Source organism: Somniosus microcephalus, chromosome 10, assembly GCF_052327205.1.
Source record: "Somniosus microcephalus isolate GS21.2 chromosome 10, FLI_Smic_1.0, whole genome shotgun sequence".
Classification (NCBI taxonomy): domain Eukaryota; kingdom Metazoa; phylum Chordata; class Chondrichthyes; order Squaliformes; family Somniosidae; genus Somniosus; species Somniosus microcephalus.
Genome location: NC_140996.1, coordinates 157,682,048 through 157,754,136, shown reverse-complemented (window position 1 = coordinate 157,754,136; position 72,089 = coordinate 157,682,048). Strand labels below are relative to the sequence as shown.

The following is a 72,089-nucleotide window of genomic DNA, read 5'->3' as shown; positions in this document are numbered from 1 at the left end:
AGGCCAGGGAGAGAGCGCAGCGCTTCAGCGACGGTGACCTGAGGGTGCTGGTTGGCGGAGTGGAGCGCAGGCGCCATGTTCTGTTCCCAGAAGGTGGCAAGAGGCCGCTGCCCAGCGCCTACCGGAAAGCCTGGAGGGAGGTCTCAAACAGGGTGTCTTCCAACAGCGTGGTTGCCAGGACTCCTGTGCAATGCCGGAAGAAGTTCAACGACCTCACTCGGGTTGTCAGGGTGAGTACCCTTTCCAGTGTCCTCCTCATCCCTGCATGTGCACCTCACTTTATGGGCAAAGGGACCTCAAAGCCCTAATGGCCAGCCCTCATCCAGCAGCTATGGGACTGGCATGAAAATCACTTGCACATTCAGCACTTTACACACTGTACAAGCTATTCGACCATGGGAGGCATTGCAGACAAGATCAGGGCTTCACACTGTCAGGGCCAGTCCACCATGGGAGGCATTGCAGACAAGATCAGGGCTTCACACTGTTCAAGCTATTCGACCATGGGAGGCATTGCAGACAAGATCAGGGCTTCACACTGTACTTAGAGGCCGTCCTTTCTCTTGCAGGCCAAGGTGGCGCACAACCGGCGCAAACGAATTGACACCGGGGGAGGCCCTCCTGACGTCAAAGAGCTCTCCGACCTCGACCAGCGTGTGGAGCGCATTATGGCAGGCCGCCTGATTGGACCCGTCGCCAGTGGAGATGCCGACCCTGTTCTGGGCACCAATGGTAAGGGCATCACCTTTTTGACTTCGGTCGTTCCACTGGCGCCTCAGATCAGCATCCTTTGCCACTGTCCGACCAATGCAGTGAATGGCACCACTCATGCCTCCCTCGCTGCCACCCTGTCCTCACTCTAAAGCTACTCTTGTGCCTTCCTGCTTTCAGATGGTGAATCGCCAGGTGAGGAGGTGGGCACTCAAGCGGCCACTGTCAGCGCTTCGGAAGACGAGGAGGAGGAAGAGGAAGCCGGCCCATCAGTGCCACCCTCAGCCGCGCCAGCCCATGGCGATGTAGGGGACACGTCTTCCCTGGAGGGGAGCCAGGGGGAAGGGTCGGAGGAGAGTGAAGCTCCGGGGCCCAGCGGCCTGCAGCAACGCGGGAGGGGTGGGGAAGCTCAGCGCACTTCTCCCCAGAGGGTGAGTGTGGCCTCCAGTCCTGCAACGGTCAGCGCAGGGGAGGTGCGCCTCCTAGAGGAAATGGCCGTCCAGGCTGAGCGCAGGCACACTGAGCTCATGGCTGCAGTGGCAAGGATGCCTGACTCCATAGAGTCTCTGTCAAGGAGTGTGCAGCAATTCGGAGCAGCACAGACCAGGAGTCTGCAACAATTCAGTGCAGCACAGGCCAGGAGTCTGGAACAATTCAGTGCAGCACAGGCCAGGAGTCTGCAGGACTTCGCGGCTGCACAGTCGGCTTCTAGCCAAGTGCTCAGTCGTGCCGTCCATTCACTGGCTGGTGTCATGCGGACACAGACCAGGGCCACACGGGCACTAACTGCTGCCACCCTCGCTGGATCAGCCAGGCATCGCCAGGGCACTCGCCGCACAGCAGCAGCCCAGCAGTCTGTTCTTCAGCTGTTTGCTGCGCATGCTGCAGTGCTGGCCCGTGCGAGTGCCAATGTCTCAGGCGACCAGCGAGCACCTGCAATCTGCCAGGTTGCCACCATTCCTGCAGCCGACACTGCCACTCCGCCATTGCAGCTGCCACGAGCCGCTGGACAGACTGCTGCCGCCCAGCCAGAGTTGGAGCAGTCAGCAGCCGGCCACTCCAAGGCCAGAGCTGGTGCAAGCCGACCCCCAAGGGCATTTGCCGTCTCGCCATCTGCCCCTCAGCAGCCTTCCCCCAGCCTTGCTGCAGCCACTGGGCTCCCATTGAGGAGGAGCTGCAGGGCGGGCAGGGGCCAGGCAAGGATGCGCAAGGCATCGCCCTCGCAGGGCAAAAAGTAGGGGTATGCACAAATGCCTGGTGCTTGTTGTAAGGCCGAGACTGGTGCAGTTGTGTTTGTGTAAGGCCGAGACTGGTGTCTTTCTTTTTGTAAGGCCGAGACTGGTGTCTTTCTTTCTTTTTGTAAGGCCGAGACTGGTGTCTTTCTTTCTTTTTGTAAGGCCGAGACTGGTAGTTTTGTGTTTTTGGAGGGGGCTTCTCCACATGAGGATGTAATGTGGGAAGGGCAGAGGTTTGCAATAAATTATTGTTGTTAAATTGCAGTGTGTGTGATAAAAATGCTAACTTCCGGGAAGTTATGTCATCACTTCCTGTGAACTATGAACTGTGAACTATGAACTGTGTACATACCTCACTTCCTGTCATATGTCACTTCCTGTTGGACTGGTATAAATACTGGTCTGTTCAGTATTGTAAGAGGCTTCTACCAGAGGCATGGTAAAGACCTCTCTTGTATATAGTGTGTTTATAAGTTACTTAAAGCTTACTTTAAAGTTACTTGATGGTAAGTCTCCTTTTTCTTACATCAATTTAAGTAACTTAGTATTTACACTGACAAATACTAGACCTTCAGACAAACTCGGAAGTTAAGGATCCAGGGAACCACCCATCATGGAGAAAATCCTTAGACCTATTCGTCTGGACTTGGACCCGAATACACCAGCAGCTGGCAGGGTATGGAAGCATTGGTATCGTACTTTTGAGAATTTTCTGGATGAATGTAAAGTGGATGCTCCTGCTAAATTGAAGATACTTGTCAATTATGTGACCCCAAAAGTGTTCGAATATGTTGATGACTGGGATAATTACGAAGAGGTGATTCGGGCACTTAAGAAACTGTATGCGAAGACCCCAAATGAGGTCTATGCTAGACATCTACTGGCCACAGCCCGACAAGGGCCAGGGGAATCAATTGACGAATTCCTGCAAGAACTTCGCAGGCTCAGCGTAGATTGTAACTTTCAGGCAGCCTCAGCTGAGCTGTACCGCCAAGAAATGATTCGTGATGCTTTCATCTGCGGGATTGCCTCTCCATTTATACGCCAGCGTCTACTAGAAAGTAAAACACTTGAGCTACAAAAAGCTTTTGACCTAGCTTGTTCACTGGATTTGGCAAAGAGAAATGCAGACCTCTATCAGCTGCCCAGATCTCGATCTGCTGCTGTAGCTGCAACCAGACAATTCAAGCGGTCTCAGGTGAACCCTATCATGGGGGAATCTAATTCTGATAATTCTGATGAAGAAGAGGAGGATGACCCCACTTTAGCAGCCTCTTGGCAATCTAGGAAGGAATGCTTCTTTTGTGGAGATGCTTTTCACCCTAGGAAAACCTGCCCTGCTCGCAATGCAATCTGCAGTTATTGCGGGAAAAAAGGACACTTTGCTAAAGTTTGCCTATCAAGGGCCTCTACGAGGGCCAATCCAGCTAAGACCTACCGAACTGCCCCAATTAGGGCCTATCAAGATGCTCCAGCTAGGACCTATCAAGCTTCCTCTCGAGCTCTCTCCCGAAGAAGCACACCGAGAGTTTTAGCCACTCTCTGTGCAACGACACCAATTACAGCTGCTTGCCCACAGAACCTGTCTCAGGCAGCCACAAAAATTTCAATTAAAGGGCATACCTTAGATGCCTTAATTGACTCAGGAAGTACTGATAGTTTCATTAAGGAACAGATTGTTGCGAAATTGAAACTACATGTCTTCCCATCGGACCAGGCAATTGCGATGGCCCAGTCATCACTTAATACCAGAATCTCCGGCTTTTGTGTTGTTGATATGACACTTCATGGTCGTATGTATCCCTCCACCCGACTTTCGGTGCTCAAAGACTTATGTAGTGATCTCCTCTTAGGGCTGGACTTCCAAAAACAGCATAAGAAACTCACCATTGAGTTTGGTGGATCCAAACCCGGACTTACTATTTCTAATATACCATCTAAATTACCTTTTTGTGCATTATCAGCAGCTTCACTTGATGAACCCTCATTATTTGCCAGTATTCCGCCTCAATGCCAACCGATAATAACGAAATCGCGGCGCTTTAATCAGGAAGACCAATCTTTTATTGCGGCTGAAATCTCTCGACTTCTAGCAGAGGATATCATTGAACCATGTTCGTCGCCCTGGCGGGCTCAAGTCGTCATTGTCAAGAACCCTCTAAAACCTCACAAACAGCGACTATGCATCGATTATTCGCAAACCATCAATCAATATACCGACTTGGACGCCTACCCATTGCCACGCATTGATGATATGGTTAATAAACTGGCCGAATACAAAGTGTTCTCAACTTACGATTTAAAAAGTGCCTATCATCAGTTACCCTTGAAGGTCTCAGATAAGCAGTACACAGCCTTTGAGGCTAATGGACGGCTGTACCAATTTCGTCGCCTCCCATTCGGGGTTACTAATGGAGTGGCTGCCTTTCAACGGGCAATGGATGGCCTGGTTAAGCAGGAAAACCTAAGGGACACTTTTCCCTATCTTGATAACATTACCATTGCAGGTCACGATCAACAGGAACACGACTCCAACCTCCAAAAATTTCGGGATGCCCTCCATCGCCGTAATTTGACCCTGAATGAATCCAAATCTGTTGAGTCGCAACCGACCATCAACATCCTTGGCTACTGCGTAGGCAATGGTATCATTAAGCCAGACCCAGAAAGACTTCGCCCGCTCCAAGAGCTCCCGTCACCTAAGAATCCGGCTTCTTTACGTCGGGCTCTCGGTCTGTTTGCATACTACGCTAAATGGATTCCTCATTTTTCGGACAAAATCCAACCCTTGCTGCATGCTAGATCATTTCCACTGGGAACAGTGGCTGTTGCAGCCTTTAACCTTCTCAAAAAACAGTTGGAGAAAGCGGCTCTTCACTCCATCGATGAGAATCTCCCTTTCGTGGTTGAATGTGATGCCTCGGAGGTGGCGATCTCGGCTACTCTGAATCAGGAAGGTCGTCCTGTAGCATTTATGTCCAGGACCTTACAAGGTGCCGAGCTACATTATCCTCCGGTTGAGAAAGAAGCCACAGCCATCATAGAGGCAGTACGGAAGTGGAACCATTTTCTAGCTCGCCAGCACTTTACATTGATCACGGACCAACGATCAGTCGCCTTCATGCTCGATAATCGAAAACGAACCAAAATTAAGAATAATAAAATACAACTTTGGAGGATGGAACTGGCCTCTTTTGGTTATACCATTCTCTATCGGCCTGGCAAGGAGAATGTGGCCCCGGACACCCTCACACGGGCATTCTGCTCCACTATGTCATCCTCCACTCTCATGGATGTCCACAATGGTTTGTGTCATCCTGGCGTTACGCGCATGCTACATTTCGTACGATCACGGAATCTCCCTTTTTCCACTGGAGATGTAAAGAAAATATGCTCAGAATGCCGGCTTTGTGCGGAATTAAAACCTCAGTTCTTCCGCCCCTCAGCTGGTATACTCATACATGCAACCCAACCGATGCAATGACTTAGCATCGATTTTAAGGGCCCAGTGCCCTCTTCAACTCGGAACACATATTTGCTCACCATGATCGACGAATATTCACGTTTTCCGTTTGCCTTCCCCTGCTCCAATATGCTGGCGTCCACAGTAATCTGCTGCCTTGAGCAGGTATTTTCTCTCTGTGGCATGCCGGCTTATATTCACTCAGATCGGGGTCCATCCTTTATGTCAAGGGAACTCAAGGACTACCTCTCAGAACGGGGAATTGCTACAAGCAAAACAACACCATACCATCCCATCGGAAATGGGCAGGTAGAGAGGTATAACGGTATCATCTGGAATTCCGTACGTCTCGCTTTAAGATCTCGGGGCCTACCAGACCAGCAATGGGAAACAGTGCTTCCGGATGCATTGCACTCTATACGGTCCCTGCTTTCTACAGCCACAAATACTACACCTCATGAGCGGTTCTTTGGATTCCAGCGTCGCTCATCTCATGGGACATCACTCCCGTCATGGCTAACTACTCCTGGACCTGTATTACTCCGAAGATACGTTCGGACGTCTAAAAATGACCCTCTCGTAGACGAGGTTGAACTAACCGATGCCAACCCCACCTATGCAAACATACGATATTCCGACGGCCGAGAATCTACCGTATCATTACGGGATCTGGCTCCCTGCCCACCAGGACCTCGTGGGACATCGGGTGATGGCATTTCACCAGGAAACTCTTGGGACCTATCGGGTACCCCTCTCCAGGATCCTGATCGGACACCAACTAGCTTGGTGCCGGTAGAACCCCGTGCTCAAGGTTGCGACCCTCCCAGTACCGCGCATGAAAGTACTGATCCGCCACAGACCAGCTCTGCACCTCCCTCTGAACAGAGGCAGTCCGACTTTGAACCTATTGGGGCTCGTACTCGAAGCCATGATCTCCCCGACCCTTCACAGGGCAATCCAGGCCACACAGACTCTGACCAATGGCCAACCGCATGTAAGCGGACCAGCGACCCTCTACGACGGGAATCCAAACGGGTGCGACTCTTCCTTGTTCGGCGGCTGCGGACCAAAAGGTAGACCACAGCCTTCTAATCCTGCAGGAGGGAAGAATGTGATAAAAATGCTAACTTCCGGGAAGTTATGTCATCACTTCCTGTGAACTATGAACTGTGAACTATGAACTGTGTACATACCTCACTTCCTGTCATATGTCACTTCCTGTTGGACTGGTATAAATACTGGTCTGTTCAGTATTGTAAGAGGCTTCTACCAGAGGCATGGTAAAGACCTCTCTTGTATATAGTGTGTTTATAAGTTACTTAAAGCTTACTTTAAAGTTACTTGATGGTAAGTCTCCTTTTTCTTACATCAGTGTGCATGTTTTTTTGTTAAGTCCTGGTTGCCCTGCTCGGCTGAGGGCTTGTGGAGCGGCTACATTCATCTGCTGACATTGGCACAAGCCATTCCCTGAGAGGGGGCCTAGAACCGACGTTCAATAAGCCGGCGACGGGCGGCCCTTGCACTTTCTGCCTCCCTCCTGTGCTGGTCCTCCTCCTCCTCCTCCTCCTGAGGTGGTCCTCCAATCTCTGGTGGCAGTGCCTGAGTCCTGCGGATAGCCAGGTTGTGCAGCATGCAGCAAACGACCACGAAATGGGAGACTCGCTCCGGCGAATACTGTAGGGCTCCACCGGAACGATCCAGACATCGGAACCGTTGCTTCAGGATGCCGATTGTTTGTTCAATGATGTTCCTGGTCGCTTGATGGCTCTCATTGTATCCCTCTTCAGCAGGGGTGCTGGGCGCACGGAGCGGGGTCATCAGCCAGGTACACAAAGGATAGCCTTTGTCCCCGATAAGCCATCCTCGTGGGTGAGGCTGTGCCTGGAACATGTCTGCCACAGAAGTCTGTCGCAGGATGAAGGCATCGTGGCTGCTGCCTGGAAAGTGGGCATTGACAGCTAGGATGAGCTGCCTGTGGTCACACACCAGCTGGACGTTCAGCGAATGGTAGCCCTTCCAGTTGCGGTAATCCTCGGCATTCTCCAGAGGTGCCCGCAAAGCCACATGCGTGCAGTCAATGGCGCCCTGCACCATGGGGAAGCCCGCGAATGCTGCAAAGCCCATTGCATGCTATTGCTGCTTGGCAAGGGCCATGGAGAAGGAGATGAACTGACGTCTCCTTTTGAAAAGGGCATTGGTCACCTGGCGGATGCAGCAATGCACGGCGAACTGGGAGATGTTGGCCATGTCCCCAGTAGCGGATTGGAAGGAGCCGGTGGCATAGAAGTTGAGAGCCACCGTCACCTTCACTTCCACCGACAGAGACGTCCTGCTCCTCAGCTGTGGCTGCAGATCACCGCCAAGCAGCTGGCAGATCTCTGTGACCACGTCTGAATCGCAGCCTCCGAACACACTGCTCGTCAGACATGTTGAGATAGGAGAACTGCTGGCGGTATACCCTGGGTGGGTAAGGCCTCCTTTGCCGACGCCTGTTGCCCCCTCTCCGTCTAGCCAGGGCTGCCACTCTCTCACGGCATCTGTGAGCCCTTTGGATGTAATTGAGAAAGCTAGCGTTGACACCCATTGCAGCCCCCATAATATGCTGGCAAACAATGAGATGTCAATGAAGGCAAAGACTAGTGGAAAGCTGTGGCCTGAAGCCACAAGTACCTGTCCGAGTGTTGGGCCAAAGCAGAAAGCTCTCTACCTTGGGCTCTCTCCAAAGATCCGTTTCTCAAGAAGGAGTGCTGCGAAATGGCAGCCTTTTATAGTGCAGGAGGAGTGCCCTTTAATTTGCGCCCCCCCGCGCCCCGCATCGGCTGAGCACCGTTCCACTCTAACAGTCGCTAGGGGCGCCAGGCGCACAATGGGGCGGCGCGACTGAAGTTCCGGTTGGGGGCGCACAAAGGGCGTTGCACGAGGAAATGACATCATGATCTGCGCGCGCAGCTGAGCGCGCGCAAAGACTTTGCGCCGCCGCTAAATCTCTAGTGAAGTTGGGGCGAGGCGCAGATCGCGCTGCGCCCGGGCGCTAGCCACCTAGCGCCCGACATCTACTCCTCCTAAGGCGCTAACGGCTGGCGCAACCAACTGAATTTCTAGGCCACAGTGATTAATGAGAAATGCTTGTGATATTTTGACATGTTTGTTCACACTGCTGTCGGTATCACTAGCAAGATTAGTGAACCTGGCAACAATGAATGCCTAATCCACTTAATTATATTGAATAAACCCCAAAAACGGTAGTAATTATCTGTTTAGGTGTCTCTTATTCCGTACGCTGCCAATTTGCTTCTGATATTTAGAACTTGCATGATTGTACAAGAAAAGTGAGACACAGTCAGTAAGTTGGTAATTATTGGTATGTTAAGTATGTGTCTGTCTGTCTGCTTATGTTCTTGGGGAGTTGCAATGGTATTAACTGGAATTGGTTCAGTAGAAACAGACCATGACTTGTTGGCAGTTATTACCTTCCAGTGTGCAATGACATTACAGTAATGGTTTCAAATTTTTGTAATGAGCAATTACTGCTTTTGATGAGGTCCAGATAATTTACTGATGAGAACACTATCTTCCAGATTTGTGGGCATTGGAATTTGATGGCGCTGCACCCGTTTTTCAGGCGCAAAATGGGCACCTTAGCATCCAATATGGCGGGTGGGGGCGTGTGCACCCATTACGCGCTGGAAGTACACCGCCCAGAATAATGGTAAAAGCAGAAAAAGAGGAGTCCAGGGCCCACACCTGTAACAGGAATTAAACCATTTGTATATAGAAATAGGGGGCCTATGCATGTTTGAGACCCCCTGTGTAATTTTAAATGAGGCTGCCCTGATGCAGCCGACACCGGGCCGGCTGCCTTCAGGAAAACCAGGTCTAATATTGCCTAACCAGTGGTTCTTAAAGCGACCGCTGGAGGATGCCACCAAAAGAGTACGTTTATTTTTCAAGTACTTACCAGAATATGCAAAAATCTTGTCCTTTGTCAACAATATTAACTCTAATTTTGAGTCTATGGGCTGGATTTTGCAGGGGGTCAGCGGGTGCAATCGATGGTGGGTCGGGTGGGAAAGTGTTTTTTCCCCAGCTGGTCGGGACCCCGCTGTGAACCCGCCGCCACGCGCCTTTACCAAATGTCGGGTCTGTCAGCACTGAGCAGACCCGACACGCAGCGGCGGGGGAGGCAATTAAAATCATTAGTGGCATGATTACAACTACTTAACAATGGTTTTTTTTCCAGCTTTTTGAATTTGACAGGTCACCCACCAGTTTGCCGCTGTGCCTAGATCTCGTCTGTGAAGCTGAGGCGGGAGGTCAGTGGCCATTGAATCAGCTGATGAGTTGACAGCTTTAAATGTCAAGTCAAAACTCCCAGCTGATTGAGAAATGTTCCCTTAGCCACTAGCTTCTCTAAACTGCATTTCCACTACAGATTCAGAATGCTGCAAGTCTTTACACAAGTCTCCATCCAGTCTGACCTCATTATCTCTCCCACCATTGACAGATTGCTTCTGTCATCTCTACTTCATCAGCATGGGTGCCGTTGAAACTCTCTCACCTTGGTCCTCAGAATCCCACCACAATCAGCCACAACACCAGCATCACCAGGCACACCAGCATTGCCAGGCACACCAGCAGCACCAGGCACACCAGCAGCACCAACAACAACACCAAACTTCTCCGCAATCAACTGGTGCTGCACAGGACACAGGGTATCAGCTACTGACCACATTGCTGCCCGGGAAGCCAGGGATGGGCTCACCATGGCCAGATTTACTTCACTTGGTGCTGTACACCCTGGCTGCCACATGATGCGTCAGGTTGGCACCACCCCACACCAACACCATAAAGCATCCCTACAATGCCCAAACCATTCATTTCACACTCATCACCATTGTGGGGGGGTACCGTTATGTCTCACCATTCACAGCAGCTCACTAAGCCACTTCCAAAGGTGCACACAAATCTGTCCAAGAACACACAGTGTTGAAAATAAAGGTTTCAATGTTTGACACCACAGTAATAGAAACTTTACATGAACATTGGCTAAAACACCCAAGTGCCTACCCTTGTGTGTTGTTAGTTGGTATGATTGCATTAGGATGAGGGTGAGTGTGAAGGGTGGCTAGTGAGATGGGGAAGTGATAATGTAGATAGGGATGGGTGAAGGTGCAAGGTAAGTTGGTGTGAGAAAGGATGTGCAGGAGTAGGGTAGGGAAGGCAGAGTGATGGGGATGTGATGAGAGGCACAGCAGGATGAGGTTGAGTGTGGCTTTGTACTAACATTTCGTGATCTACTGAGATCATTGAAAGGTTTGCAGCACTGCAGCCTGGTCCTCCTGACCCCATCCCTGCTTGTGCCCTTCTGTGCAATGTGCAACCAGGCTGTGTTGATCTCCTGGGGAGGTCTCTTCTGCCCATGGGAAGGAAAGAGAACCTCCCTGTCTGCTGTGACTCCCTCCATAAGCATATGGAGGGAGACATGGGAGAACCTGAGTGTAGCCCTGCACCTCTGTGCAGTCATTGTCAGTGTTTGCAGCACCTCAATGCTGTAGAACACTGACAGCACAAATGTCAAATTAAAGTTGGCCATGGTCCCTTTAAGGAAACCAGCTGATGACGCGTCATCAAATGATGTCACCAGACCCGTTTCCTCTAATTTGCCGGGAAACGCGCTGGGCGGGCTTAACAAGCCCCATCAATAGAAATTCATTTCACAGAGCGGGTTGGAGGCAGCAGCGGGGTCGGGACCCGCCACCAACGTTGTACACCCGAGACCCGCCGAAGTTCGTAAAATCCAGCCCATTGTTTTTCTTCGTTGACCTTTAACAAGATCTTAACAATGCTGAACAAGCAAAACTATATTTTTATTACTTAAGTTTGGATATTTTAGGATGAGAACAAGAATCAATGGTGGCAGAAATGGATGAAAAGTCAGGTTGTTGCTTTCTGCAATTCTTGTCCAGTACTATTTTTGGTTAAAGTTAACGCTCAAGAAGAAAATATGCCCCTTCGCTTTGATTACCTAATTAAATGATGCTGTTGTTTCACCGCTGCTGTCATTGTGCTCTCCTATATATTACAAAGATGGCAATGTGTCTCCAAAGACATGTGAGATCTTCTTGCTCATATTTATGACCAGCCTACCCAACAGTACCAATCTACTCTGACGACAGAAAAAATGGAAAAAAGAGCACTTTCGAAGATTTTAATGCTGTTCTTAATGAATGTTACAGTACAACTAAACTTGGTTCATTAATAACACAACTTTCCCTCGAGCATGTCACATTTTGTAGACACATTTGTTGAAGTAGAGTTTGAGAGATGGAAAAAAAGCAGTAATACGTTTTTTTAAATGACACAGTTAAAGGTAGAGAAATGCATTCCTACAGGTTTAAAAAATCTTATTTTTTTCCCTTTCTGTACAAATGCACCCAGACCAACCTGCTCAATTACCATAGAAAGATTAATAGAATGCTGTTATATTTTCAAGTATAAAGGGATTAAAGAGGCTCTTTTATTTCTATATTTTTATGGATGTGTTGCAGGCCAACAAATAGAAAGATGTCACATCACAGGAAACCTCTGCGGACTCATGTTTTTCCTTTTGTATTGGTAAGTATGGAAGCTAAATTTAGATATGTTGGAATGAGAATGACATTGGCTGCCATGCAATAGTTTGTGGCATATGTATTTTGTGTCCTCGACTTCCAAAGAATAATTAGACTGTGAATTCAATTATTCAGATGTAATTGATAACAAATGGAAAATGAATTTCTTTGTAAATTAAACATTGAAGATCTTAAATTAAAGCATTTGCAAAACTAAAACCAAATCTCCAATTTGGATAGCTGGTTTGCGAGAGTCTCTCTGAGAGCTTCAGTGAATGTGGTCACACTCCCTCGAGTTATACAGATTGGAAAACACACGTGTTCAGAAGTAGACCACCAAAATTACCCCGCCACTGTACATAAAATCTACCCCTTATTTTGAGAGTAAGACAACCTGAACACAAAATGGGGTGAAATTGGTCTTTGCCAGTAGCACGAAACAGGCTCGTAGTGAATCGGCAGCCCGTTTTACAGCGTGCACAATTTTCTTTTCCGCTGAAGTCTGTGAAGGAGAAATTCGGACACGGTGTAAAATAGGTTGGCGATCCACTATGAGCCTGTTTCGTGCTACTGGGAAAGACCAATTTCAACCCCAAAGTGACTGGAAAGTTTGCAAAATTTTCCAATCTGCAGCGTGACCTAAAAGAGCTCAATCTGGGTCAGTTTGATTTCTGAATTCAGTTTATCTTATATCCCTATGGCCGTACTACATAATGGAAAAGTTATGAATTCACACTCCCAGTGCAGTACTGCACCTGCCAGAAGCACATATCAGGCATGGACGTCAGTGGGCCCCACATAATTTTTCTTAATGGACGGAAAATCCTGCAAGTCCTGCTGACCTCTGTGCCTGCCAGAATTCTCCATAAACACTGACAAAGTTACATGCTGGGAACATAAGTTTGCAAAAAATATCCTTTAAATGCCCAGCAAAACAATAGTTTGATTTAATGCTGCACAAATTCCATTATTCATAAGGATCCTGGCCTTGCAGCTCCCTACAAACCCTGATTTCTCTCCCTTTCTGCACTACAATTACCTGTGCCTATTTTAACTTGCAGACAAATCTCAAACGATAACTTTCCCTGTAATTCTATCTAACTAATCCTGATCTCTGCAGGCCAATCATTACCACCGTCATTGCCACTTGGCAGTTTTCCAGGACTTTGATGAGCTGGAATTATTAATGTCCTTTAGGGAAGGAAATCTGCCGTCCTTACCTGGTCTAGCCTATATGTGACTCCAGACCCAATGTGGTTGACTCTTAACTGCCCTCTGAAATGGCCTAGCAAGCCACTCAGTTGTAACAAACCGCTAGAAAACACAATAATAAGAATGAAACCGGACGGACCACCCGGCATCGAACTCGGCACCAGCTACAGACACGGCAACGGCACACCCAGCCCAGTCGACCCTGCAAAGTCCTCCTCACCAACATCTGGGGACTTGTGCCAAAATTGGGAGAGCTGTCCCACAGACTAGTCAAGCAACAGCCTGACATAGTCATACTCACAGAATCATACCTTTCAGCCAATGTCCCAAACTCCTCCATCCCACCGGCAGGACAGACCCACCAGGGGTGGCGGCACAGTGGTATACAGTTGGGAAGGAGTGGCCCTGGGAGTCCTCAACATTGACTCTGGACCTGATGAAGTCCCATAGTTTCAGGTCAAGCACGGGCAAGCAAACCTCCTGCTGATTACCACCTACCGCCCTCCCTCAGCTGATGAATCAGTACTCCTCCATGTTGAACACCACTTGGAATAAGCACGGAGTGTAGCAAGAGCACAGAATATACTCTGGGTGAGGGACTTCAATGTCCATCACCAAGAGTGGCTCTCTAGCACCACTACTGACCGAGCTGGCCGAGTCCTGAAGGACATAACTGCCAGTCTGGGCCTGCGGCAGGTGGTGAGAGAACCAACACAAGGGAAAGACCTACTTGACCTCGTCCTCACCAATCTACCTGTCGCAGATGCATCTGTCCATGATAGTATTAGTAGCAGTGACCACCGCACAGTTATTGTGGAGACAAAGTCCCGTCTTCACACTGAGGACACCCTCCATCGTGTTGTGTGGCACTACCACCGTGCTAAATGGGATAGATTCAGAACAGATCGAGCAGCTCAAAACTGAGCATCCATGAGGCACTGTGGGCAATCAGCAGCAGCAGAAATGTATTCCACCACAATCTGTAACCTCATGGCCTGGCATATCCCTCACTCTACCATTACCATCAAGCCAGGGGACCAACCATCATTCAATAATGAGTGTAGAAGGGCATGCCAGGAGCAGCACCAGGCGTATCTAAAAATGAGGTGCCAATCTGGGGAAGCTGCAACACAGGACTACATGAATGCTAAAAAGCGGAAGCAGCATGCTATAGACAGGGCTAAGCGATCCCACAATCAACGGATCAGATCAAAGCTCTGCAGTCCTGCCACATCCTGTCATGAATGGTGGTGGACCATTAAACAACTAACGGGTGGAGGACGCTCCATGAATATCCACATCCTCAATGATGGTGGAGCCCAGCACATGAGTGCAAAGACAAGGCTGAAGCGTTTGCAACTATCTTCAGCCAGAGGTGCCGAGTGGATGACCCATATCGGCCTAATCCTGAGGTCCCCACCATCACAGAAGCCAATCTTCAGCCAATTCGATTCACTCCACGTAACATCAAGAAAAGGCAGAGCGCACTGGATTCAGCAAAGGCTATGAGCCCTGACTGCATCCCAGATATCATGCTGAAGATATATGCTCCAGCTCTAGCCAAGCTGTTCCAGTACAGCTACAACACTGGCATCTATCCGACAATGTGGAAAACTGCCCAAGTATGTCCTGCCACAAAAAGCAGGACAAATCCAATCCAGCCAATTACCGCCCCATCAGTCTACTCTCAATCATCAGCAAAGTGATGGAAGGTGTCAGCGACAGTGCTATCAAGCGGCACTCACTCACCAATAACCTGCTCACTGATGCCCAGTTTGGGTTCCGCCAAGACCACTCGGCTCCTGACCTCATTACAGCCTTGGTCCAAACATGGGCAAAGGAGCTGAATTCCAGAGGTGAGGTGAGAATGACTGCCCCTGACATCAAGGCAGCATTTGACCGAGTCTGGCATCAAGGAGCCCTAGTAAAACTGAAGTCAATGGCAATCAGGGGGAAAACTCTCCACTGGCTGGAGTCATACCTAGCACAAAGGAAGATGGTTGTAGTAGTTGAAGGTCAATCATCACAGCCCCAGGACATCGCTGCAGGAGTTCCTCAGGGCAGTGTAGTAGGCCCAACCATCTTCAGCTGCTTCGTCAATGCCCTTCCCTCCAACATAAGGTCAGAAATGGGGATGTTCGCTGATGACTGCACAGTGTTCAGTGCCATTCACAACTCCTCAGATAATGAAGCAGTCCATGCCCGCATGCAACAAGACCTGGACGACATTCAGGCTTGGGCTGATAAGTGGCAGGCAACATTCGCGCCACAGAAGTGCCAGGCAATGACTATCTCCAACAAGCGAGAGTGTAACCACCGCCCCTTGACATTCAACAGCATTACTGTCACCGAATCCCCTACCATCAACATCCTGGGGGTCACCATTGACCAGAAACTTAACTGGATCAGCCACATAAATACTGTGGCAACAGGACCAGATCAGAGGCTAGGTATTCTGAGACGAGTGCCTCACCTCCTGACTCCCCAAAGCCTTTCCACCATCTACAAGGCACAAGTAAGGAGTGTGATGGAATACTCTCCACTTGCCTGGATGAGTGCAGCTCCAACAACACTCAAGAAACTCGACACCATCCAGGACAAAGCAGCCCGCTTGATTGGCACCCCATCCACCCCTTAAACATTCCCTCCCTCCACCACCGGCGCACCGTGGCTGCAGTGTGTACCATCTACAAGATGCACTGCAGCAACTCGCCAAGGCTTCTTCAGCAGCACCTCCCAAACCCGCAACCTCTTCCACCTAGAAGGACAAGGGCAGCAGGCAAATGGGAACACCACCACCTCCAAGTTCCCCTCCAAGTCACACACCATCCAGACTTAGAAGTATATCGCTGATCCTTCACCGTCGCTGGGTCAAAATCCTGGAACTCCCTCCCTAACAGCACTGTGGGAGTACCTTTACCACATGGACTGCAGCGGTTCAAGACAGTGGCTCACCATCACCTTCTCAAGGGCAGTTAGGGATGGGCAATAAATGCTGGCCTTGCCAGCAATGCCCACATCCCATAAATGAATAAAATAAAAATTGTCATATAATTTTACCAATCTCATAGCAAAAATATTTTTTTAATAAAAGCAAAACTTTTCAAAACCATGCACCAAAAAAGAAACATGTGGTGTAAATAGAATACATTATGATTTATATTCCATAATTTTTATTTAGATGGGTTTAATTGAGAAAAGGTGACCTTCTGGTTTCCCCTGACAGTAGGCCACCCTTTAAATAGTTGTGTATTTGGCAAATAAGCTGTCATGAAAAGGACAGTTTTTATGTTTTTACAGATCTGCAAGATCTAACTTGATCTGATATTCCTTTAGAATGTTTTCCTATGTTAAAGGCACTATATTAATGCAAGTTAAAAACATGCATCTGTCTTTGTTGCCATGAGAAAGCAGTGCTGTGTGTCATTATCATCACAATGGTATAATGATGTTTTTGAGGTGCGATCATCATTTTGACACAATTTCCATCATCGTATAATTTATTTTGCAATGCCCTTTAAAAATATCCAGCAAACTCTCAAGTAGAACCATTGACTTTTTCCACCCTAGACATAGCCATCAGAAGATATTTACAACAGAAACTCTGGAATCTCAACCAGTCATTTATAGCTAGGATTATAGTTGTACTAATGCACAAATAACAGGGTGAACCGAGCCTGTGCCAGAATTCAAGTCTATTCCTTGAGGCAAATGTTTTACCAAAGTCTCACTTGTCTGCAGATTACAGATAATGTCTGTTTTAAGCCAAAGTGCTTTGTGCCTTCAGAAGTGGAGACAAGTATAAATATAACTGGCACTATTAATCTACCATAACAATGGGTATTAATCCAGCACTAGCTATGGGGAAATTCTTTTATTTTATTTCTTAAAGTTTACTTGCTCGTGGAAATAAATACTTAAATTAATGATAATATTTTGGTAATGGGAACATTTAGCAATCTATTAATGATCTATCCTTGAATGTCAGGTATCCTTAATCTCTTCAGTTATTGCTGACTACGCCTCACAATGCGGGGAAAATGAGTACTTTAATCAGACCACTGGTGCTTGCCATGCCTGTCCTCAGTGTCAGTCAGGTGAAGAACCTGTTTCGGTAAGTTGCATTTAGAAAAAGATAAAGTTTTTTTTATGACTAATTTTTTAAGTCTCATACACTGACAATCACAGTATCAGTAGACTTCAGAATGTTTCCGTAAAAATATTATTTTGCATTAGGTAAAACAGGGTAATAAACAATCTGTAAATTGTGAGATCCTACTCTGCTATAGAGTCTCACTTGACGGAACCACAAATCAGTGAGTCGAATGCAGGGGTCAGTGCACCCGATTTACGCTGCTCCTGATTTTTTCAGCCATTGATTATTTGATCTGTGCTCCCATCAACTGAGAATGGAATGGAGTCTCACAAGTTATGGGGTTATTGTTAAATTGGATTAAAGTTATGTTATGAACAGTGATTTCTACAGTTGTTTTCATATTGCACACTTCCAACCTCAGCATCACAGATATAAATTCGGGGTCAGATTTACACTTTGGAATCATGATCCCTTGGACTACATTTGGTACCAAAACTCATCAACTAAGAAGCCATCAGTGATTTCCTTTTCCCTAAAACTTGACAACAGATGCTAACACACCTTTTGACCTCTGGTATTGTGCAACTGCCATCAGTAATTAGCTATTTGAGTCTAAAGATAATGATACAACTGACCCAACAGCACAGGTCCCTGGCTTCAACCTCCCTCAAAGACAGGGGACAGCGCTCAACCGAATCCGCACAGGGCATGGTTGATGCGGACACCTGCTCCACAAGTGGATGATGAGGGTTGACCGGAAGTGCGACCATGGAACACATCACATCAACCTGCCCACTAAGATCAGTTGCGGGAGGCAACTCATTTCTGCACTCGGCATCTCAGGATCTAGCCAAACTAGACATCCCATTGTAAGTTTTTCAGAACACCTTTGATAAGGTGCCACATAATAGGCTATAGACTACTTAATAAGAATCCCTGGCCCAAGACCGCACAAAGTGGAGGAGAAGCATCCGGGAAGGTGCCGAACACCTCGAGTCTTTTCGCCAGGAGCAAGCGGAAGCCAAGCGCAGGCAGCGCAAGGAGCGCACGTCAACCCAAGCACCCCACCCACCCACCCCTTCAGCCACCATCTGCCCCACCTGTGACAGAGTCTGTAGGTCCCGCATTGGACTCATCAATCACCTGCGAACTCATTTTTAATGTGGAAGCAAGTCATCCTCGGTTCCGAGGGACTGCCTAAGAAGAAGAAGAAGGACTTAATAAGATAGAGTCCTGTGGGATCAGCAGACAGATTTTGAGTTGGATAAGGAATTGGTTGTATTTTTGTAGCAAGAAGGTAGTTATTAATTGTAAAGTTTCTGCGTGGGGCTGGTTACTATTGTAGTCCCACAGGAATTGGTGTTAGAACCTTTGCTCTTCACCATCTTTATTGATGCTCTGGATGAAGGCATCGGGGGAACTGTCCACAAGTTTGCGGATGCTATAGGGTTGCAAGCTTTAGGCTGTTGAGTGGGAGAAAGACCTAGATGTTATGTACATAAATCTATGAAGGTCCACGGCCAGTGCTGTGAGACTAATGCAAAAGCAAATAGTGTTAAGATGTACTGCCTGGAGAATTAAATACAAAACAACTACTATATTGTCTTTGTATAAGACTTTGTTTAGGCCTCATTTAGAATACCAGTTTTGGTCCCCTCACATAGTGGGTGATATAGAGGCATTAGAAAAGATTCCGAGGAGGGCCATTAGATTGATACCTAGTTTAAAGGCCCTCAGTTACCACAATAGATGAGAAGCCTAGAATTTGATGAAATTTGATTGAGGTTTTTTAAATAAATGGATTAGATTTGGTCCATGTGCATGGCTGTTTGAGTTAGATCTCTTAAAGAGAATAAAGGGACATGAGTATAATTTACATCAGCATAGAACTAGGTTAGAGGAGGTATTTCTTTTAGCAGAGTGTTGTCGACCTCTGGAACAATTTGTTGGCATGTGCAGCCAGTGCCGATTCACTGAAAACATTCAAAAGTGAACTGGACCAGTTCCTGACTATATATAAAAGGTAGGTGGGGTATTGGGCTCCTGGAACTTGTCTGATTGCCTTTGGTACTTGGAGAGAAATTTTGCAGTATTTTTTTCTAAATTGCCCTCGGGGTTTTTCCTCTTTTTTTGCCTCTCCCAGGAGATGCATGCTGGTTTTTGGTAGGCGGTGGGGGAAAAGATACTGTCATAAGTTGCACCATGACCGTGTGGGACGGTCTTGATGGATCAGTTGGTCTTTCCTGTTCTTTGTTTTGGTATGTTTGTATATTGTGGTGGTTTTCTATTTAATGTAATATGAGTGGAATGTGGTGAACCTCTACTGGTATAGATTTTATTTTACTTTCAATGTTTAGGACCTGCTTCCCTTGCCTCTTGCCGTGTCTGTCACCATCTCTTAGACTAGAAAGTATGTATTTTTCATGTTTTCCAGTTTGCAAGTACTGCTTTTGAGCTGACCACAAGGAAATGTGTCGTATCTATTGAAGTGACTCGCTCCTTAAAATGTTCTTTCATGCTGTTGGGAAATGCTGAACCTCCTCTCAACCCTTCCATCTGGCCAGATCAGAAAATTGCCAGGCATATTGCCTTTTTACGTAGGAACAACTGGCCATGGTTCTATTTTACCATTCACTGTTTGAAATGTTAACTATCATTGTAATTATGAAGATCATCAGTGGTAGCTGGCCACATTTATAACCTAACAAGCTAGAGCCACGTTACAATTAAATATAATTGTACTCCAAGATTGGAATCATTATAATGATTTCCAGGTTTGAATTTTTATCACATTTCTGGGTTTTTTAGTATTCACTAATGCAAGTTTCTGATTATACTCTTCAAAAAAACTATCTGAAAGTTTTTCAGGCTACAATTTCTGGTCAGTACAGGTAGACTATCCTTTATCCGAAAACCTCGGGACCAGCCGAGTTTCAGATAAAGGAGAATTTCGGATTTCGGAAGGTGGGTCGGCGGGGGTCCGCGGGGGGGTCGGCGGGGGGTCGTGCGCACGACTTACGCTGACGCTCAGCGTAATCAGTCGGGGTCGGCGGGGGTCGGGGCCGGCGGGGTACGCGGGGGGGGGGGTCGGCGGTGGTCGGGGTACGCGGGGGGAGGGGGGTCGGCGGTTGTCGGGGCTGGCGGGGTCCGCGGGGGGGTCGGCGGTTGTCGGGGCTGGCGGGGTCGGCGGTTGTCGGGGCCGGCGGGGTCCGCGGGGGGGTCGGCGGTTGTCGGGGCCGGCGGGGTCCGCGGGGGGGTCGGCGGCTGGCGGGGTCCGCGGGGGGGTCGGCGGTTGTCGGGGCTGGCGGGGTCGGCGGTTGTCGGGGCTGGCGGGGTCGGCGGTTGTCGGCGGCTGGCGGGGTCGGCGGTTGTCGGGGCTGGCGGGGTCCGCGGGGGCGTCGGCGGTTGTCGGGGCTGGCGGGGTCGGCGGTTGTCGGGGCCGGCGGGGTCCGCGGGGGGGTCGGCGGTTGTCGGGGCTGGCGGGGTCGGCGGCTGGCGGGGTTGGCGGTTGTCGGGGCTGGCGGGGGGGTCGGCGGGGGGTTGTGCGCACGACTTACCCTTTATCCGAACTTCCGCAACCGGAGCCCTCTAAAAACCGAAGGTTTTTAGAGGGTTTCGGTTTTCGGAAGTCCGGATAAAGGGTAGTCTACCTGTACTATAGAAAGCAGAATGAAATGCGGTGTTAGTGTTTTGGTTATAAGAACAAGGACTGTATTGTCCGAAATTGGAAAAGCTTGTGTAGAACTCAGGGTGTTTTCTTTAAGAAGTCCAATCCGAAACTAGGGTCCTAAATCTAAACAAAGGAAACTATGAAGGTATGAGGAGTGAGTTGGCTATGATTGATTGGGGAGCTTCATTAAAAGGCATGATGGTGGATAGGCAATGACTAACATTTAAGGAACGAATGCATGAATTGCAACAGTTATACATTCCTTTCTGGCGCAAAAACACAAGGAAAAGCGGCCCAACCATGGCTAACAAAAGAAATTAAGGATAGTATTAAATCCAAAGAGGAATCCTATAAAGTTGCCAGAAAACGTAGCAAGCCTGAGGATTGGGAGCAGTTCAGAGTTCAGCAAAAAAGGACCAAGAGATTGATTAAGAGGGGAAAAATAGAGAATGAGAGTAAACTTGCAAGGAACATAAAAGCGGACTGTAACAGCATCTACAAGTATGTAAAAAGAAAAAGATTGGTGAAGACAAATGTAGGTCCCTTACAGTCAGAAACTGGAGAATTTATAATGGGGAACAAGGAAATGGCAGAGCAATTAAACAAATACTTTGGTTCTGTCTTCACAGAAGAGGACACAAATAACTTCCCAGAAATGCTAGGGAACCAAGGGTCTAATGAGAAGGAGGAATTAAAGGAAATTAGTATTAGTAAAAAAATAGTGCTGGAGAAATTAATGAGACTGAAAGCCAATAAATCCCATGGGCCTGATAATCTGCATCCCAGAGTACTAAAAGAGGTAGCCATGGAAATAGTGGATGCGTTGGTTGTCATCTTCCAAAATTCTATAGATTATGGCACAGTTCCTGCAGATTGGAGGGTGGCAAATGTAACCCCACTGTTTAAAAAAGGAGGGAGAGAGAAAACAGGGAACTACAGACCGGTTAGCCTAACATCAGTAGTAGGGAAAATGCTAGAGTCTATTATAAAGGATGTGATAACACGTCACTGAGAAAATAGCAATGGGATTAACCAAAATCAACATACATTTATGAAAGGGAAAGCGTGTTTGACAAACCTACTGGAGTTTTTTGAGGATATAACTGGTAGAATAGATAAGGGAGAACCAGTGGATGTGGTGTATTTGGATTTTCAGAAGGCCTTTGATAAAGTCCCACATAAGAGGTTAGTGTGCAAAATTAAAACACATGGGATTGGGGGTAATATACTGGCATGGATTGAAAATTGGTTAACAGACAGGAAACAGAGAGTAGGAATAAATGGGTCTTTTTCAGGGTGGCAGGCAGTGACTAGTGGGGTACCGCAGGGACCAGTGCTTGGGCCCCAGCTATTCACAATATACATCAATGATTTGGATGAGGGAACCAAATGTAATATTTCCAAGTTTGCTGACGACAAGAAACTAGGTGGGATTGTGAGTTCTGAGGAAGATGCAAGGCGGCTTCAAGGTGATTTAGACAAGTTGAGTGAGTGGGCAAATACATGGCAGATGCAGTATAACGTGGATAAATGTGAAGTTATCCACTTCGGTAGGAAATACAGAAAAGCAGAGTATTATTTAAATGGTGATAATTTGGGATCTGGGTGTCCTTGTACACCAGTCACTGAAAGCTAACATGCAGGTGCAGCAAGCAGTTAGGAAGGCAAATGGTATGTTGGCCTTCATTGCAAGAGGATTTGAGTACAGGAGCATGGATGTCTTGCTACAGTTATACAGGGCCTTGGTGAGACCACACCTGGAGTACTGTGTGCCGTTTTGGTCTCCTTACCTAAGAAAGGATATACTTGCCATAGAGGGAGTGCAGCGAAGGTTCACCAGACTGATTCCTGGGATGGCAGGACTGTTGTATGAGGAGAGATTGGGTCGACTAGGCCTGTATTCACTAGAGTTTAGAAGAATGAGCGGGGATCTCATTGAAACGTATAAAATTCTGACAGGGCTAGACAGACTGGCTGGGGGGTCTAGAACAAGGAGTCACAGTCTCAGGATACGGGGTTGGACATTTAGGACTGAGATGAGGAGAAATTTCTTCACTCAGAGGGTGGTGGACCTGTGGAATTCTCTACCACAGAAGGCTGTGGCGGTCAAGTCACTGAATATATTTAAGAAGGAGATAGATAGATTTCTAGACACAAAAGGCATCAAGGGGTATGGGGAGAGAGCGGGAATATGGTATTGAGATGGAGGATCAACCACGATCATATTGAATGGCGGAGCAGGCTCAAAGGGCCGAATGGCCTACTCCTGCTCCTATTTTACTATGTTTCTTTGCCACTTTTCTGCCAACCTGACCAGTCCATTGATATTTTCCTGCAGCCTACAGCTTTCTTCCTCACTATCAACCACACGACCAATTTTTGTATCATCTGCAAACTTCTTAATCATGTCCCCTACATTGAAGTATAAATCATTGATATATATACCACAATCATTGATATATACAGAAAGGAAAAGTAAGAAAAATATTTAAATTTAAAATTTGACAGTTTTTAAATCTCCTAAAATAATTCACAACCTGAAGGAATGAGACTACACACTTATAATAGTTCATTTTCAGTGCCAGAAAGGTTAATTGACAATCATTAACACTTATTATGTCGGTAAAAGGGTACTTATGCTTGTAATTACTAACCTTAAATATTTGCAGCGGGTTTAGTTCATATCTACCGTGCTAATAATGCAACTGTATGACATTCAATGGATGTCAACGATGAGGCATACAGCAAAGTGCCGTTTTTTCAATACTAACTGTGGAGCGGCACAGCCTGGACACTTTTGGATTATCACATTTAACCCTGCCCCATGCCTGAAGTTGCTGTACCATTTACACATAAATAATGGCGAGCGCCATAAGCCTCACCGTTACTTTGACAGCAAAACTTGGCCCATAGTTTTATTTGCTACTGATGAGGCAAGCAAAAGTGCTAGATCATACTTTTGGAGTGCTGTAGTTAGGAAACTATATGAAACCATATGAATTGTGGCATTATTACGATTCAATAATGTGTAATATAGACCCTGTAGTTTTAATTCTCTCCCTAGCCCACCCCACTTAGCACTAGTACAATATTGCAGCATGTCTCTCACTAACTTGCCTCAGCCCCTAACAGGGCCTGACATCATGGGGCCTTGATTCTGGATTCGTGTGCATCTTTTGGAATGTGAGGTGAGCGAGGGGTGAGGGGAGGGGGGTGTAGAAGTGTCACTTAAAACTTAACTGTGCCACAACTTAAAAATAAATTAAAACAATGTTGAGACAGTGTACCAGAAATGTATTAAAATTAATAAAGAACATGCCTGCATTGGTTCAAATTAAAAATGTCCAGCACCAAATTAAATCATTTTTTAACAGTATAGTACTATACATCTCCCTTAGCACCTCCGTGATGTGGAAAAAAATCAAACTCTTCCTTTCTCAATTTCATAACCATCAATGCCACACACGTAGAATAAGCATGCTATATATTTTACTGGTAAAGTTGATAACCTAATTCTTGCATTGCACTGCTGCAGTGCAGACATATTTCAGTCATATTTTTCAATACAAACCACCTACGGCCTCTAATTCATGTGATTTTCTTTAGAACTGTGGATATGGAGTTAAGGATGAATCCTATGGCTGCCATCCTTGCCAGAATGGCAAATTCTCAAAGGGTGTATATCAGATCTGCAGAAGGCACAAAGATTGTGAGGGTTTCTTTCGAGCCACTGTCTTGACGCCAGGCACTGCAGACACTGATGCAGAATGTGGACCTTGTATCCCAGGGTAAGTATAGTTGATTAAAACTTGCTGTTCTTTCTGGGAACCTAGCAATCCAAACCAGAAAATTATTGGCATCGTTCTAAACTTCTGAGATTCATTATGGAATAAGGAATTTCTGAAAGCCACATTCTTGTCAAGAATTTCACTTGATTTATTAGTCTCGGAGTTAATTTTTTCACCATATATATAGTATATGCATTAAGATTATTCTATTTTTCACATAAGCATGAAATAGTAGTGGGGCGGTGGAAAGAACTAATCCTATTTCAGTATCTTGAAGTATGATTGAAAATGCAAAGTAGGCTACCGCATCGCTATGGTGACCACACAGAGTAATACAGAGGGATGTACGATACATGCTAGGAAAAATACTCCAGAAATTTAAGTTTCAGCTACAAATCATTCTTCTTATAAATTTGGGCAAAATGATAGAGAAACCTTAGCTGCTTAGAGTATTTGATCATATATGTCAAATATTTGTCTTTTCCTCCTGTTCTCATTTCTCGGATTCATAGAAACATAGAAGATAGGAGCAGGAGTAGGCCATTCGGCCCCTCGAGCCTGCTCCACCATTCAATGAGATCATGGCTGATCATCCAAATTCAGTACCCTGTCCCTGCCTTCTCCCCATATCCCTTGATCCCTTTAGCCTTAAGAAATGTATCCAACTCCTTCTTGAATATATTTAATGAACTGGCCTCCACCGCCCTCTGTGGCCAGTTCATGTCCATGTTAAGTTTGCAGCAATCCCAAAATTTGTTATTGATATGATGGAAAACTGAAGGATTGAGGACAATCATCTGATAATATTTGTATTCATTTCTATCAGGGTGAAAGCCAAATTTAGTGTATTTAAAAGTGTACAGCTTCTTCCACTCTTCACATGTGCATTTCAGTGTAGAAATATAAGGAGTATTTGAAATATATGCATACTTGGGATGGTGAAAAACAGCTTGCGTAGATCCTTCCTACTATACTTGATATAGACATTTCCAGTTGGTGCTATTTTAATGCCAATGGTACCCTAATAAATGGGTGACCATTGGCAGCAAAACAATGCTATTTGGAAAATCTAAGCCCATGAGATCTATCTCAGGGATGACCCAGGAAATAACGGGTGTGAAATTTGTCTAGGGCAATAGCACAAAATTGGCAGCCCGTTTTACACTCCGCCCAATTTTCTTTTTCAATCAGGCTGCTGATGTGATATTGCCATTTTATCTTCCGCCCAAGACATATTTCACCTCCAATTGGATAGGTAATAGTTATGTGCTTTTATTATTCTTAAAATACATAAATTTATACTATTTGGCTTGATATAGATCAAAAATAGCAGATTTTTTTAAAGTATTTTTTCAGATTTAAGAATCTAAGGCAGTCGGTTGAGAGAAAATCATATGTAGAGACCGTGGCCAAGAAATTCGACTTCCGCTCAAAACAAGCGCGAAGTTGGCATCCGCCTGCCAGTTTGTGCTGGTATGAGGCACGAGTCGTACCTTTACCAACATCTCCGATTTTTTTTTTTGATTATTAAAATTGATGTTGACATTTTAGGAGAAAACACAGACAATGCTATTGTATCTAATGTATGGGTGACTTACAACATATAGAACACTAGCATAGATTTTCTAATCGATTACACCCGATTAACAGGCATAAGATGGCCAGAATTAATCAGGAAAGTAGGTGAAGATCCATTACAGCAGATTTCTGTCCATTTAGTGTCCCATCCAATTTCCCAGTCATGTTTTGTGCTGGCATCAGAATCACCTGCCGGTGTACAGTTAATTAGATTAAAATCAGCCTCTGATGTTATATAGATGCCCATGAGATTTCTTGGCTTTAGTGCCACTATAGCGCTTAGTCATGTACCCTTGTATAAAATGGGCTTCCAGGGCTATCAGGGTGAGCTGATTCTGGATGTGCACTAAAGATTTATAGCAATATTTTCTGAATCTGGCTCCACATGTTCCTTAAAAAATGTTTTTACTTACCTTTTTGGTGCCAGCCACTTGTGAGGCTGCATCCACGTCCAGAAAACCAGAATGGAGCAGGCCCAATGCCTGTTATGCTCAGGGCAGCCCAATTTCTCATAGGGGACCTAAAACAGGCGTATTAGCATATGTTTTAGGTGGCCGCCACGAATACCTGAAAATCGTTCTGGGCCAATATGGCATTAGACATATTTCAGGTGCTCTTGTGAAAATGGAACAATGATGACCAATTTCTACCCCAATCAGGCAAGTATTAACAACGTTTGGCAAAGTACCACATAATAAACTTATTAGCAAAATTAAAGTCCATGGGATTAAGGGGACAGTGGCAGCATGGATACAAGATTGGCTAAGAGACAGAAAGCAGAGAATAGTGTTGAACGGTTGTTTTTCAGACTGGAGGGTAGTATACAGTGGTGTTCCCCAGGTATTAGGACCACTGCTGTTTTTGATATAGATTAATGGCCTGGACTTGGGTATATAGGGCATAATCCCAAAGTTTTCAGATGATACGAAACTCTGAAATGTAGCAAACAATGACGAGGATAGTAACAGACTTCAGGAGGACATGGGCAGGCTGATGAAATGGGCGGACACGTGGCAGATGAAATTTAACGCAGAAAAGTGCGAAATGATACATTTAGGTAGGAAGAACAAGGAGATGCAATATAAACTAAAGGGTACAATTCTAAAGCGGGTGCATGAACAGAGAGACCTGAGGGTATATGTGCACAAATCGTTGAAGGTGGCAGGGCAGGTTGAGAAAGCAGTTAAAAAAGCATACGGGATCCTGGGCTTCATAAATAGAGGCATAGAGTACAAAAGCAAGGAAGTTATGATGAACCTTTATAAAACACTGGTTCAGCCTCAACTGGAGTATTCTGTCCAATTCTGGGCACTGCACTTTAGGAAGGATGTGAAGACCTTAAAGATTTACAAGAATGGTTCCAGGGATGAGGGACTTCAGTTACATGGATAAACTGGAGAAGCTGGGTGTAATGATCAGTAACATGTCATTCTAGAATGGTACACTAGGTGGAGCTGTATGTTTAGTAGTGGGCTACCCACAAGGCAGTAGTCAAGATGGATGCCTGTATACTAGTCCACATGGCTGAATAAATGACTAGCACAAGCTAGCTGTTCATAATGAAAACGTCTATTTATTTATGAAAATAACATGGTACCAGGATTGGTAATATCTGCTGAATATTGTGAAATGCGACATGGAGAATTTGAAGCCACCGGAGGGTTTGAAACTCACGGGGAATGTCGACTGCAATTGGCGGACTTTCAAACAACAATTCGAACTCTACATTGCTGCCATCGGGTTCGGTACGAAGCCAGACGCAAGGAAAATAGCGTTACTGCTCACGGTTGCAGGCCCGCAGGCGATAGAGGTATTTAATATGTTTGTATTTGATCAAGAGGAGGACAGAGAAAAGATGGACGATGTGCTAAAGAAGTTTGATACACATTGTTCTCCCAAAAAGAACGAGACCTATGAGAGGTACGTGTTCAATTCACGGACACAGCAGCAAAATGAGACTTTTGATAGCTTTGTGACCGATCTGAAACTGAAAGCACAGACATGTAATTTCTCTGAACTGAAATCATCCATGATTCGTGACCAGATTGTGTTTGGTATTCATGATAAAAAGGTCAGGGAACATTTGTTGAGAGAAACCAAACTAACATTGGAGGATGCTGTGAAAATATGCCATGCCAGTGAGCTAGCTCAACAGCACGCAAAGAATTTCAGTGAAATTAATAATAATGCGACTGTAGTGAATGACAGTGCTGCTGTCGGTGCTGTGTCCTACAAGGGGAAGAAACGTGGGCAGGACAGAAATGCAAAGCAATCGGAGGATGGAACTTTTAATTGTAAACGCTGTGGTTACCAGCACCAGTCAAGACAATGCCCTGCGTTTGAGAAAATGTGCACAAAATGTGCACGGGCTTTGGGCCTCGAGGGGCCGGCTGTTGATTGGCGCACATGTGCATGCCCACCATCAGCTCCAGCCGTTTGCCGTTGACGCTCCACTGGGGGAGTGGCGGCGACGGATGGCGCAATGTGGGCAAGCTGGCGTATTGGAGGTGCTGGCTGGTGATGTCACACGCTGGCACTCGCCCGGGCACGCACTGCACGATCCGCACCAATCAGCCGAAGGGAGGATCGCTGTGCTGCTGCAGCGCGGCGGGTGTCCTGGCGATGCCTGGCTGAGGCAGCGCGTGTGGCAGCAGTGAGTGCCCCTGTTGCCCTGGTCTGCGCCCGCATCACATCCGCCACTGACTTGACGGCATCAGCCAGCGACTCCATCGCCGGAGGCATCCGTTCCACTACCTCCATCATCATCCGGCCACTCTCGGCATTTGATGCCCCAAACTCCCGCACACTGGTCGCCAGCGACTCGATGGCCTCAGGCATCCGTCCCACCACCTGCATGAGCTCTGTGTGGCGGCGGTCCGAATCCTCGGCCATTTGGTCCAGCTGGCGCGCCTCCTCCGAGGTGAAGCTGGCCGGACTGGAGGCGGGACTCTCCCGCTGGGGAGCAGGGGTCCGAGCTAGGCGACCCTTGGCACGTTGCTGGCACCGAATGTCCGCAGCAACTGCACTCCCCTCCGATCCTTCCCCCCTCTGGGGGGAAGGCCGCGGCCCACCCGCAGCCCTCCTGGGTGGCTGGACGCCACTGGTCCCAGCAGCTGCACTCCCCTCCGAAAGTTGCTCCAGGCTCTCGTCCAGGGAAGACGTGTCCAACACTTCGCCCTCTGCTGCGGGACCTGAGTCCTCCCCTGATGGTCTGGATTGCTCTTCCTCCTCCTCCTCCTGTTCGGAGGGGCTGTCACTGGCAGCTTCAGGGAGCTCTTCGTCACCAGCTGAAAGCAGGAAGGCACAAGAGTAGCTTCAGAGTGAGGAGAGGGCGTCAGCGAGGGAGTCATGACTGGTGGCATTCAGCGCATTGGTGGCACAGTGGCAAAGGAGGTAGCTCAGATGCGCAAGTGCGACGAGAGAGGGCCAAAAGGCGAGGTCCTTACCATTGCCGGGCAGCGGAGGGTCGGCTTCTCCGCACGCTCTGGGCACAATCACGCAGCCTCCCATGAGGCCACTCACGCGCTCCTCCAGGGGAGTGAGCTTCTGGAACTTGGCGCGGCCTCCCCCGGTGATGTCGCGGCACTTGCGATTATTCGCAAGTTTAGCCTACAAGAGAAAGGACGGGCTCTAAGTACGGTGTGTAGCCGTGACGTAGTGTGCACTGCCTCCCATGGTGGAATAGCTTGGCCAGAGTGTAGCCCTGATCTAGTGTGCACTGCCTCTCATGGTGGAATAGCTTGGCCAGTGTGTAAAGTGCAGAATGTGCAATAGATGCTCATGACTGTCCCAAAGCTGCTGGCTGAGGGCTGCCCATTAGGCCTTTCAGGTCCCTTTGCCCATCATGTCAGGTGTACATGCAAGAATGAGGAGGAGAGTGGAAAGGGTACTCACCCTAACAATCCTGGTCAGGTCATTGTATTTCTTCCGACATTGCACCTTGTCCCTGGGGGCATTGCCGTAGGACGACACCCTGGTGGCGATCTCCCTCCAGGCTTTGGTGTAGACGCGGTGGGTGGGATTCCTGCCAGTGTCTGGGAACGAGATCCTGCGCCTCTTCTCCAATGCTGTCAGCATGATATCCCGATCACGCTCTGAGAAGCGCAGGACACGCTCACGGGCCTTCTCATGCGTTGCCATGGCTCCTTGGGCTCAGCAGCAGTGTTGAGGCCTAGTTTGAAAGCTGCAGTGTGCAGGGCGTGGCAGCAGACCAAATCGTCCCTTCCCCCTTTAAGAGCTGGCCGGCGCCACGGGGTCTGCTGTCAATCAAAAAATGACCGCACCCGCGCTGCGCCCCGCCTCGGCGCTATCCCTCTGCACCGCCGGCTTAGCGCCTAAAGATAGTCGTGTAACGCCTCTTTTAGCGCTCCAGCAACCTCTTAGGGCGAAGCAACTCAATTTCGGCGAAGGGGGCGCAACTTTGGGGCGGGCGCTAAAGTCGGGCGGGTGCTAACATTAGCGCCCCAAAACTGGCAAAACTGAATTTCTAGGCCACAGTGTTACAAACAGTAATAGAGAACATTCATCATGGTTGGCCAAAAGGTTCCTGTCCAAAGTACTATCACATCAGGTCAGATTTAAGTGTCGCAAGTGGACTATTACTAAAACAGAACAGAATAGTCATTCCACAGGCTCTACGTCAAGACATGCTCAAAAGGATTCAAGATGGATACCTTGGAATTGAAAAATGCAAAAGGAGAGCAAGAGACACTGTTTATTGGCCTGGCATAAATAAGGACATTGAGAACATGATAGGCGAATGTGAGACATGTCAGAAACACCAAAACAAACAAGCAAAGGAACCAATGATAGTAGCTGACTTACCAACAGCACCATGGCAAAAGGTTGGTATGGACCTCTTTCATTTGAATGGTAAAGACTATCTAATAGTGATTGACTACTATTCTAACTATCCTGAGATGGCGCTGCTCTCAAGCACATCAGCAAGCAGTGTCATAATGCATGTTAAATACATCTTCGCCAGACATGGAATTCCCAGGGTTGCCGTTAGCGACAATGGTCTGTGCTTCAACTGTAAGGAGTGGCAACAGTTTGCAGCACATTATGACTTTCAACACATCACATCCAGTCCTCTGTATGCTCAGTCAAATGGTAAGGCAGAGAAAGGTGTTCAAGTTCTCAAGCAGCTACTGAAGAAAGCAACAGAAAGCAAGTCTGATCCTTATCTCGCCCTGCTGAGCTACCGAGCCTCCCCTTTAGACTGTGGTTCTTCACCTGCTGAACTCCTAATGGGTCGCAAGTTGCGCACCACGCTACCCTGCTGTGCAAAAGAAAAGCAGAGTAAGGAACTGAGACAGAGACTTCAACTGTTAATGCTGAAACAGAAATCACACTATGACAAGTCATCCAAAACTCTGAAACCATTGACAAGGGATGATGTTGTCAGGATTGAGGATCCAGATGCATGGAACAGGAAAGCTACAGTTCTTGAGGAAGTAGGACCAAGGTCATACACTATTAGAACTGAGGAAGGACAGATTCTCAGGAGGAACCGCCGTTCCCTCCTGAAAACACAAGAAACTATCCAAGAGCAAATCGATGACAATGCCACAACTGAATCTTGTCACTCACCACCAGAACAATCTAACACAAACACACATACAGGCTCTCAGGAAAACACATCAGACTTACCTGTGCTGAGAAGATCCACACGTGAAGTAAAAAAGCCAGATAGACTTAATCTTTGAGTACGAAGAAAACTATAATAAAAGAATGAAAAGCTTAGAGTTCATAAAGTAAAGCTTTGAAAATGTGTTAACTGTTGTGAAGATGTTTATGTCATTATGATTGATTTTGATTGATATTGATTTTGTTTAACCTCTAAGGAAGGGGGATGTAATGATCAGTAACATGTCATTCTAGAATGGTACACTAGGTGGAGCTGTATGTTTAGTAGTGGGCTACCCACATGGCAGTAGTCAAGATGGATGCCTGTATACTAGTCCATATGGCTGAATAAATGACTAGCACAAGCTAGTTGTTCATAATGAAAACGTCTATTTATTTATGAACATAACACTGGGGTTGTTCTCCTTAGAGCAGAAAAGGTTGAGAGGAGATTTGATAGAGGTGTTCAAAATCATGAGGGTTCTAGACAGAGTAGATAGAGAGAAACTATTCCCATTGGCGGAAGGGTTGAGAACCAGAGAACACAGATTTAAGGTGATTGGCAAAAGAACCAAAGGCGACATGAGGGAAAACTTTTTTACGCAGCGAGTGCTTAGGATCTGGAATGCACTGCCTGAAAGGGTGGTGGAGGCAAATTCAATCATGGCTTTCAAAAGGGAATTGGATAAGTACCTGAAGGAATAAAATTTGCAGGGCTAGGGAAAGGGCGGGGGAGTGGGACTAGCTGAAGTGCTCTTGCAGAGAACCGGCACGGGCTCGATGGGCCGAATGGCCTCCTTCTCTGCTGTAACCATTCTATGATTCTGTGACTTCCTCAAGTTACTGTCCAACCAATGTGTCTAGCCTTTTCATGTTTCAGCACTGCACCCAACGTTCTCCTGAATTATCTTTGAATATTCAATGCTTGTAGAGATTCTGCTGTTCCAGGAGTGAAAATATATGAATATTTGAGCTGACTTTGTTTCTACATTACTGTGTATTATTTGGATAACATACTGTAATAAGCCCACATTCAGTAGCACATTTCCAGTGAATGTTCAGTTTTCTGAGTTGTGTCTTGGCTCTTTCACAACAGTAATTAGGACAGTAATCACAAGCTGCACTGGCATTTGGGCTGTTTATAAATTGCTGTGTGGAGCAGAAAACTAACACCATCAGCTTTGGCCTTCCACACATTTGTGGTCTGGCATCAGCTCTAAAGCCACTAACCACAAGGGACTCCTATGTTTCTCATTTCAGTTATATATACTGATCCTGATACATTGGAGAATTGGGATAAAAAGAAAACATTTCACCCAAGAGGCCCTGACTTTGAATCAATTGACGTTCAAGTTTGATTATTGTCATTGAGCACGTTTTGGTCAGAGTTGTTAGAGCACTAATAAAATAGCTCATCTTGGAAAGAGAAATTAGCCATACAAGGAAAATGAATATTGCTTCCAGCACAAGATTGCAATAGCTCTGGCAATTTAAAGCTTTTGGTTCCTGGAAATCGTAGTCTCATATATCATCTCCATGTGTAGATAATGAGTTGTTAATAGCACCGGTCTGGCCTTAAAAAACTTTGGGCTTGCATTTTCCTCTGTTTTGATCGTCGTTGTTATGCCTTTTAGTGTTCCGAGTCCCTCCTGGAACACTTCTTGTGCGTCAGTTAACATTTTTGACAGTCGTCCAGGTGTGACGTCATCATCCTTTTTGGCCTCTACCGTCAGTGCTTGTATGGAATGCCAATCTAACTGTATCTTCCGGATCCATTCACGTCCTAGTAGTGGTGGTCCTCCATCTGGCAATACATATAGGTCCATTTTTGGTGTTTCCTTGTCGTTGTATATCACGTTCACCCTTATTTTTCCTTTGGGGTAGACTTTTTGCCCCGTGTACGTCTTCAAGACAATCTCTGTATCTCTCAAGGGTATATGTGAGAATAGCCGCTTGTAGTCCCTTCGGTTTATGACTGTTAGGGCTGATCCTTTGTCCAATTCCATTTTCACTTGGACTCCATCTATCTTGCGCGTGACCCAGATAGTTTGGTGATCCTCCATTTTGATTACATTATGTAGTTTCAGACAACCCAGCTCCTTGCTTCCGGAGTCTGTATCACTTTTCTGTTCGTCTGAACTACTCTCCGTCACCTTATGTACCTTTTTGTACTTCTCCTGTGGAGATTTCCTGCTGCTGGTTTTCTTTCCCGACCTGCAGACTCTTGCTATGTGTCCTGCTTTTCCACACTGTCTGCACACTTGGTCCTTGAACCAACAATCCTTCTGGTCATGTGTTGTTCTGCTGCAGCAATAACACTTCACTGCTCCATATGACATTTCATTGGTGCCCTATTCTTGCGGTCTCCGTTGTATCTCTGCAGCGCCCCGTGCTGCTGCTTCGTGTGATACTGCCATGCTGAAAGCCTTGTCCAGCGTAAGATCCTTTTCTGATAGAAACCGTTTCTGGGTTCCTTCACTTTGAAGCCCACACACAAACTTGTCCCTTAACGTATCTGCTAGTCCCATTCCAAACTGGCAGTGTTTCGATAGCTTGCGCAGTTCCGTTACTCAGCATTACTTTCATCTTTATGCTGGTTCCTTTTGTGAAACTTAAATCTTTCTGCTATCAGCAGTGGTGTGGGGTTTAAGTGGTCCTGTAGGATTGCCACTATGCTTTCAAAATCCTTATCCACTGGCTTCTCTGGGGTTACTAGGTTTCGCAGTAAGCCATACGTTTTTGCACCCATGGAATTCAACAATACCAGTGCTTTCCTGGCATCTGGCACTTCATTCGCCTTGCAGTACGCTTCAATGTGTTCTACATATGTCGCCCAATCTTCGACTTCATTGTCGAATGCTGTGACACTGCCACTCTTCGGCATCCCTGGGTGTGGTTAGACTGGCTAAAATGGCATCTCCCGCACTTCCCTTTCTTCTCGTGCTCGCCCTTCTTCTCTGCTGCGGCTTCATAAATGGCGTCTCCCGCGCTCTCCCTTCTTCTCCGCTGCGGCTCAAATGGCGTCTCCCGCGCTTCCTTTCTTCCCCCGCGGATGCTGCTCAGCCCTTGTGCACTGGCTGCGCTCTGCGCATTTTCCTGCGTGCCTCTCTCGTTGACGCCGCTCGGTCCTGAACCCCAGCTGTGCTTTACCCTCTCTCTTACCCCATCGACGCTGCTCGGCCTTTTCTGTGCCGTCGGTCGGCTCCAGCCGCCGCTGTCCGGGAAGGGTCTGTGCCGTACCTGTTGCCAGCCTGTTGCGCTGGATCGTCGTGACTGGAGAACCAAGCCCAGCTCTCAACAGCCTCCCCTGCGATGCTCAATCTCTGCTGGATGACTGGGTGGTTGCTTGTGGTCGACGCCCGTGCTTCTGGCCTCGACTTTCTTCCACTGTCCTCCAGGAGCGAATCCCTGAGAGGAAATGCAGAGTTGCAGGTAGGTTCGAATCTACCTCATCGCCACTGTTAAATCCGTGAATCTTGAGGTATGGTGTTCTTCAATAAATAGACGGAGACTGCAGATGAGGGTATTCTAAAAAAACTAACTGTACAGATCCCTACTCAGGGTTTATATACAGGTGTGGTCACTGCCGGTACTACAGGATACAGGAGCTGTAAAAGTAGTTCTCCTCTTAAAGGTACATACACTACAGTTAGTACTTCAAAAACTAATTTGTTACAGATTAGATCAGACAAAAAAATCTTAATCCAAATCAACCCCACTATCTCAGCACTATTTTTCTCACTATACTAGAACTATCTATTGATTGAATCTAATTGGATATATTTTGGTCATTATTGAGAAAAGGTCATTACTCAAAGGACTGATTTAATTTATTTTAATTGAAAGCAGCTCATTGTTCATGAACAACAGTTATGATAAATAAATATCATTTATTTTTTACAAATTTTGATGTCATATAATGGATTCCATAAATACTCTGGTGCATACTTAATTGAAAAAGAATACTTATAATAAAGTGGCCCACAAACAAGCTCTCCTTATGGCTCTTTGATTAAAAAAGGAAATCATACATGGCAGCACAGAAACCTTTTTATCTTTAATCTAGCTCTGCTTAGGTCAGTTCAGACTGTTAGCTTGCTTTGCAATGTGCTCAGCACCAATTGCTGACTTAATTAATATCCATAAAATCATTGTTATGTCTGACATTGGTGATAGGTACTCGATTGCCTTGGCCTGAGCACATGGAGTTTGATAGTGCTGTTATCGTTGTATTGTGTCTGACATTGGATATAGGTATTCGATTGCTTTTGCCTGAGAGAGTGTGTTTGGATCAGCCATTAAAAGCAACATGAACTGAGCTCTGCATATGGCCTCTGGATTATCTTTGTAAACGCAACATTTGGCGACGAGGATGGCTGAAATCTCTCTTCCACCACCTCCTCCCTTCCTTGCACTACCCGGTGAGCCCCCGATCCCATGGATTCGCTGGTTACAGTCCTTTGAAACCTACCTCACTGCTCTCGGACTAGAAAATGTGAGTACAGCACGGAAAAAGGCACTGTTATCCCATTGCTTGGGAGCGGAGGGCCAGCGTGTTCTTGGGACATTAGGCACAGCAGACTCAATTCAAACATATGATGTGGCTGTGGCTCTGTTAAGCACACACTTCTCTGCCCCACAAAGTGCCCTCCTGCGGCGAGTCATTTTTAGGCAGCGTCACCAACTTCCCGGCGAGTCTGTGCATCAATACGTGGCGAATTTGAGGGGGTTAGCTAGCTCGTGCAAGTTCGGTGCACTACAAGATGAGATGGTGCGTGATCAACTAATAGAGCACACCAACAACGTGAGAGTGCGTGAAAGACTGTTACTCGAGTCCGACGATCTGTCGTTGTTACAGGCAGTTAACATTGCCTTTCAAGTGGAGTCTGCAGCCAAATGTGCAGCGAAACTAGCACACACACCCAGTGACGGCGCCCTCGGCCCCGACAGCCCTGACACTGCAATGCTCGCGCAACGGCAGCAACGCGCGCTACCGCGGCAACAGTGTGGAAACTGTGGATCTCGTTCACATGCTACCAGAGCGCAGAATTGCCCCGCGCGCGGCCAAGCCTGTCACAATTGTGGAAAATAAAATCACTTTGCCAATGTCTGCCGCTCTGCCCCGGTTGCTACAACTGAACACTCTCAGTCCTCAAGCACTATAATTCACAATGTGAGCTCTGGGCCAGTAGTGGCTTTCAAGTCATGCACAATTAACCTGAATGATGTGTGCATCCCTCTGTTGTTGGATACCGGCGCCAGTGTCTTACTGCTGAATGTGGACACATTCAAACATTTTTTCAGCTCCCTGCCACTCTCTGCGCCCTCCACTGCCTTTTGCGGGTATGGTAATTCGAAAATTGGACTGGTGGGCTCAGTCAACCTCACTGTACGCTATGGAACAAAAGTTTTGCCAGATTTTTGTTTTCATGTGGCACGCCAAGGAGCTAACCTGATGGGACTGGATCTTTTCACTGACCTGGGTTTTTCTCTCTTGGACACCGGTGGGTCTGCGATTCTGCACGTCGCCTCACCGTGGCACCAAACATGGCCAGCACTCTTTGAGGGTCTGGGCTGCCTGACTGCCTTCACCCACCAGCCCATGGTTGACTCCACCGTTACCCCTGTCATTCAGCCACTGCGCCGCATCCCGCTTGCTCTCCGTGACGGGGTCACAGCTGAACTAAAGCAGCTACTGGAAGCTGGCATCATCGAACCAGTTGATGCCTCCCCATGGGTCTCCAACCTGGTGGTCGCAACGAAAAAGTCAGGTGGTCTACGCGTCTGTGTCGATCTTCGAGCAGTGAATAAGGCCGTAATCCCTGGCAAATATCCACTGCCCACGTCAGAGGAACTCACAGCGCAGTTCTATGGTTCCATCCTGTTCTCAAAACTGGACCTTCGACAGGGCTATCTACAGGTTCCCCCTCCACCCCAGCAGCAGGGACCTCACTGCTTTTGTGACACATGCTGGCATCTTTCGGTACACCAGGATGCCATTTGGACTTAGCTCTGCACCCAGCTGCTTCCAAAAGGTGATGTCCTCTGTGCTCGCGGGCATTCCTGGGGTGGCCATCTACCTGGATGACATTGTCGTGCATGGGCCCTTGACCTCCACTCACGACGAACACCTTCACAGAGTTTTCACAGCTCTAGCAAAACACAAGCTCACACTGAATGGCGAAAAGTGTGTCTTTGCTGTTTCAGAGATCGAATTTGTGGGGTTTCGGTTGTCGGCTGATGGTATATCCCCACTCCAGTCAAACATGGATGCCATTCACAGCATCCTAGAACCCAGCTCTGCAGCACAGGTTGCCTCCTTCCTTGGCATGACTGGGTACTACCTGAAGTTTTTGCCCCAGTACTCAGCCACCACAGCCCCACTGCGCCAGCTCCTGCGAAAGGATGAGCCCTGGGTGTGGTCACAAGCCTGTACGGAAGCTGTTCACCTCCTCAAATCGCAGCTCACGTCGCCTCCAGTGTTGGCTCACTTTGACGTCGCCAGCCCTACCCTCGTCACCTGTGACGCGTCCGCTGCAGCTGTGGGGGCAGTGTTATCGCAGATACAGAATGGAGTGGAGAAACCAATCGCCTTTGCCTCCAGAGCCCTTAGCCCCACTGAACAGAAGTACTCAGTAGGTGAGCGTGAGGCGCTGGCGTGCGTCTGGGCATGTGAGCAGTGGCACCTGTACACGTATGGCCGTGCCTTCACCCTGCGAACCGATCACCAGGCTCTCACTGCCCTGCTGTCAACATCCGACACGGGCCACAGACCACTGTGTCTACACCGCTGGTCTGACCGCCTCCGCCAATACAATTTCAGTCTCCAGTTCACACCAGGACGTGACAATGTTGTTGCAGATCTGCTCTCCCACACTGTCTCTGCCCCAGCCCCACTCGTTGGGTCTGAACATGTGGAACAGGATATCGTCCAGATGCTGCACACGCCTCTCCAAACCACAGTCTGTCTCCAGGAGCTCAAAGAGGCCTCTGAACAGGATCCGGCCCTCTCCCAGCTGTGCACCTTCATCAGAGTTGGCTGGCCTCGCAAGGTGCCTGAGGAACTGTCTGCCTACTCCAGAGTTAAAGAGGAGCTCTCCTGCTGGAATGACTCCTGTGTTGCACGTGGGCTCTGCACTGTGGTCCCAAGTGCCCTTCGTGCGCGTGTTTTATCCATGGCGCACGAGGGCCACTTGGGCATAGTGAAGCTCAAACAACGATGCCGAGACCTAGTGTGGTGGCCGGATATCGACAGGGAAATCGAGGCCCTGGTCAAGGACTGTGCATCCTGCCTTGTAAGTGGCAAGACTGGCCACCAAGCTCCTCCACCCCTGCAACCCCTTGCCTGGCCCTCTCAGCCCTGGGAGCACCTGCAGCTGGACATCTGCGGGGAGACCCATGGTGTCCCCCACCATCAACGGTTCCTAGTGGTGACCTATTATGACCTGCACTCAAAATGGCCAGAGGTCACTGCCGTGGGCTCCGTCACCTCTCGGGTCATCATCGATATCCTTGAGTCCCTCTTCTCCCGCTGGGGGCATCCAAAGGCCATCACCACAGACAGTGGCCCCCAAATGGTCTCTTAGGAACTCTCTTACCTTGAGAGCAAGGGCATCCATCACAGCATACTACCACCCTGAGTCAAATGGGGGGGTGGAGCGTTTTAACCAGACACTGAAAAATGGCCTCAGAGCACACCTATCCCAGGGGTGTGCATTTGACAAGGCCCTCCTCCACATACTGCTGCACTACAGAGCCTCCCATCATTCCACTACAGGGGTCTCACCCGCATCCCTCATGCTGCCCCTTGGCAGGCTCCGCCCCTCACTAGCTCAGAGCCCTGCTCCACGGGCTCAAGCCACAGTCGCTAGACAGCAGGAGAAGATGAAACTCCGCTTCGACCAGTCGAAGAGGACCAAGGCACCCAACATCTCAGTTTCTGATTGGGTCAGAGTCCGCAGGCCTCACCGCAACAATAAGATGGCCTCTTTCTGGTCCTCCCCTCTCCAAATCAGCTGCCAACTTCGACCAGCCACTTTCTGCCTCACTGACAGCTCTCGGTGGCATGCCAGCCGCCTTCGGAAGGTGCCAGCACCCCCGATGCGGGATTATACGGACCTAATCCCCAAGCCTTACCCCCAGAGTGGCGGGATGCACATGTGGCTCAACCAGCCAACCCTCAAGCAGATATTGTGCCTCAGCCTGCCCCTCACCAGTCCCCACTTCGGCCTGCTCTTCACCAGTCTGCACCTCGGCCTGTTTGTACACGTTCTCGCCCTGGCCACCTACAGGACTTTGTCACTACATTTCATGTTTGAAATTCTGTGAGGGGGGAGGAAATGTTATGTCTGACATTGGTGATAGGTACTCGATTGCCTTGGCCTGAGCACATGGAGTTTGATAGTGCTGTTATCGTTGTATTGTGTCTGACATGGGATCTAGGTATTCGATTGCTTTTGCCTGGGAGAGTGTGTTTGGATCAGCCATTAAAAGCAACATGAACTGAGCTCTGCATACGGCCTCTGGATTATCTTTGCAAATGCAACAATCACCTGGTCAGTCACATGAATGCTTTTGGGAACCTTCAAATTTATCACTCAGTAATGATTTCCATTTAACAGCATAGCTTTTTTACTGATCCCACTGTAATGCATTATACAAATAAGATGATAGTAGAACTTTAAATTCTAGACAACGTGGGACTAGAAGGATGTTTGAAATTTTGAAGGGGGCTGAAACTTAAGTACTATAGCGATATTATATACCATGAATTGTTTTAATTTAAAACTTGCTGAATATTTTTCCTTACCTATGGTAATTTTTTCATCCCTCACTCTTCCTCTCTTAAAGGCCTGGTTCTTTGTCGCTGTGTGATTTCATGGTGCATTTTCCATTGGTTAGCATAGACAGTTAGCACTGGTAGACTATTGGATGGCAATGACCTTCACTGTTGAGCATGAATCTGGACTCCCCAAACACCTACACACGTGTAAGGATCACTAGTTAGCGATCAAGAGCAGGAACTCTCATTGATCTTTCCCTTCCCTAATCCAACAATTACTTGCATTAGGTATTCCAGAGTACTTTACGGATTGGATAAATGAAAATATGCACCAGTACAGCAAGATTGGTCAAAGAGGTAGGTTTTAAAGAGCGTCTTAAAGGAGAGGGAGGTGGAGAGGCAGAAGGGTTTAGGGAGGGAATTCCAGACCTTAGAACCTAGATAGCTGAAGGCATAGCCGTCAATGGTGGAGCAAAGGAAGTCTGGGATGGTCAAGACGGATGAGGCAGGACAACAAAGTGTGACCACAGTTACAGAAGGTATCACTTATGACTTTGACAAGAACAGTTTCTATATTGTGGTCATACAGAAACCAGTTTGCAGGGTCTCAAGCCGAGAGTAAATAGGAGAGCCAGGTGCATAGATATTTTGGAAAGGAAGGGAAGATTTAAGCTAGGGCGACAGTTGAAAAGGGTGGAGTAATTTAAGGATTTTTTTAAGGAGGGGTTGACAGTTATTTTGAAGGAGGAGAGGATGATGCAATAGAGTAGAGACAGGTTGATGATGCTGGTGAACAGTGGGCTGAGGAGGCGATATCTCGTGGTTTGAGCTGCAAGAGAAGGGAGCGAGGGAGAAGGTGGCTGGTCTGCACCAATAGGATGAGTTAATTGAGAATGAAGGGCAGATGGAAAAACTATGAAATAAAGGTCGGGTGGGAGCATGGTTTGGGGAAATGAAGAAACATGGGATCAAAGCAAAGGGATAAGGGGGCAGAGATATTTCTGCATATAAACTCAATTTTGGTAATGGGGAATAGGAAGTTAGAGTTACTTCTACTCTCCAATATAATTTTGAAGTAGGAGGAGGATTTTGCCAGGGAGACAGAGCAGCAATTAGTCTCAATAAGACTAGGTGATCAACAATTAGGCAATCACATGCCAGATACATTTGAGCTTACAACCCAACGATATGAGGCCATGGAGGGAACTGTTAAGCCAGGGGTGTGATGGGAATGAAAGATGAATAAAAGGGCACCGAGGCCAACTGTAGCACTCCTACCAGCATCTCGGCTGAGATCACCTAATTCAGCAGAGATTGGGGAGCATACCTGCGTGCTTCCTGGCTGGTATGGCTCAGCTACTGGCTGCTTTAACTAGTTGTTGGGTAAGATTCTAATTAAATGACATGCTGTGATAACAACAACAGAACTTGTTAAATTTACAGTCTGCTTGGATGACAAGCATTGGCCTAGAAATATACTTAGCTGAATGTGGAGCCAAGAGGTGCAGGAGTGCTCCTCCCGGCTCTACATTCAAACTACAGGCCACTGCCTGCTACCGCTCCCCCTCCCCGATCGCCGCATCCACCTTCCCCAATCACAACCTCGAATCCCCGATCGCATCCTCAACCCCCCCTCCCCCCCCAATCGTGACTTTGCGCCCCCCGGGATTGCCATCCACTCCTGGTTGAATCACTCCCGGTCACCTTCCCTTCCCCTTTAAAGACTTAGAAGAGGGCCACTGCCAGCGATGCAACAGCACAGTATTCTAGGCCTCTTCGCCGGTGAGTTACCTGGAAACACACAATATGTATCCGCAGCTCGCCAGTGTAATTTAAATGAGGCCTGAGGCCCAATATCAGGTGAGCCTTGGACGTACTTGTTCAGGCACAGAGATCAATCCCTGCGCCCCATTCGCATCAACAGGTTTAATACCCTGCAATGTATTGGCAGCGTTCGCCGTCATTCTGCTTTTGAAACATAGATACATAGATACATAGAAGATAGGAGCAAGAGTAGGCCATTCGGCCCTTCGCGCCTGCTCCGCCATTCAATGAGATCATGGCTGATCATCCAAATTCAGTACCCGGTCCCTGCCTTCTCCCCATATCCCTTGATCCCTTTAGCCTTAAGAAATATATCCAACTCTTTCTTGAATATACTTAATGAACTGGCCTCCACCGCCCTCTGTGGCAGAGAATTCCACAGGTTCACCACTCTCTGGGTGAAGAAATTCCTCCTCATTTCAGTCCTAAATGGCTTACCCCTTATCCTTAGACTATGACCCCTGGTTCTGGACTCCCCGGCCATCAGAAACATCCTTCCTGTATCTAGTCTGTCCAGGCCTGACAGAATTTTATAGGTTTCGATGAGATCCCCTCTCAATCTTCTGAACTCCAGTGAGTATAAGCCCAATCGACACAATCTCTCCTCATACATCATTCCTGCCATCCCAGGTATCAGCCTGGTGAATCTTCGCTGCACTCCTTCCATGGCAAGAACGTCCTTCCTCAGATAAGGCGACCAAAACTGCACACAATACTCAAGGTGTGGTCTCACCAAGGCCCTGTACAACTGCAGCAAGACATCCTTGTTCTTGTATTCGAACCCTCTTGCTACGAAGGCCAACATACCATTTGCCTTCTTAACCGCCTGCTGCACCTTCAGCAACTTCAACTGACTGCAACTTCGGGATTTGGCGCATGGGGAAATCCCAAAGTTGCAGTCTGTCAATGACAGCTCTGAAACTGGCTGCGCTGTTCCACCCCCACAGAGCCGGCAATCAGTGAAATCTCATAAATCATTGAAACTGACGAAAATTTTGGCTCTTCCACAGTAATTACGCTGTTAAATTCCCCATTAAATGTTAGACCCAAAGGGATTCAGTGTAACTGGGGTTTTAGCAGCGTATTGACTGCTAAACAAATGTTAAGGACCTGGAAAACAAACATAAATTTTGTGAAGTGTGAAATTTGTCCATTTTAATAAAAAATTTAATTTTTAAGAAACTTTTTTTTAAAGTTTGTCCATCTTTAGTACAGGTTTGTCTTTACCCCATGTGAGAGCTCCATTCTATTTTTTGCTCTCTCTAACTATTTTAAAAAGTTAGAATTTTAAGGGCTTACTCACTTGGCTGATGACCGCAAATTCCGAGCCATTGTTTACCAACATAACAGGTCAGCGCTCTTCTGCAATTAACCTGATAGACATCATCCTTGGAGCATTTCCATTTCAGTTTTGATTTGTAAGATCAAAATTCAACCAGTTATTTAAAGGAGACAAAGAATTGTCTGGCTTTCCATTGATGAGTGTGCTTATTCAAAGCCAGTTAACATTACTGTCATGTTGGGCTAGACACTGTGGAGTGATTAAGACTGAAGTGATAAACTACAGGTATTGTATTAACCCCAGTGCTATCAGATGATTGTAGTATTGCGAGCAGTGCATTACCCTCCTCACTGACTTCTGTTCCCTCTCCTGGCTGTTGACATGATCAGACGCTACTGTATGAAATGCAATAATGTTTGATGAAGTTCTGCCTCTACATTTGACATGCACCAACCAGTGATGAAATTAATGTGAAGTGCGAGCTGAGTAATTAGCTGGACATTCACCCAGCATGCTGTTACCTCAAAGGCAAATGTCACAAAATCCTGTTTACTTTCATGCAATGACAGCTCAGCAAGGTACCAGATCTGAGGGCACCTTGCTGAGCTTGTGCAGCATTTATTTTAAAACAAGCTGAGAGAACTTTCCCTAGATTTCTTTGCTACAGTATATTAGCTATTGCACATTGTTTGTCAAAAGATGTCTTTTTTAAAGCTACCAAGAACATTAGTACTGAAATAGTGGAACCTATTGAATTCCTAATGTTTGAATACTGTAATTATGTTTATTGGTGATTGGCGTGCACTAACAGAGGATTTTCTTACCCATTGCTGTTCAGTGCTCTTGGCATGATCTTTAATTTGTCGCACAGTGATCCACTGTTTCCTGTGAGGCACTATTTTGTGCTGGGAATGCTTTGTTAACTTACATATGTGGTCTTTATTTACAGTTATTACATACTGGACAACAGATCAAGAAACACCTATACAAAGGTTTGCCATTCCTGTGCACTGGCACCTCCTAACACAAAGGAATGTGAGTCACCTCTCGAGCATATAAATATTAAAAACATTATTTCAATTTTCTCTCCTCCTTTACTGTAATTTGTGCTAAACCACAATTCTGCAGACTATTTCACCAAAGTTCACATCACAGATTAGTCTAATCCTGTCCTAGCCCAACATTGTAGCCTAGGAGACTTGAGGTTAAATGTAGCTACCTCAATGTCACCCCAGCAGAAATAAGCTAAATCCCCACAGAGCGGGAATCAAACCCGGAACCTTCCTGATTTGTATGGTTCAACAGCACACCAAGGAGGTGTTACTGAGCCATCAGAGTGCAATCGTTTTCTTTCATAATTATCATTTTGTAGAATTAGCTGGTGCAGTTGGGTTAGAAAAGAGTTTTTTATTTAGGAACCTGGGCCTAGAAATTCATTATAGCCACTTTTGGGCCGGTAAAGTCGGGCGGCCGCTAAAGTTTGCGCCCGGCGCAAATTCGAGGCCACTTCCCCGATATTCATTAGCTTCGCCCTAAGAGTTTGCTCGAGCGCTAAAACTGGCGATGCACGGCTCTCTTTAGGCGCTAAGCCGGTGGCCCGGGCGCTAACACCGGAAGGTGGGCGCAGGGCAGGTGCGGCGAGCTGCTGATTGACGGCAGACACTCTGGCTCAGGTGAGCTCTTAAAGGGGGAGGGTGGATTTGGTTTTTTGAAAGGCCGAGACTGCTGTATTTGTGTTGTTGGGGAGGGCTTCTCTCCATCGGTTTGTTATGTGGTACCGGCACACCACCACCACCTCCTCCTCCTCCCCCTCCTCTTCTTCCTCCTCCATCTTTGTCTCTCACAAAGTGTTGCAAAACGGCTGCCTTTTCTACTGCAGGAGTGCCCTTTAATTTGCACTCCCCGCGGCCTGCCTCGGCTGTGTACCATTCCACTCAACAGTCGTTAGGGCCGCCCAGCGCACAATGGGGCGGCGTGAGTGAAGTTCCGGTTCCGGGCGCACAAAGGGCGTTGCACGACAAAATGACGTCATGATCTGCGCGCGCAGCAGGGCACGCGCTAAGACTTTGCGCCGGCGCTAAATGTCTACTGAAGTTGGGGCGAGGCGCAGATCGCACTGCGCCCGGGCGCTAAGCGCCTAGCGCTCGAGATCTACTCCTCCTAAGGCGCTAACGGCTGGCGCGCCCAACTGAATTTCTAGGCCCTGGTTTTGAATTGAATAGAGAGTGGCCAGTCTATCCCTATTATGGTGCATATATGTTAGTGCTATTTTATTCTTTTTTTCCCTTTATTCAGGTTTCTCTGTGCCATGCATCATACCTGTACCAAGAGGACAGACAGATGGTCCTGTTTCCAGGCCTCTGTAACTGGCCAGATAGAGATGCAAAAGAGGGCACAGGCTAATCTGCCCTTCTGTTTGGTGACTCATACACACAAACACACACAACCTACTACTCCATTGATAGTATTGTAGGAATTGTCAGGTTCCTAATCAAAAGACTGAGATCGAGTCAGTCTGTTAACTAAACTAAGTTTAATACTGTTTTGCAGAAGTAACAATCAAACGCAGGAGAACTAACAAACAGGTCTATGCTCAATGCTGGCTCCACGAGGACTGAGAGAGAGGGCTCCTCCCTCTGACGTCATGACGTCATCACGTTTCCCGCCGTTGGGAACGTCACGTGACCCACGTGGTGACGTCATCGCGTTTGGTCTTAACCCTTTAGAGACCGCGCTATTTACATGTAGTAAAACGAATACAGGTACAGATTCATTCTGTTACAGATAATTATGTACATCGATATAAGAGTCCCTTGGTGGCTCTGCCACAGTATCATCTTAAGTACGAAGACATTTTAGATACTTTCCTGTTTGAATTAAAGGCTGCTAGTGTCAACTCTGACTATCAGTAGAGGAGACTCAGCCTGTCTCTCACAGGTATGCTTAATCATATCGAGATATCCTAATTCAAAGATTAGTTGGGAGCTAATCAAAACACAAAGTTGCCATTGGTATGAATGAATTGATTCCTTGAACAAGAAAGAACTTTAACAGGTATTAACAGCAGCAGATAACCAGTATTTATTGTAATATATATTAGCGCCAAACAAAAAACAAGCAAGAAACTGGTTTCAATTTACAGCGCACTAATTGTTCTGCTATATTGAAAAATACACACTATTTTTTAAAAAATACTAAAGATGTCTAAAATTATCTAAAACAAAACTATGAAAATAAAAGAAAGATGTGCCGTATTATTTTCTCTGCTTTCGTTTTTACAAATTTGTAGAAGTCTTTACAAACAAGGAGTTTCTGAATTTGTTAAAACTAAGACGCAGAGGAAAATATAGGATAAGCTGCTGCTTGAGAATAATAAATTGGTCTGTACACTCTAAGCATAGAAAATTGTTGAAATGAAGTCAGTGTCAAATTTTAACCAGTGCACAGTAATGTTCATGTTATTTGAAGGTTCAAGTAAAGAATACACCTCCTATTTTAGATTCTGAAAGATGGGACCAACCTATCATTCATTCTCTTCTATAGTATATAAGCACATGTACATTGTTATTTTCTGATAGTTTAATTAATATTTTAATAATCCTTATCCTGACTCATTCTGCAACCTACCAACTTAAATAAATATAATTCTTGCCCAAAAATATGTGATTCAAAGTTCATATTATATTTAATACATTTACATTATTTTCTTTCCAAATGTGTTTAACTGGTAAAAATGATGATGGTTCCAAAATATACATGAAATAATTTAACACTGCATTTTTTGTCTTGATATATTAAAAGTAGTTGGCCATCCCTATTATTGTTTCTTAGGCTTGGTCATCACTTTGTCTTCAAGTATTTCAAGCAGTACCACAGCCAACAATGGAAACGCTCCCATTCTACAAGAAACTCACAAAGGTATAACAACATCACATTATGGATGTTTCAGTATCCTATAGACTAACAACTTTGAGCTTGCAACTTTTTAAAATGTATTTATACATTTACAAATTTGAGTTGGGCACTCAATGACAAGGGTGCATTTATAAAGCACTCCTCAATTGCAGGAAGATTTCTCAGGGCACTTTATAATGAAAGGAAAAGGGATACAGTGGATTTGAGGAAGGGGGAGGGGAATGGAGAGGTTGGCTGGGGAACTGAAGGCACAGCCGAAGAGGAAGGTTTTGAGTTTTCAACACTTACTGAAGAAACCCAGCCAGGTAATGCTATTTTAAAGTGATAGTGACCAGAAAATTTATGTTAGTATTTTATGCTACTAGACTAGTTGTAAAGTGCCTTGGGACATTTTACTACGTTAAAGGTGCTATATAAATATATAAGTTGTTGTTGTTCACTTTATCTATATACCTTTTTATACTTTATACACTATACACATTTGTGAGGTTCCCCCTTTATTTTTTTTCTATCTGGACTGTAGGGCTTCTCTAGTCTTTCCTCAAAGCTCATTCATTTTATACTGGCAATCATTCTTGTTGATCTTCTCTGCACTCTCCCTAGTACATATAAGCCCTTTTGAAGCATGGTGATCAAAACTGTTCACAGTATTCCAAGTGTGGTCTGCATAAAGCTTTATAAAGCCTTAGCATGAGTTCTGTAGACTTTCCCTCCACTATTCTAGCAATGTATTCCAATATTCTATTTGTTTTTAAATTGCTTCTCTACATTGATTTGCCATTGTAAATGATGAATCTACTGTTATCCCAGCTCCCTTTCTAAGTTTTCCTCTGCTAATTCTATTCCCTTCATTGTCACTCATTGCATTGCCCAATATGTAAATCATATTGGTCAATGTTAAATTTAAGTTGACGTTTATCTGCCCAATTGCATAACTGATTTAAATCTTTCTTCAAGTTATTAACAGCATTATCTGTACCTACTGCTCTCCCTATTTTAGTACCATCTGCAAATTTAATAAACTTACATTTGCTTCCTGCATCCAAGTCATTTATATCAAGAGGAAGTAACAGAGGTCCAAGCAATGTCCTCTGCCTTACTCCATTCAACACCTCCCCCCAGTGTGGCACTACATCTCTACATGTGCAAATATAACATGATTCTCAAAGTAATAATCACAAGTAGTACAACAACTTTTTTTCAGACTTCTAGCATCACCACAGTATCTGGGTTCAACTTAATATAATGTGACTCAGCTCAGAATTACATACTCATAGCCTTAGTTGGGTTCAACTTAATATAACCACCCCCAGCTCAGCAGCATAATTGATAGCAAATGTATGCTTGCTTTTTAAGTCTATAAAATTAGCAAAAAGGCTTATGATCTCATTGCTCTGGAAATGGATAAACCATTGGGTCCAACATGAATCCTGTTCCATTGTGATATGGTTTTGTATCTCTCTCTCTCTGACCTATCACCTGATTATATCTTCAGTGTCCCCCCCCCAGGTAAACAGAAATCAGCAGGTCCTATATATACACCTTAAAATATATCTGTCTTAGTTGTGTCGTGGAGTAGATCGTTGGTGTTAGTTGCAATGAAATGATGGTTTAGTATTTAACAATACATTATTGTGGTTTGATTAGTAAACATCCTAGTTAAAAATGAGTTGTATTTTTTAAATTAATAAAAGCCAGCTATCTAAAATGATGATAATCTTGATGCTTGTGTTCCAATATTACCAGAGGTTGAAGCTTTCAAAGACATGCCAGGAGAGTGCTAACATTCAAAATTTGTAAAGAAAATTCCGTTATTTATGTATTTCCTTTCTTGAATTCTGCCTTTCCTTAGTAGATCAGGCTGGACAAGGACACCTGGGCACTGCTTTGATAATTGCCATGTCCACCATATTTATAATGGCCATAGCCATTGTCTTAATTGTTCTTTTCTACATTTTAAAGACAAAGTCTTCTACCCAGGGTGAGTATGGTCATGTTACTGTATTTTACTCAGAAAAGAAACTTTTTTAATGTTGTTTTTATTTTGACAAAAAGCTAAGTATATCGCTCTTGTATTTTAGCCTGTTGCAGTGGCCATTCTGTAAAAAATGTTGAAGCCCAGATCAACAACCAAGAAGACAAGAAGGAAGTACAAGGTAAAAAAAAGTTCATTATCTACATTAACACCTGTCCCAAAGCATCCAATCCTACCCAAAATATAAGTTTTATCATCTAAATACACGCATCTATTTCAAGTTTTAATACCCAGTGGATATAATAAGTATGGAGTTACAATAACTGAAAATGATTCTGATTTTGAGACTCCGAGGAAAAGTTTTGCATAGGGTTGATTTCCTAGACATCTTTCTGACAACACAGCTTCTGGCAATACATCTTTTCATTTCATTTATATTTTTGTTCCTGGAATATTTGTAAAATTCTCAGATATCTGGGTTTTCCACTTTTTGAAATTAAGCACTGATTCACATCAATACAAGTGCTGTGTATTAAACCGTAAGCCTTATGTTTTTCTTCTGTAATATTTTGCCTCTTTCTTTTGTGGGATTTCCTTGTAGCAGACAGCCACCCACCTTCCCCAGCTGACAGGGTAGGTTGGCGACCTGTAATTCTGTTCTCTAACTTACAAGTCACTAGGAGTATGGGAGTAACTGGCCCTCTAATTTTCCTTCCCTGCCTGCAACCTTTCAATGTCTCCCTACAGTTGAGATCAGGAACTCCCCATGTGTCACATTTTGAGTGCAAACTTGCACAGTATTTTTTGATGTATTCTATTGAGAAAATCCTAATGTTTTTGAACCCCAAGGCTTCTCTCTTCATCCACACCGTTCAGGGTATTTCCATTAAGTGTATTCTTACATTCCATGCTTTTTTCTCCCACTGTACTGCCTCACACTTCTCCACATTAAATAGTATACACCACCCGTTTATCCATTCCGCCAACCTGTCTACATCTCCCTGAAGTCTTTTATAGTCCTCATTGTTTGCAAAACCTCCTTCTTCTGTGTTGTCAGTAAATTTTGAGATATTTGAGGGGGTGACTAGGTGTGTGGATGAGGGTAGTGCAGTTGATGTAGTCTACATGGACTTCAGTAAGGCTTTTGACAAAGTCCCACATGGGAGACTGGTCAAGAAGGTAAGAGCCCATGGGATCCAGGGCAATTTGGCACATTGGATCCAAAATTGGCTTAGTGGCAAGAGGCAGAGGGTGATGGTCGAAGGTTGTTTTTGTGACTGGAAGCCTGTGTCCAGTGGTGTACTGCAGGGATTGGTGCTGGGTCCTTTGCTGTTTGTAGTGTACATTAATGATTTAGATATGAATGTAGGAGGTATGATCAGTAAGTTCGCAGATGACACGAAAATTGGTGGAGTGGTAAATAGCGAGGAGGGAAGCCTCAGGCTACAGGACGATATAGATGGGTTGGTTAGATGGGCAGAACAGTGGCAAATGGAATTTAACCCTGAAAAGTGTGAGGTGATGCATTTTGGGAGGACTAACAAGGCAAGGGAATACACAATGAATGGTAGGACCCTAGGAAGGACAGAGTAGCAGAGGGACCTTGGTGTGCATGTACATAGATCCCTGAAGGCAGCAGGACAGGTAGAGAAGGTGGTTAAAAAGGCATATGGGATACTTGCCTTCATTAGCCGAGGCATAGAATATAAGAGCAGGGAGGTTATGATGGAGCTGTACAAAACGCTAGTTAGGCCACAGCTGGAATACTGTGTGCAGTTCTGGTCGCCACACTATAGGAGGGATGTGATTGCATTGGAGAGGGTGCAGAGGAGATTCAGCAGGATGTTACCTGGGCTGGAGCGCTTCAGCTATGAAGAGAGACTGGACAGGCTGGGGTTGTTTTCCTTAGAGCAGAGAAGGCTGAGGGAGTCCTGATTGAGGTGTACAAAATTATGAGGGGCATAGATAGGGTAGATAGAAAGGAACTTTTCCCCTTAGTAGAGGGGTCAATAACCAGGGGGCATAGTTTCAAGGTAAGGAGCAGGAGGTTTAGAGGGGATTTGAGGAAAAACTTTTTCACCCAGAGGGTGGTTGGAATCTGGAACTCACTGCCTGAAAGGGTGGTAGAGGCAGGAACCCTCACAACATTCAAGAAGCACTTAGATGAGCACTTGAAATGCCATAGCATACAAGGCTATGGACCAAGTGCTGGAAAATGGGATTAGAATAGACAGGGCTTGATGGCCGGCTCAGACACGATGGGCCGAAGGCCCTCTTTCTGTGCTTGTATAACTATGACTCTATGGCCTAGAAATTCACTATAGCCCCGTTTGGGGCGCCAGCCTCACCAGGGCGCTAAAAGTAGTGCCCCGGAAGCATTCGCGGCCGCCCGCCTGAAATTCAGTTGGCGCGCCCCAGTGGGAAGCGCGGTGCTACTGGAGGCGCCCCGCATCCCTCTTGGGGCGCTGCAACTGAATATCGCTGCGCAACGTGCTGCAGCACCACACGCTGCAGCATGGCGCGCTGCGGTACTGCAGGCCTTCCTCCCCTTCTTAAAGGGGAGGGGCCTTGTGCAGCGCGATCTGGGGCCCAGCTGGGGACCCGAGGATCGCGAGTGCCGGCAAAAGAGACCGGCACCGAGGAGAAGTGCCGGGCTCTTGGAACGCAGCCGGCACTCCGGGGGGGGGGGCGCTCAGGAGGCCGGGGACGGCAGCGCGGAGAGGTGTTGGCAGGCGGCCAGCAACAAAAATGGCCACCCCGCACCTCTCCTTTAATTAGCGTCTCTACCGCCGCAGGTAGGCCCCCCTGAACCGGTCGCACATAGCGTCCGCCGTTAAAGCAGGGGGCGCATCTAAATATCGCGATCGGGGCATCAGCGGGGCGCTGCGCACACCGATGACATCATCGGTAGCGGCACAGCACTAACGGCTAGCACCGCCATTAGTGTCCCGCTGAATTTAGCGGGAGGCATGGCCAGTGGCTTCCGACCCACTTAGCGCCCTCTTAAGGCACTAACGGGTGGCGCAGCCCACTGAATTTCTAGGCCTGTGACTCTGTTCCCTATACCAGTCCCAAGTCCCAATCATCTCTATACACTGAGAACAAAAGTAGGCCAAGCACAGACACATGGGGTACACCACTTGCAACCTTACTCTTAACTTCCTAACTGATATTGCCTTGTATTTGAATTGAATCCTTTATCACAATGAAGGACTTGCCTGGATCAAGTTTGTCTTAAAAATGTGGCATGTAGTTTCCACTAGGTTGTGCTGTTTTTCTCAGCGCAATTCGCCCGAAATTGGCCAAACCAGCATAAAAGATTGCAGAATTTCAAGCGCAAATTATGTCCAGCGCATAACGAGTTTCCGCAATCTAGAAGTTGGCCCCGCCCCATATCGAATTGATCGCCATTGCGAGTTTCTGTTAATTGCGCCTGTTTGCGGGCTTTCAAGGAGACTCGTTGGGCCAGTAATTCCGTTCCCAACGCGTGAGTACGGATGGTGTACTCACGCGTGTGGCCGGAGGAATTGCCGGATTCCAGCATGCACAGCGCATGCGCGGGAAACCGGCATTTCCTCTCCATCGAACTAAGGGGTTAAGAGGTCCAACGCGTGCGCGCAGGACTCTGCGCACACGCGTTGAACTTCCTTCGTTTTGACAGGTTTGCGCATGTGCAAGGGCCGTTAAGTTAGGTTTTTTGGGTGCAAGGACACTAATAGGTACGGTTTAAAAGCTTTTGAATATATATTTTTTTAATTTACTAAGAAATTGAGTATTGTACACCAGTATAACTAGCAAATGGTTCTGTATAGCTTTTTAAAAGTCATTTTCAGTTATTCAATCAATATAACAAAAAGAAACTGATTACCTGGTCATTATCACATTGCTGTTTGTGGGAGTTTACTGAGCGCGAATTGGCTGCCACGTTTCCTACATTACAACAGTGACTGCGCTTCAAAAAATACTTCATTGGCTGTAAAAGTGCTTTGGGACATCCGGTGGTCGTGAAAGGCACTATATAAATACAAGTCTTTCTTTCCAAATCGGGTTACTCACGCTGGTGGGCTAAACACTCTGATTAAAAATGCTTATTTTTTGTGATACACCCATTTTCAGCTGTATTAATCAAACTGCATCAGGTTACCACTCCTAAATATATCAAGGATTATTTTTTAAAGCAAAATTTTTTTTAAAATTACATTCTAAAGTGTTGCCCGATTATGCTGGTTCATAGCAGATTTTAATGTTGGTGATATGGAAATAAGTTTGTGCAGAAACTTGAGCAAAAGAACCACTTGTCAAAACTAGTGCAATTTTGGGTGCAGTTTGCGCCCAAATCGCCGATTTCACCCAAAGCAGAAACTCTACCGCCTCATTGTTTAATCGATTACATTCATGCTAGTTATCTGTTAGGCTTTTAATCAATTTTTATTTTATTTTTTGACAGAAAATGTTGTAATATTCTCTGAGAAAGATGAATTTGATAATAAACTGAAAGCAGTTCCACCTAAGACTGAGAAAAGGTAAGTCAATTTGCACTGGTTTCTGTAATTTGTATATTTGCTGTTAGCCTAAGGTTTATCGTACAACTCTAGCAAACCAATATAAATTTAATAAAAGATGTTCTTGGCACATTATCATTAAGAAAGAACATGAAAGGAGAAAAACGTTTTTGTTCTATATCCACCTGAATTGGCAATGACTCACAATTGTGAGGTTGCATTCCAAGTACAGGAAACTTTCTGATATCCGGCACTGACTGGACCGAGCTGGTGCCGTAACATCAAAAGTGCCAGACATACCAGAGTTAATGTTTAAACATACAGAACTGAAAAAAAAAGCAACGAGAACTAAAAAAACATATGGAAAACGGCTCCTGATTTTTGCCGTTAGATCGAGTATTCCGGACATATAACCTCCGGATAAACCAAAGTTTCCTGTACTACTTAGAAAAAAACACAAAGCTATGACACATACCTTTCTCTCTAAATATTTATCCCCATTTCAGTCAGGCAGACACATTTGCCAGATGTACAATATAGTCCAGGTCTCCAATTCTAAATTTAAAAAAAGTTTTGGCCACTCTTCCAAGTCTACAGCCGTCCCGAGTGCCTCTCTCCACATACCAGAAAAGCATCCGGTGCACAATGGTCACCCATCAGCCCTTTACTGGCTGCTGGCACCCAAACAGTGTTGCCCTGATGCTTCTGGCATCATGAGATGTACTTAGAGTGCCCACAAAGTAAATTGTGCAAATATTCTAAACTCCCTTTAATCAGAGAGATCAGTTCATTTGTGTAGAGGTGCATGTAGCATCTACCCAGTATCATTGCCAGTGGCTCATGATGCACGGGAAGCACCAAAGCTGCATTATCTGCCCCTGTACATGTTAAACATCTGTTGGTATATTTCTATAAAGGTACTTAGAATATTTTTATCCCATTATATATTTCCGGTGAGAGTACTGAGTGTTCAATAGCTATGAGAGGTCATGGCTGACTATTTCATTATACGGATAGGGCATGATATGGGAGATACTGAAAATCAGGGAGGTTTCAGATCTCTGTGAGACACTGTTAATATTTCTTTAGTAGTACACTGATATAATATCAGTCAAGGATGAGAAAAGACCATTTGGCATATTTAAGCTCAGTCCTCTGGTGCACTAACTCTCCCATCAAAGTATCTAAGTCTATTTTGAAGAACTCCAATAATTTAGCCTTGACTACCTTGCCTTATTACTATTTGAGTAAATATCCAGGCTGGTTACAAGATTTAGCTGATTACCCTTAAGCATAATGTTTAACTTCTTCTACATAGAGACACAGAATGAAAGGATAAATATTTTTCAGTGCATAGATAAATCTTGATGTAAATTATATTTTTTGCACAGTATTTCCTGTTGTATTCATGTTGACTGTGTTTTCTTCCCCAGTGAAAATGATGCTTCTTCAGAAAATGAGCAACTTTTGAGTCGGAGTATGGACAGTGATGAAGAAGCTGCATTAGACAAGCGGGGAATGTCTGATTTATGCCTCCTGTCACTGGTTCCTTTAACAAGAGATAAATCAACAAACAACAAAGCAACTGGGGTAAGGCTTTCTACATGAAATAAAATGCAGGCGGGATCTGGAAATATTACGTATTACTCCAGAGACATATATTTGAAAAGGTACAGCAATTGAAGGAGACACTGGACAGGCAGACCACCTGTCTTAGATTAACTCATCCACTACCAGATACAGCATTTGTTCCTGTTCCCATTGCTATTCCTGGTCCCGGAAAGATGCAAGCTTTATTAACATTTTACAGATAATACATTACACAGAGGCCCTGTCTGCCGATTCTGATAACAACAACAACAACTTGTATTTATATAGCACCTTTAATGTAGTAAAATGTCCCAGGTACCTCACAGGAGTATTATAAGACAAAAAAAAATATGGACATAAAATATCTCTCAGTTCTATTTAAAGAGCAAAGAGTTTTCCTGGTGTCCTGAACAACATTTATCCCTCAACCAATACCACCATTTATAGCTTTTGATTTTTATGGGAACTTTCTGTTTGCAAATTGGCTGCCACATTTTCCTATGTAACAACAGAGTCTACCTTCATTGGCTGTGAAGCACTTAAGCACATGCTGAGGGTGTGAACGGCACTCTATAAATGCAAGTTCTTTAAGTCTGTGTGGATGAAGGCTATCACAAGAGATGCCAATATAACTCTCATTATCAAGGTGGCGAATGCTAGTGCTGGGAAATGAAACACTTTTCCATTTTTTGCACCTAGTGTCACTATCAGGAGCTTTCAGGTGAGGTACAATATGGGTTATATGCATAGAATAGTTTCCCATATACTGTCCCAACAATGCAGCCTAACCTAATCTGTACTGCATCTATCAGAATATTTCCATTCTCCACACCAGCTAGCCTTTTGCTTGAGTGAGATTGCCAGTTCATACACAAAGCCATATAAGTGTTTTTAATAAATAAAATTAAAAAGAAAGGTTTCATTCATATACCTTGACCCAGGGGCACAGAATTTACAACACTCTTAATGCCATTTTTCCTTAAGTATTTGCTTACTTTTTTTATATTCTCATTTCATGTTTCTGTACAGTGGCATAGAACGGAATCTGTGGTGTAAGCAGATCATATTAAAATACTAACATGTAGAAATTTGCATTTCCAGCATCATACTTAATAAAAAGTGTTGTATTGCACTAACAAATTAACTGGCCATCCCCCTCCCTGATAAAAAAAAGTTTTTTTAATTCATTCTCAGGATGTGGATATCACTGGTAAGACCGGCATTTATTGCCTTTCCCTAGTTTCCCTGAGAGTGTGGTGATGGGCTTTCTAATTGAACTGCTGCATTGCTTGTGGTAGCGATTTGATACAACTGAGTGACTTGTTATGCCACTTAACTGTCAACCACACTGATGTGGGACTGGAGTCATATGTAGACCAGCTGGGTAAGGACAGCAGGGTTCCTTCCCCAGAGGACATTAGGAAACCAGTTGAGTTTTTAATGACAGCTTTATCTTTTACTGATACCAGCCAGCTTTTTATTTCCAGTTTCTTTTAAAACTGAACTGAAATTCTCAAACTGCTATGATGGGATTTGAACACACGTTCTATTAGATTATTAGTCCAGGCCTCTGAATTACTATGCTGCCATACCCTATATTGCTTTATGATTCTGTATTTTGTTAGTTTAAGGGAAGATATTTCCTGTCAAACTGTTGGCTCCATGATGCTTAGAAACAAGAATTTACTGTCAGCTTGGCTCCATTGGTAGAATGTTTGGAGGTTGTTGTATCCGTGTGTTAATGGAGACACGGAATGCAGGAGTTGGTTTCACAGGTGTTTACTGAACAAAGTCTGGAGGTGAACTAACAGATACAAGACACTATACAGGCTTATATAGCCCGAGTGGCCATTACCGGCATTACAGTACACAGGGGCTCTTAAAGGCACATACACCACAGAGGTCAATTATGGGTTCCTAATCGGTCCCACTTGAGCTTGACATTCCACCACGGTACTAATATGGTCAGAAGTGTTGTCCTTCAGATGAGATGTTGAAACTAAAGTCCTGTCTGCCAGTTCAAGTGAACTCAAAATATTCTGTTATTATTTGAAGAAGGGCTGGGAGCTCGACTTTTTTTTAAACATATATTTGATGTGAGCAACATAGGCAAAACTGAATTTTTATCACCCATACCTAGTTGTCTGAGAAAATGTTGATGGGCCTTCTCCCTGATCTGCTGCAGTCCTTCTGGTGATGGTCCTCCTAGTACCCTGGGCAATATCCATCAATCAATGCCATCAAAAAAACAATTAACCAGTTAGTCATCTCATTTTGGTTTGCAGGACATTGCCAGCACAGAATGGCTGGCATATTTGCCTAATTAATCACAGTCATTGCACTACAAAAGCAATTCATTGTGTGAAGCGATTTAAGATGTTTTGACAGCGTGATAAGGCATTATATAAACACAAGTATTCGAGACAGAACATAGTCTGATTTTTTTGAAGCTATTTATGAATGCGTGCAAGAAACGTGCTAATTAAAGATTGATTATTTCGGTGTATGAAATAGGGCAGCAGTGTAACTTAGTGCAAAACCAGCCCTGCGCTCCAGAAGTCCACTCATCAGTGAAAAGAAAAAAAATTGCATTTATGTAGCACCTTTCATGACTTCAGGACTGTATGCTCAATCTAAATTGCTTGTACACATTTCCTCTTCAAAGCTTGAGCTCATGTCCTCTGGTTCTAGAGTTTGTGATAATCTCATATTATTGGAGTTCGATTAATTTATTCCTTTAAGGATCTTGAATATCTCAACTGAGCCTCCTTCTTCAGAGTAAAGAATCCCATACACTTCATAGTTCAGATGCCGTAAGTATGTTTGGTTGTCTTTTCTGCACTGCTTTCAATACCTAGACATTCTTACTGTAGCACAGCAACCAAGATTGTACAAAGGACTGCATGTGTGACTAGCAGTGCATAAAAAACCTATGTGGTACAGCCTTCACACTAATGTGCTTTTTATACACCTCCCAAAGAGTGAAAGTACATTAATGCAGAGACCTGCTCTAGCAGTGTTTGTCTCTTAACCCAAATGTTTACTCTTTTAACTGAAAATGGGTTTTGTTACTTTTCCAGATACAGACACGAAGGGAAAAGATACTTGAATTGTGCAAGAAAGTGTGCAATTTCACAGAAGGTAATGCATCAGGAATCTACTGTTTGCAAAACTTTTCAAGTCATAAATTAATTTCAACTTTGTAAATTTTTCCTAACCCAAAGTGCGACAAGTTGAGAAAAATATATTAAAAAACATACTGACTTTTTCAATCACTTAATTATCTAACTAATAAAATCTACTTGGAAATGCAACTGAACTGAGGTTTATATCTTAACATTGTTATTGAGAGAAACAACTAGTCATTATCATGAGTTCTGATATCATTGGATGTACCAAATGCACTGTAATTTATTTTATAGGGTTCATTATGTTGTCAATTTCTTGGTTTTTTATTATTTAAAAAATCCCCATCTATATTTTCGGATTTAAGATTCAAGAAAAATGGCTTTTCATTTTTCCTCAAAACTTGTGTCACTTCATATCTGGATAAATTCACACGGTCAAAATGGTGGATGCCATATTGGTCATTCTGTGCAAATGTAGTTCCCTGCTGAGAAATCCAAACCGGTTGTTGGTCCAAATTACAATTCATAGCATTCATTGGGTGCGGTATGTAGGGATGGAAAGCTTTGATTACTGAAAATCTCACATATACTGTATAAATACATCAGAATAAAGCTATTGGGTTGCTTTATTTAATTCTGTGGACCACTTTTAATAATTTTAGGTGATCCCAGATTATTTTGCAAATTTAAAAGTACTGGAAAACTGCAGTTCTAAATGAAGGGGTGGAGAACAATTCTTAATTCCTCCAAGTCTCCTACCTAGTGAAACTTTTATTGTACAAGTGATATATTTTAGTTTTAATAAATTACCGTCATTCATATTTTCAGGGCTCAGCCCTACAGAACTGCCTTTTGACTGTCTCGAGAAAACCAGCAGAATGTTGAGCTCTACCTACAGCACGGATAAAGCTATTGTAAAAACATGGCGTCATCTGGCGGAGAGTTTTGGGCTGAAGAGGGATGAAATAGGTGGAATGACCGATGGAATGCAACTATTCGACCGTATAAGCACAGCAGGTTACAGTATCCCTGATCTGCTGACCAGGCTTGTGCATATTGAAAGGATGGATGCTGTAGAAGCCTTGTGTATGGATGTCCTAGAGTGCACACAAGGTACACCGATAGCTAATACTGCTATCTTACCCAAATGTCCAAATTTGTAATCAGTGCCATAAATACCATGTGAAGTATTGTTTGTGGGTCCAAAATATGTCATTTGTTAGTGCTTACTAAGAGTCCTAGGACCAATGAGGCAAAAGACAAGAGTGAAACTCGAGAGAAAGGTTCTGTATTCAAGCTCCTTAATTCTTATTCAGGATCCTGACTGTTATGCTTTGTGTTATTCTGTTCTCAGGAGACATCTCATTAAGGGACAATTTTAAAAGTTCAGGAACAATTTGAACAAGTTAGTTTTAGAGTACCAAAAATACAGACTCAAAGCTGTGCAATCTGTAGTGCACGAAACACAAGAAAATTAAGTAGAAACTTGCTGACACACCAAACATGAATGGAAATGTGGCTGCAACCTGATCTGCTCCTACACATCTCCCTAAATAATCTATGGACCATGAATTCCTTTCTAGTGGTATTTCCCTGTGTAAAGCAGAGCCTAAGAGAATGTAGAGGTCTAAAATGCACAAAAGACTAACATAATAGGGTTGGATCTAGGGCCTACTATTGAGGTTGCTGATTATTAGAGAATGATCAATTAATTTGTGCAGCAAGAGGAAACTTAAGAGGCAGCATACTAGTAATTTACTTACATTTATCCTGTTGAAAGTTTCTAAACACATTTTAAACATCAATCAAAATGTTTTTTTAAATTCCTTTTGTGTTCTTATATGATTGCATGAAATTTATTACTTTGTACATCTCATCCTAAAGTAAGTTATTTTAAAGTGCGATGAGTACTTAAAATGCATGAATTTTATCTCTGATGTGAGATTTGCTAAATGTGATACAGGGATGATATTTTCACAGTTATTGGTCTGCTGTATCTAAGTAAATTGTCACCCCTAAATTAATGCAACAGAAGCCCCATAGGAATATGCTAAGTTTTAATCGTAGCTATTTTTTTCCTTAGTACTTAATATAAATATTTTAAATGAATACTTACAGCATATTTTAAGTAACAGCAGCAAAAGTTATATTCATGAAAGTGTTGACAAACCTGATAAAACCTGGCATCAGGTGGTTTGTGAAAGCACAAATCTATAGCGCTACTTTATGGTAAACATTTAATAATGCTGAAGTCTTCTTAATAGGATACAAAGTAAAGAATCAAAGTGATAGATTTTATTTAAAATCTATAGATCCTGCTCTACTGTTAGCCAGACAATCTTATAGCTACAGTGTTGAGCTCATTATTAATGTTTGTCTTTCTACCAATACATTATGTTTTAGGCACTCAAAATGTAAAATGTTGGAAAACTCATTATACTTTAGTGGTATACAAAATTGCAATATTATGACAGTCAACAGATCTACTAGCAGAACCGTCAATGCAAGGCAATGTTAGGAGAAAATTATCACAAAGAGAGAGACAGGTGACAAACCCATAAAGCTCGGTTCATTTTTAAAAGTAAAATACATTAAAATAGTATCTATTTTTAAATAAAAATGAGTGAGACTAGACAACTCTGGTGTTGGTTATTAAAGAGTTGTATATTTGAGACCACAGTGACAATTTCTATTGTTTTATCTCCTTCGGTCGCAAATGGACCAATCAGTATTACACATTAAATTTTCCTTACTTATCACCAGTCCTTTTTGTAAATAGAAAGAGCACACAGAAAATCATGGAGATGAGCTTTCAACATATACTGAGCTGGTCTCCTGTAAGCCATGTAAGCAGTATACATTCTGCAGACTTGTTTCATGTTTATCTTAATGCGATACATTTTTCTAGGAATAAACTGTATGTATAATTTATTCAAATGTACATAATTTGTATTATGAAACAGCAATAAATAAAACCTTACAAATAAACATTCAATTTATTGACTTTGTTTTTGATCCAAGCCCAATTTACTGTCAGTATAATACAGAAACTATGACAGCCAATAAAATCAATCTCCGTATCACTCCTGATGTAATCGCATGGTACACATAAAAGATCCAACTGTTTGTTACTGTGTGCCGTCGTGTTGTTCTTATATGGTAATAGTAATACAGTTGGATTTTTAAAAAATAAAACCTTTTAACTTTATTTTAAGATTAAAGTTTTTAATCAAAGCAAAGATGGTATCCTGTAGTGATCTGGAAATGAGTAAGAGGTTTGAAAAGGAAAGCAGAACATTAACATTTCAGACTGCCCACCATCCTTCCCTGTAATGATCCCCTAGGACTCTTGTCTTCTAATCATTTATGGTATCCAGTCAATGTGAAGGTATTATCAAGAATGGGAAGAATCTTGAAGGCATACATTTCAGCCAAAACTAGTTATTTTAAATCCATATATCCAATTGACAAATCCACATTTATAATATTGTGTTAAATTCGGAGTAGTATATACCATCAAAAAGACATTGGCAATATGAAGAGGACTCACATATGAGTGACAACGATGATTCCGAAACTCAGGGCTTTAATTTATGCAGTCTTCTGGAACTGAGAATACCTGGTCAAGAAATATTGACTGATGCCATCCACCTACTTCTATTCTGTACAGGTACCAAGCTCTCTCCAGTTAAACATTCAAGCCACATCCAAATTGTGTTAGGCACACTAGTGGTGAAGATGGCTAGACAAGTTATTAGATTCATGGCAATCTTCAACAAAATGTGGCCCTGCTTATTATTGTTTTACAAAACCCACAACTACACAGTTCGAATCTGATTACTATTTTGCTCCTAATCTTGTTACAGTCTAAACCAAGATCAGTGCAGTAGTTTAGAGCAGCCTAACCCATGTCAGATTCTGCCTTCTACAACACTGGGGGAATGTGGATGACTCTTAGCTTGTACAAGAACATGACGAAAGCTGAAGCTTAAGCCAGTCCTCCATGTTTATGTTAGGAATTTTAGACCTTCTGCAGCTACCACTCACTATCAGGTAAAAGAATACAAGCACAAAACTTTACAGTCTGCTGTTACCTGTAAAACTCTCAAACAGTGAGAACTAAATATGTTAAACTGGGCTAAGCCGTTAACAGGTAAACCTACAGAAAAACAGTGGGAGGTATTCACCACATTTTAAGACCAATATATACCACATAACAGTAAACACTCCATGTAAGTCAAGCAATTGTGGTCAATATATCGGGAACGGTAGTGTAATGGTAATGTCACTGGGCTAGTAATCCAGAGGCCTGGACTAATGATCTAGAGACATGAGTTCAAATCCCACCATGGCAGCTGGGGAATTTAAATTCAGTTAATTAAATAAATCTGGAATAAAAAGCTAGCATCAGTAATGGTAACCATGAAACTATTGGATTGTTGTAAAAACCCATCTGATTTTGCCCTTTAGTGAAGGAAATCTGCTGTCCTTACCTGGTCTGGCCTATATGTGACTCCAGACCCACAGCAATGTGGTTGACTCTGAAATGGCCTAGCAAGTCACTCAGTGGTAACTAACCGCTACGAAACAAAATAATAAGAATGAAACCAGACAGACCACCCAGCATCGACACTGGCTACAGACATGGCAACGGCAACACCCAGCCCAGTTAGATCTGCAAAGTCCTCCTCACCAACATCTGGGGACTTGTGCCAAAATTGGGAGAGCTGTCCCACAGATTAGTCAAGCAACAGCCTGACATAGTCATACTCACAGAATCATATCTTTCAGCCATCCCTGGGTATGTCCTGCCAGGGGTGGTGGCACAGTGGTATACAGTTGAGAAGGAGTGGCCCTGGGAGTCCTCAACATTGACTCCGGACCCCATGAAGTCTCATAGCTTCAGGTCAAGCATGGGCAAGGAAACCTCCTCCATCGTGTTGTGTGGCACTACCACTGTGCTAAATGGGATAGATTCAGAACAGATCTAGCAGCTCAAAACTAGGCATCCATGAGGTGCTGTGGGCCATCAGCAGCAGCAGAATTGTATTCCACCACAATCTGTAACCTCATGGCCCGGCATATCCCTCATTCTACCATTACCACCAAGCCAGGGGACCAACCCTGGTTCAATAACAAGTGTAGAGGAGCAGCACCAGGCGTACCTAAAAATGAGGTGGGAAGCTGCAACACAGGACTACATACATGCTAAAAAGTGGAAGCAGCATGCTATAGACAGGGCTAAGCGATCCCACAATCAACGGATCAGATCAAAGCTCTGCAGTCCTACCACATCCAGTCGTGAATGGTGGTGGACCATTAAACAGCTAACGGGAGGAGGAGGCTCCAAGAATATCCCCATTCTCAGTGATGGTGGAGCCCAGCACGTGAGTCCAAAAGACAAGGCTGAAGTGTTTGCAACCAACTTCAGCCAGGAGTGGATGATCCAATTCAGCCAATTCGATTCACTCCACGTGATATCAAGAAACGGCTGAGCGCATTGGATACAGCAAAGGCTATGGGCCCCGACAACATCCCGGCTATTGTGCTGAAGACTTGTGCTCCAGAACTAGCCGCGACTCCAGCCAAGCTGTTCTAGTACAGCTACAACTGTACTGAAGGAGCTGAATTCCAGAGGTGACTGCCCTTGACATCAAGGCAGCATTTGACCGAGTGTGGCATCAAGGAGCCCAAGTAAAAGTCAATGGGAATCAGGGGGAAAACGCTCCACTGGCTGGGGTCATACTAGCCCAAAGGAAGATGGTTGTGGTAGTTGAAGGTCAAACATCACAGCTGCAGGAGTTCCTCAGGGCAGTGTCCGAGGCCCAACCATCTTCAGCTGCTTCATCAATGACCTTCCCTCCAACATAAGGTCAGAAATGGGGATGTTCGCTAATGACTGCACAGTGTTCAGTGCCATTCACAACTCCACAGATAATGAAGCAGTCCATGCCCGCATGCAACAAGACCTGGACCACGTTCAGACTTGGGCTGATAAGTGGCAGGTAACATTCGCGCCACAGAAGTGCCAGGCAATGACTATCTCCAACAAGCAAGATTCTAACCACCTCCCCTTGACATTCAATGGTATTACCATCACCGAATCGCCCACTACCAACATCCTGGGGGTCGCCATTAACCAGAAACGTAACTAGATCAGCCACATAAATACTGTGGCAACAAGAGCAGGTCAGAGGCTAGATATTCTGCGGCGAGTGTCTCGCCTCCTGACTCCTCAAAGCCTTTCCACCATCTACAAGGCACAAGTCAGGAGTGTGATGGAATACTCTCCACTTGCCTGGATGAGTGCAGCTCCAACAACACTCAAGAAGCGCAACACCATCCAGGACAAAGCAGCCCACTTGATTGGCACCCCATCCACCACCTTAAACATTCACTCCCTCCACCACCAGCGTACCGTGGCTGCAGTGTGTACCATCTACAAGATGCACTGCAACAACTCGCCAAGGCTTCTTCTGCAGCACCTCCCAAACCCGCGACCTCTTCCACCTAGAAGGACAAGGGAAGCAGGTGCATGGGAACACCACCACCTCCAAGTTCCCCTCCAAGTCACACACCATCCTGAGTTAGAAGTATATCGTCGATTCTTCATCGTCACTGGGTCAAAATCCTGGAACTGCCTCCCTAACAGCACTGTGGGAGTACCATCACCACACGGACTGCAGTGGTTCAAAAAGGCGGCTCACCACCACCTTCTCAAGGGCAATTAGGGATGGGCAATAAATTCTGGCCTTGCCAGCGACGCCCAGATCCCATAAACGAATTCAAAAAAACATGAGGTAAGGCACAGTGTAAAGCTAAGGGAAGTGACTTGCACAAATGCCAAAATAAGTGGTAATTCACTGGACTGGGAGAAATAAAGAAAACAACATATGGATATAAAGAAATATTAAGAGCTATAAAAAGGAATACAAAAAAACATTTCAAGTAATATAAAGGCTAATAGTAAAAGTTTTTATAAATATAGTAAGAGAGTGGCTAAGGGAGATGTATTAAAGATGGATGCAGGTGATATGGTAATAGATAAGAAGGTAATGCGAGATTTATTAAACAAGTACTTTGTATGCGTTTTCACAGTAGAGGGATCAGATAAAATAACAGTGATAGAAGGAAAACTAAAAATAAATCAAGGAGAGCAACTTACTGAATTCAATTTAAGTTTAAAAAAATGGTAATGGGGAAAATAATGGGATAGATAAATCTCCAAGATCTGATGGTTTCCACCCCAGTGCATTAAAAGAGGCAAGTGAAGAAATTGCAGAAGTTTTAGTCATAATCTTTCAAAGCTCTCTTAATTTAAGAATTATGGCATTAGCTTGGAAAATTCCGAATGCCACATTATTTATGGAGGGTGCAAGAAGCCAGGAAACTACAGGCTTGTCAGTTTAATGATGTAATGTATATACCTTTAAGGGGGGAACTACTTTTTACAGCTCATGTATACTGTAGTACCGGCAGTGACCACACCTGTATATAGCACTGAGTAGTAATCTGTACAGTTCAGTTCCAGAGTGAGCCACGTTGAGTAAACACCTGTTGTACCGTTCTCCTGCAGTCTTGTGTCTTACTACTGACGGACACAACATTGGCGATGAGGCAAATTTGATCCGACCTGCAACTCTGCATCACCTCCCAGGGATTCGTTCCTGGAGACCAGTGGATTGGAGGTCAAGGCCAGAGACACGGGCGTCAACCACGGGCAACCGCCCAGTCATCCAGCAGAGACTCGAGAATTGCGGGGGAGGCTGTTGAGAGCCAGGCTTGGCTTTCCAGTCGTGGTGGTCCAGCGAAACGGGCTGGCAACAGGTAGTGCACAGACCCTTCCCGGACAGCGGCGGGCTAGAGCCCGACCGAGCGGCACAGCAAAGGGCCGAGCAGCGTCGACGGGAGAGAGAGAGGGCAGAGCGCACAGGGCGCAGCCGGTGTTCAGGGACCGAGCAGCATCGAGGAGAGGGAGAGAGACGCGCAGAAATCCGCGAGGCGCCGCCATTGCCACGAGGACCGCCGAGAGCGGCGTTGGCAGCAGCGCAGGAGAAGTGCGCAAAACCTACAGGGCGCCGCCATTGCCACGAGGGCCGCCGAGAGCGGCGTTGGCAGCAGCGGGGGAGGAAGGAAAGCGCGGGAGACACCATTTTAAACCACACCCAAAATGCCGAAGAGTGGCAGTATCACCGCATTTGACAATGAAGTCGAAGATTGGACTACATATGTCGAATGAATAGAGGAATACTGCAAGACAAATGAGGTGTCAGATGACAAGAAAGCGCCGGTATTGTTAAATTTAATGGGTGCAAAGATGTATGGCTTATTACGCAATCTAGTAACCCCAGCGAAGCCAGTGGAAAAGAGTTTTGGAAACATAGTGACGATACTACAGGAACATTTAAACCCCACACCGCTGCTGATAGCAGAAAGATTCAAGTTTCACAAACGGAACCAGCATAAGGATGAAAGCAATGCTGAATATTTAACAGAACTGCGCAAACTATCGAAACACTGCCAGTTTGGAACGGGACTGGCAGATACCTTAAGGGACAAGTTTGTGTGTGGGCTTCAAAGTGAAGGAACCCAGAAACGGCTTTTATCTGAAAAGGACCTTACGCTGGACAAGGCTTTCAGCATTGCGGTATCATATGAAGCAGCAGCACAGGGCGCTGCAGAGATATAACAGAGACCGCAAGAATATGGCAGAAACGAAATGTCATACAGAACAGAGAAGTGCTATCGCTGCGGCAGAACAACACACGGCCACAATGATTGCTGGTTCAAAGACAAAGTGTGCAGACAGTGTGGAAAAGTAGGACACATAGCACGAGTCTGCAGGTCGGGAAAGAAAACCAGCAATAAGAAATCTCCAAAAGAAAAGTACAAGAAGATACATAAGGTGACAGAGAATAGTTCAGACGAACAAAAGAGTGATACCGACTCCGAAAGCAGGGAACTCAGTTGTCTGAAACTACATAATGTGATCAAAACGGAGGATCACCGAACCATTTGGGTCACTCTCAAGATAGCAGGAGTCCAGGTAAAAATGGAATTGGACACAGGATCAGCCCTAACAGTCATAAACTGACGGGACTACGAGCGGCTATTCTCACACATACCCTTGAGAGACACAAAAATTATTTTGAAGACGTACACGGGGCAAAAAGTCCACCCCAAAGGAAAAATAAGGGTGACCGTTATATATAACAGTAAGGAAACACCAAAACTAGACCTGTATGTATTGCAAGATGGAGGACCACCATTACTGGGACGTGAATGGATCCGGAAAATACAGCTGGATTGGCATTCCATACAAGCACTGACTGTGGCTGCCAAAAAGGATGACGACGTCACACCTGGGCGACTGTCAAAGATCCTAACCGACGCGCAAGAAGAGTTCCAGCAAGGACTCGGAACACTAAAAGGCATGACAGCAACAATTAAAATCGAAGAAAACACAAGCCCAAAATTTTTTACGGCCAGACCGGTACCTTATGCGATCCGCCCAGCCGTCGAAGCAGAGCTGGAGAGTTTGGAACGTTCAGGAGTACTGTCCAAGGTAGACTAGAGCGAGTGGGCTACACCCATCGTCCCTGTGATGAAAAAGTCGTTGAGCAGCACGCCTGGGGAACCAAGGAAGGTTCGCATCTGTGGGAACTTTAAGGTAACAGTGAACCCAGTCCTTCACACCGTGCAATATCCACTTCCACGGATTGAAGATATTTTCGCCTCTCTATCTGGAGGGAAACGCTTCGCTAAGATTGATCTGGCCCAGGCGTATCTGCAAATGAAGGTAGAAGAAGCATCAAAAAAATACCTCACAATTAACACCCATAAAGGTCTCTACCAATACAACCGGCTGGTATTCGGGGTAGCATCAGCTCCGGCTATTTCGCAAAGGGCAATGGAACAAGTCCTGCAAGGGATCCCAGGGACCCAGTGTTATTTGGATGACATCCTGGTCACGGGCGAAAATGACAGTGATCACCTCGCCAACCTGGAGCAGGTGCTCACTAGATTGAAGGAATATGGGCTCCGAGCTAACCGCCACAAATGCGAGTTTTTTAAAAAACAGATCTCATATTGTGGCCACATTATCGATAAAGAGGGGTTACATAAGTCCCCAGAAAAGATTGAGGCAGTAGTCAAGGCTCCAGCACCGGAAAACGTGTCACAACTGAGGTCGTTCCTCGGGCTGGTAAACTACTACCATAAGTTCTTGCCAAATTTGTCTACAATACTACACCCACTGAACACCCTACTGCAAACTGGAGTGCCATGGAAGTGGAGTGACGAATGTAAACGAGCTTTCCAGAAGAGCAAAACACTAATCACATCGAAAGAGGTATTGGCCCATTTCAACCCAGCAATACCAATTCGGTTGGCGTGTGATGCGTCACCCTACGGCATTGGAGCGGTGCTGTCACACAAATTCTCGGACGGCTCAGAGAGGCCAATAGCCTTTGCGTCACGATCACTAACCTCAGCCGAGCGTAACTACACCCAGATTGACAGGGAGGCCCTCAGCCTAGTATGGGGAGTGAAAAAGTTCAATCACTATCTGCACGGGCAGAAATTCACCTTGCTGACTGACCACCAGCCTCTTGTCTCCATTTTTAATCCGAAGAAGGGCGTTCCGGTGATGACTGTGCAACGACTACAAAGATGGTCACTCTTTCTAGGGGCGCACCACTATGAGATTGAACATAAGGGCACGAAACAGCATGGAAATGCTGATGGGCTATCACGCCTGCCACTGCCTACTGCGGAGGAAGGACCAGCAGTGGATCCTGTCGAAATATTTCATTCGACTATAGTTGAATACCAACCGGTAACTAACGCTCGGATAGAAAAGGAGACCCGAAATGACCCGACACTGTCTCGGTTATATGATTTGACGGTGAAAGGATGGCCAGCACATGGCGACTCACTGTTGCCAGCATTCTCGGCAAGAAGAGAACAGCTGTCAGTGTGCCGGGTGTTGTGTATGTACCTTTAAGAGAATAACTGGTCTCAGACTGCAGTACCAGCAGTGACCACCCCTATATAAAAGGCGCTAGTAAGCCTCTGTAGTTTCAGTTTCCCGACTGACTCCTTTCAGTAAAGACTTGTTTTGTTCAACTCCTGCTGTCCGTGTCTCAATCATACACGAACATAATACTGGTGACGAGCAGGTACGAACTTACCTACAGTCTGCACCACCTCCTGGGATCCATTCCTGCAGCGAAGTGAGCAGAGGTCGAGGCCAGAAGGAAGAAAGAAGCAGTCGAAACGGGCGTCGACCATGGGCATCCACCCCTGTGTTAGCGGAGTTGAAGATTGCTGGAGAAGCTGTTGAAAGCGGGGCCTGGTTCCTGTCGACGGTGCTTCAGCTAATCGGGCTGGTGGCAGGTAGTACACTGATCCTTCCTGGGCTGCAGCGGTCGCGAACTCGAGCGGGTTGCTTGCAACGGGGCCGAGCAGCGTTGTCGGGAAGAGGAGAGAGAGGGTGGAGCACACAGGGCGCGGCCGGTGCTACGAAGCCAGGCTGCGTATAGACCCGAGAAGAGGGAGGCAAGAGTCCCACAGGGTTGTTCCACGACGGGAAAATAATTAAAAAAAGAAATATTAAACGCGCAGGAAACCACGAGGGGCTGCAGGTTGCAATGGAAACCGCGGAAAGCAACGCTAGCAACAGCGGGGAAGAAGGCAAAAGCGCGGGAGGCGCCATCTTAATCAGCGGGGAAGAAGGCAAAGCGCGGGAGGCGCCATTTTGTTAAATCGGGGAAGAAGGCAAAGCGCGGGAGGCGCCATTTTAGATTTTCAAGATGCCGAAGACTGGCTGTATCACTGCCTTTGATAATACAATAGAGGACTGGACCACGTATGTGGAAAGAGTCGAGGTATATTGCGAGGCAAACGAAATAGCCGATGAGAAAAAGGCATCGGTATTGCTAAACTTAATGGCCGCTAGAACGTACGGCCTATTGTGGGACCTGATTACTCCAGCCAAACCGAAGGCGAAGAGTTTTAACGAAATTGTTGCTGTCCTACAGGAACACCTAAACCCTGCACCGCTGTTGATAGCCGAAAGATTTAAATTCCACAGGAGAACTCAGTATAAAGATGAGAGCAATGCTGAGTACCTTACAAAACTACGCAAGCTATCAAAGCACTGCCAGTTCGGAGCAGGACTGGCAGATACACTACGGGACAAATTTGTCTGTGGACTCCTGAGTGAAGGAACACAGAAGAAGTTACTCTCAGAGAAAGAGCTGACGCTAGATAAGGCTTTCAGCGTGGCAGTATCGTACGAAGCAGCAGCCAGGGGAGCTGCAGAAATTCAACAAAAGCCACAGGAATACGGCACCCACGAAATGACACGGGGATTTGCAAAATGTTATCGCTGCGGCAGAACTAACCATGACCAGAAGGACTGCTGGACCAAGGGCAAAATATGCAGGCAATGCGGAAAGATGGGACACATTGCACGAGTTTGCAGGTCTGGGAAGAAGACCAGCGACAACAAAAAGGCTACTAAGGAACCGTACAAGAAAGTACAAAAGATGACGGACAGTAGTTCCGAAGACCAGATGAGCGATAGTGAATCCGGGAACAGGAGACTAAGCTGTCTCAAACTTCACAATGTAATTGCAAAAGAGGATCACCGAACCATTTGGGTCACCCTCATGATAGCAGGGTCCCAAGTTAAAATGGAATTGGATACAGGATCAGCGCTAACCGTCATGAATCGACGAGACTATGAGCGGCTATTCTCACACATACCCTTGAGAGAGACATCCATCGTCTTGACGACGTATACGGGGCAAAAAGTATACCCCAGAGGAAAAATAAGGGTGCCTGTCAAATACAACGGCAAGAAAATACGAAAATTGTATCTCTACATACTGCCAAATGGTGGACCACCGTTATTGGGACGTGAATGGATCAGGAAGATAAGCTTAGATTGGCACTCCATTCATGCAATGACGGTGGACGGTAAAAAAGATGAAGACGTCACTCCTGGACGATTGTCAACAATCTTAGCTAACGCCAAAGAGGTATTTCAACAAGAACTGGGCACTCTTAAAGGCGTAACCGCCTCGATAAAAAT

At 45.4% G+C, this 72,089-nt stretch overlaps 1 protein-coding gene across 1 annotated transcript; it reads left to right on the top strand.

The window, feature by feature from the left end:
- Positions 1-11,973: 11,973 nt before the first annotated feature.
- Positions 11,974-61,979, top strand: edar (ectodysplasin A receptor). The gene is made up of 11 exons (XM_085999026.1): positions 11,974-12,024; positions 17,221-17,346; positions 24,605-24,786; positions 44,830-44,915; positions 47,712-47,798; positions 49,648-49,776; positions 49,877-49,951; positions 54,218-54,293; positions 55,706-55,862; positions 58,943-59,003; positions 59,819-61,979. The coding sequence occupies exons 1-11, from the start codon at positions 11,974-11,976 to the stop codon at positions 60,151-60,153; spliced, it is 1,365 nt and encodes a 454-aa protein (XP_085855152.1). The 3' UTR covers positions 60,154-61,979.
- The last annotated feature ends 10,110 nt before the right edge of the window (positions 61,980-72,089 follow it).

What these genes read in the sequence shown, in the direction of transcription:
- edar (XM_085999026.1), top strand. Translation starts at nt 11,974, where the DNA reads ATGTCACATCACAGGAAACCTCTGCGGACTCATGTTTTTCCTTTTGTA. An exon ending in CAGGTGAAGAACCTGTTTCG is followed by an intron (nt 17,347 to 24,604) that starts GTAAGTTGCATT and finishes GATTTTCTTTAG; the next exon opens with AACTGTGGATATGGAGTTAA. An exon ending in TGTGGACCTTGTATCCCAGG is followed by an intron (nt 24,787 to 44,829) that starts GTAAGTATAGTT and finishes CTTTATTTACAG; the next exon opens with TTATTACATACTGGACAACA.